The 72,089-nt window shown below is 36.2% G+C and overlaps 1 protein-coding gene, 1 long non-coding RNA gene and 1 other non-coding gene across 5 annotated transcripts; 2 read left to right on the forward strand and 1 right to left on the reverse strand.

The window, feature by feature from the left end:
* Nucleotides 1–10,912: 10,912 nt before the first annotated feature.
* On the forward strand, nucleotides 10,913–13,663 carry LOC130958052 (citrate-binding protein-like). Its single transcript, XM_057884940.1, has 2 exons — nucleotides 10,913–11,269; nucleotides 13,212–13,663. The coding sequence occupies exons 1-2, from the start codon at nucleotides 10,994–10,996 to the stop codon at nucleotides 13,602–13,604; spliced, it is 669 nt and encodes a 222-aa protein (XP_057740923.1). The 5' UTR covers nucleotides 10,913–10,993; the 3' UTR covers nucleotides 13,605–13,663.
* Nucleotides 13,664–29,376: 15,713 nt separating this feature from the next.
* LOC130959193 (small nucleolar RNA R71) lies at nucleotides 29,377–29,485 on the forward strand. Its single transcript, XR_009078288.1, has one exon. It is a non-coding gene; the product is annotated as a small nucleolar RNA R71 (small nucleolar RNA).
* Nucleotides 29,486–64,380: 34,895 nt separating this feature from the next.
* On the reverse strand, nucleotides 64,381–67,337 carry LOC130954947 (uncharacterized). Of its 3 annotated transcripts, none has more exons than XR_009076521.1 (8): nucleotides 66,961–67,337; nucleotides 66,680–66,797; nucleotides 66,267–66,576; nucleotides 66,114–66,182; nucleotides 65,807–65,949; nucleotides 65,549–65,673; nucleotides 65,267–65,382; nucleotides 64,381–64,436 (listed from the first exon to the last, which is right to left on the reverse strand). It is a non-coding gene; the product is annotated as an uncharacterized LOC130954947 (long non-coding RNA). The 3 variants fall into 3 exon arrangements; XR_009076523.1 differs by having other exon boundaries at nucleotides 65,807–65,989; XR_009076522.1 differs by having other exon boundaries at nucleotides 65,807–65,993.
* Nucleotides 67,338–72,089: the final 4,752 nt, after the last annotated feature.

The following is a 72,089-nucleotide window of genomic DNA, read 5'->3' on the forward strand; positions in this document are numbered from 1 at the left end:
AAGAGGAAAGAGAAAAACTCAAAAAGACACCAAACTTAAAATTTTAGAAATCAAACACTAATTTTTTTCGAAAATTTTAAAGGAAAAACACAAAGAGGACACCAAACTTAGGACTTTTATGAATCAAAACGGGACTAGGGACAAGAAAAATTCGAAAGTTAAAAGAAGAAAAACAAAAAGCATGCAATTGACACCAAACTTAGAATATGAAACTAGACTCAACTAAAAGACTCTAAACCAACAAAAATAAAACAGTCCTAATCTAAGCAACAAGATAAGCCGTCAGTTGTCCAAACTCGAACAATCCCCGGCAACGGCGCCAAAAACTTGGTGCACGAAATTGCAATAACACTTTTGCAACTCCGCACAACTAACCAGCAAGTGCACTGGGTCGTCCAAGTAATACCTTGCGTGAGCAAGGGTCGATCCCACGGAGATTGTCGGCTTGAAGCAAGCTATGGTTATCTTGTAAATCTTAGTCAGGAGATCAGAAATTATCAGGATTGATTGATTGTGAAAAGCAAAAGAACATGAAATGGTTACTTGTATTGCAGTAATGGAGAATAGGTTGGGGTTTTGGAGATGCTCCATCTTCCGAATCTCTGCTTTCCTACTGTCTTCTTCATCAAACACGCAAGTCTCCTTCCATGGCAAGCTCGTGTAGGGTTTCACCGTTGTCAATGGCTACCTCCCATCCTCGCAGTGAAAGCTAATGCACGCACTCTGTCACAGTACTGCCAATCACCGGTTTGGTTCCCTCCCCTACCGGAATAGAATCCCTCTTTTGCGTCTGTCACTAACGCCCAGTAGGTTACAGGTTTGAAGCACGTCACAGTCATTCAATCATTGAATCCTACTCAGAATACCACAGACAAGGTTTAGACCTTCCGGATTCTCTTGAATGCTGCCATCAGGTCCTGCCTATACCACGAAGATTCCGATTAAAGAACCCAAGAGATAACTACTCAATCTAAGATAGAACAGAGGTGGTTGTCAGGCACATGTTCATAGTTGAGAATGATGATGATTGTCACGGATCATCACATTCATCCGGATTAAGAACAAGTATTATCTTAGAATGGAAGCAAGCATGATTGAATAAGAAACAGTAGTAATTGCATTAATCCATCAGGACACAGCAGAGCTCCTCACCCCCAACCATGGGGTTTAGAGACTCATGCTGTGGAAGTACACAAAGAAACGTGTAAAATGTTATGAGGTCATAAGGTCCGGATACAATGTCAAAAGATCCTATTAATAGTAAACTAGTGTCCTAAGGTTTACAGAAATGAGTAAATGACAGAAAAATCCACTTCCGGGCCCACTTGGTGTGTGCTTGGGCTGAGCAATGAAGGAATTTCATGTAGAGACCTTTTCTGGAGATAAACGCCAGCTTTCATGCCAGTTTGGGCGTTTAACTCCAATTTTTATGCCAGTTCCGGCGTTTAACGCTGGAATTTCTGTAGGTGACTTTGAGCGCCGGTTTGGGCCATCAAATCTTGGGCAAAGTATGGACTATTATATATTGCTGGAAAGCCCAGGATGTCTACTTTCTAATGCCGTTAAGAGCGCGCCAATTGGGCTTCTGTAGCTCCAGAAAATCCACTTCGAGTGCAGAGAGGTCAGAATCCAACAGCATCTGCAGTCCTTTTCAGTCTCTGGATCAGATTTTTGCTCAGGACCCTCAATTTCAGCCAGAAAATACCTGAAATCATAGAAAAACACACAAACTCATAGTAAAGTCCAGAAAAGTGAATTTTAATTAAAAACTAATAAAAATATACTAAAAACTAACTAAAAGATACCAAAAACATACTAAAAACAATGCCAAAAAGCATACAAATTATCCGCTCATCACAACACCAAACTTAAATTGTTGCTTGTCCCCAAGCAACTGAAAATCAAAATAGGATAAAAAGAAGAGAATATACTATAGACTCCAAAATATCAAAGAAACACAGCTCCAATTAGATGAGCGGGACTAGTAACTTTTTGTCTCCGAACAGTTTTGGCATCTCACTCTATCCTTTGAAGTTCAGAATGATTGGCATCTATAAGAACTCAGAACTCAGATAGTGTTATTGATTCTCCTAGTTAAGTATATTGATTCTTGAACATAGCTAGTGTATGAGTCTTGGCTGTGGCCCAAAGCACTCTGTCTTCCAGTATTACCACCGGATACATACATGCCACAGACACATAATTGGGTGAACCTTTTTAGATTGTGACTCAGCTTTGCTAAAGTCCCCAATTAGAGGTGTCCAGGGTTCTTAAGCACACTCTTATTGCTTTGGATCACCACTTTATTTCTTTCTTTTTCTTTTCTTCTCTTTTTTTTTCGAAATTTTTTTTTTTATATTTTTTTGTATTCACTGCTTTTTCTTGCTTCAAGAATCAATTTGATGATTTTTGAGATCCTCAATAACAGTTCTCTTTCTCCTCATTCTTTCAAGAGCCAACAATTTTAACATTCTTAAAACAACAAATTCAAAAGACATATGCACTGTTCAAGCATTCATTCAGAAAACAAAAAGTATTGTCACCACATCAAACTAATTCAACTAGTTTCAGAGATAAATTTCAAAACCCTGTACTTCTTGTTCTTTTGTGATTAAAGCATTTTTCTTTTAAGAGAGGTGATGGATTCATAGGACATTCATAGCTTTAAGGCATAAACTTAAATTTTATTAATTATGAACTAAGAACAAGACTCAAATATAGATATAAGATGAGACTAAAATAAAAATAGAAAACAAAGAAAACGCAAAAATAGGCTTCTAATGATAGAGGTTTTCACAGAGTTAGGACTCAACAACCTTGATTTTGAGAAGTGGATGCTCCCTCAGCTTGAGAGGAGAGCTTTTCGCGCTTCAACTCTTGGAGTTCACGCCCCTGCTTCTCTTGTTCCTTCAGCAATTTGCAGAGCATGCAGTTCTGATTCTGCTGTTCTTCCTTCAGTTGCTCCATAGTTTCTTGCAACTTGGTGATAGATGCTTCTAGGCTGGACCAGTAGTCAATTCTTGGGAATTCAGGGAGGAATTCCTGCGCCCTCCTCTTGATGGAGTTGTCTTGCACTTGTCCTTCCATTGACTTCTTGGTGATTGGGTGTTTAATGGGTATGAACTCATCTACTCCCATCTTCACCCCAGCCTCTTTACAGAGCAAGGAAATCAAGCTTGGATAGGCCAATTTGAGTAGAATTCCTGAACCATGTTCCTTCCAACCTTTGTCTCAGGATTGGTTAGAACTTCCCATCCTCTGTTTCGAATTTGCTCTTGGATCCCCGGATATTCATCTTCTTTCAGATCAAATTTAACTTCCGGGATCACTGACCTCAGACCCATTATTTTATGATAATGGTCTTCATGTTCTTTGGTTAAGAACTTCTCTTCATTCCAAAGATTCTTTGGATTATTCTCTTTCTTGCCTCTTAAATTGGTTTGTTTTCCCTTAGGAGCCATGATCTTGATGAACTTTGGCTTAGTGATCACGGAAAAGCACACCAAACTTAGAGGTTTGCTTGTCCTCAAGCAAAAGAGAAGAGAGAAGAGAGGGGGAGGAAGAGAAAATTCGAATGGTGTGGTTGGAAGAGGGGAACAAACGTGTATTTATAAGGTGGGGAGGGGAGTTTTCGAAAAAAAAGAAGAATTTGAAAGGAGATTTGAGAAGATATGAGAAGAAATTGAGAAAAAGGGTGAAATTTTTTAACACTGTTTGTAATTGATTTGAAACAAATTTGGAAAAAGAGTTTTTATTTTTGAAGATTTGAAAGTGAATGATGAATGATTGAAGTGTGATTTTGTAGAAAAGTATGGGTGAGAAAAGGAAAGTTTGAAAAAAATCTGATTTGAAAACAAAATTGTGGTCCCCCCACCAAGCTGGCGTTAAACGCCCAGAATGGCACTCATTCTGGCGTTTAACGCCCATCTGTTGCCCCACTTGGGCGTTTAACGCCCAGCCAGGTGCCCTGGCTGGCGTTAAACGCCAGAAATCCAAGGCAAAAGAGGAAAAGAAAGAATAAAGTTGTGATCCAAGGCAAAAAGAGTGTGCTTAAGAACCCTGGACACCTCTAATTAGGGACTTTAGCAAAGCTGAGTCACAATCTGAAAAGGTTCACCCAATTATGTGTCTGTGGCATGTATGTATCCGGTGGTAATACTGGAAGACAGAGTGCTTTGGGCCACGGCCAAGACTCATAAAGTAGCTGTGTTCAAGAATCATCATACTTAACTAGGAGAATCAATAACACTATCTGGATTCTGAGTTCCTAAAGAAGCCAACCATTCTGAATTTCAAAGGATAGAGTGAGATGCCAAAACTGTTCAGAGGCAAAAAGCTAAAAACCCCGCTCATCTAATTAATACTGATCTTCATAGATGTTTTTGGAATTCATTGCATATTCTCTTCTTTTTATCCTAATTGATTTTCAGTTGCTTGAGGACAAGCAACAATTTAAGTTTGGTGTTGTGATGAGCGGATAATTTATACACTTTTTGGCATTGTTTTTAGTATGTTTTTGGTAGTTTTAGTTGAGTTTTTAGTATATTTTTATTAGTTTTTAGTTAAAATTCACTTTTCTGGACTTTACTATGAGTTTGTGTGTTTTTCTGTGATTTCAGGTATTTTCTGGCTGAAATTGAAGGTTCTGAGCAAAAATCTGATTCAGAGACTGAAAAGGACTGCAGATGCTATTGGATTCTGACCTCCCTGCACTCGAAGTGGATTTTCTGGAGCTACAGAAGCCCAATTGGCGCGCTCTCAACGGCTTTGGAAAGTAGACATCCTGGGCTTTCCAGCAATATATGATAGTCCATACTTTGCCCAAGATTTGATGGCCCAAACCGGCGTTCAAAGTCACCTCAAGAAATCCCAGCGTTAAACGCTGGAACTGACACCCAAATGGGAGTTAAACGCCCAAACTGGCATAAAAGCTGGCGTTTAACTCCAAGAAGAGTCTCTACACGAAATTGCTTCATTGCTCAGCCCAAGCACACACCAAGTGGGCCCGGAAGTGGATTTTTATGTCATTTACTCATTTCTGTAAACCTTAGGCTACTAGTTATCTATAAGTAGGACCTTTTACTATTGTATTAGAAGACTTTGGTAGCTATCTTCGTTTTATGCTATCTTAGATCATTGGGAGGCTGGCCATTCGGCCATGCCTAGACCTTATGCTTATGTATTTTCAACAGTGGAGTTTCTACACATCATAGATTAAGGTGTGGAGCTCTGCTGTACCTCGAGTATTAATGCAATTACTATTGTTCTTCCATTCAATTCCGCTTGTTCTTGTTCTAAGATATCACTTGTTCTTCAACTTGATGAATGTGATGATCCGTGACACTCATCATCATTCTCACTTATGAACAAGGTGACTGACAACCACTCTTGTTCTACAAGCAACCAAGGCTCTAGTGAATATCTCTTGGATTCCTGATTGCACGATGCATGGTTGATCGCCTGACAACCGAGTGCTCGCCTGACAAACGAGCCAACCATTCCGTGAGATCAGAGTCTTCGTGGTATAGGCAAGAACTGATGGCAGCATTCAAGAGAATCTGGAAGGTCTAACCTTGTCTGTGGTATTCTGAGTAGGATTCAATGACTGAATGACTGTGACGTGCTTCAAACTCCTAGCAGGCGGGGCGTTAGTGACAGACGCAAAAGTATCGATGGATATTATTCCGGCCTGACCGAGAACCGACAGCTGAATTCCGCTATGCTGTGACAGAGCATATGCAATCGCTTTCACTGAGAGGATGTGAGGTAGCCATTGACAACGGTGAAACCCTACACGAGCTTGCCATGGAAAGGAGTAAGAAGGATTGGATGAAGACAGTAGGAAAGCAGAGAGACGGAAGGGAAGGCATCTTCATGCGCTTATCTGAAGTTCCTACCAATGAATTACATAAGTATCTCTATCTTTATCTTTTATGCTATTTTCGTTCATCACCATATACATTTGAGTCTGCCTGACTAAGATTTGCAAGATGACCATAGCTTGCTTCATACTAACAATCTCCGTGGGATCGACCCTTACTCACGTAAGGTATTACTTGGACGACCCAGTGCACTTGCTGGTTAGTTGTGCGAAGTTGTGTAATGCCATGGAATTGAACTACCAAGTTTTTTTGGAGTTCATGACCAGGGATTATGAGAGTTGTGAAAAGTATTGTTCACAATTTCGCGCACCAGTTACTCAGCTGGAATTATCATAGAAGGAGACATCCTCATTGAAGAGGATAAGCCCATCACCAAGAAAAGGATGGAGCAAGCAAGAGAGACCCTTCACGGTTCTCAAGAGATGCATGAGGAAGCTCATCATCAAGAAATCCCTGAGATGCCTCAAGGGATGCACTTTCCTCCTAACAACTATTGGGAACAACTCAACACTTCCTTAGAAGATTTGAGCCACAATGTGGAACAATTAAGGGTGGAACATCATGAGCACTCCATCATTCTCCAAGAAATAAGAGAAGACTAAAGAGCAATGAGGGAGGAGCAACAAAGGCAAGGAAGAGACATAGAAGAGCTTAAGGACATTGTTGGTCCTTCAAGAAGAAGACGCCACTAAGGTGGATTCATTCCTTGTTCTTATTTCTCTGTTTTTCGGTTTTTTATGTTATGTGTTTATCTATGTTTTGTGTCTCAACTTCATGATCATTAGTGTGTAGTAACCATGTCTTAAAGCTATGAATAAAATCCATTAATCTTTCACCTCTCTTAAATGAAATATGTTTTAACTCAAAAGAACAAGAAGTACATGAATTTCGAATTTATCCTTGAATTTAGTTTAATTATATTGATGTGGTGACAATACTTTTTGTTTTCTGAATGAATGCTTGAACAGTGCATATTTTTTATCTTGTTGTTTATGAATGTTGAAATTGTTGGCTCTTGAAAGAATGATGAACAAGGAAAAATGTTATTGATGATCTGAAAAATCATGGAAATTGATTCTTGAAGCAAGAAAAAGCAGTGAATAGCAAAAGCTGGCGGAAAAAAAATATAGAAAGAAAAAGAAAAAGTAAGCAGAAAAAGTCAATAGCCCTTAAAACCAAAAGGCAAGGGTAAAAATGATCCAAGGCTTTGAGCATCAATGGATAGGAGGGCCCAAGGAAATAAAATCCAGGCCTAAGCGGCTAAATCAAGCTGTCCCTAACCATGTGCTTGTGTCATGAAGGTCCAAGTGAAAAGCTTGAGACTGAGTGGTTAAAGTCGTGATCCAAAGCAAAAAGAGTGTGCTTAAGAGCTCTGGACACCACTAATTGGGGACTCTAGCAAAGCTGAGTCACAATCTGAAAAGGTTCACCCAGTCATGTGTCTGTGGCATTTATGTATCCAGTGGTAATATTGGAAAACAAAGTGCTTAGGGCCACGGCCAAGACTCATAAGTAGCTGTGTTCAAGAATCAACATGCTTAACTAGGAAAGTCAATAACACTATCCAAAATTCTAAGTTCCTAAAGAAGCCAATCATTCAGAACTTCAAAGGAAAAAGTGAGATGCCAAAACTGTTTAGAAGCAAAAAGCTACAAGTCCCGCTCATCTAATTATAATTAATATTCATTGATATTCTGGAATTTATAGTATATTCTCTTCTTTTTATCCTAATTGATTTTTAGTTGCTTGGGGACAAGCAACAATTTAAGTTTGGTGTTGTGATGAGCGGATAATTTATACGCTTTTTGGCATTATTTTTAGGTAGTTTTTAGTAAGTTCAAGCTACTTTTAGGGATGTTTTCATTAGTTTTTATGTTAAATTCACATTTCTGGACTTTACTATGAGTTTGTGTGTTTTTCTGTGATTTCAGGTAATTTCTGGCTGAAATTGAGGGACTTGAGCAAAACTCTGAAAAAGGCTGACAAAAGGACTGCTGATGCTGTTGGAATCTGACCTCCCTGCACTCGAAATGGATTTTCTGGAGCTACAGAACTCCAAATGGCGCGCTCTCAATGGCGTTGGAAAGTAGACATCCAGAGCTTTCCAGCAATATATAATAGTTTATACTTTATTCGGAAATTGACGATGTAACTTGGCGTTGAATGCCAAGTACATGCTACTGTCTGGAGTTAAATGCCAGAAAAACGTCATGATCCGGAGTTGAACGCCCAAAACACGTTATAACTTGGAGTTCAACTCCAAGAAAAGTCTCAGCTCGTGGATAGATCAAGCTCAGCCCAAGCATACACCAAGTGGGCCCCGGAAGTGGACTTATGCATCAATTACTTACTCATGTTAACCCTAGTAGCTAGTTTAGTATAAATAGGATAATTTACTATTGTATTAGACATCTTTTGACAGTTTAATCTTTTGACTGTTTAGCCTTTGATTATTTGGTCTCTTGATCATTCAAGGGGCTGGCCATTCGGCCATGCCTGAACCTTTCACTTATGTATTTTCAACGGTGGAGTTTTTGCACACCATAGATTAAGGGTGTGGAGCTCTGCTGTACCTCAAGTTTCAATACAATTATTATTACTTTCTATTCAATTCTCTTTTATTCTTATTCCAAGATATACGTTGCACAACACTTTGATGAATGTGATGATCCGTGACACTCATCATCATTCTCACCTATGAACGCGCGAGATTGACAACCACTTCCGTTCTACCTTAGGCCGGGCGCATATCTCTTAGATTCCCCAACAGAATCTTCGTGGTATAAGCTAGAATTGATGGCGGCATTCATGAGAATCCAGAAGGTCTAAACCTTGTCTGTGGTATTCCGAGTAGGATTCCGGGATTGAATGACTGTGACGAGCTTCAAACTCCTGAAGGCTGGGCGTGATGACAAACGCAAAAGAATCAATGGATTCTACTCCAACCTGATTGAGAACCGACAGATGATTAGCCGTGCTGTGACAGAGCATAGGACCATTTTCACTGAGAGGATGGGATGTAGCCATTGACAACGGTGATGCCCTACATACAGCTTGCCATGGAAAGGAGTAAGAAGGATTGGATGAAAGCAATAAGAAAGTAGAGATTCGAAAGGATTCTAGCATCTCCGCACGCCTATCTGAAATTCCCACTATTGATTTACATAAGTATTTCTATCCCTTTTTATTTTCTATTTATTATTAATTATTCGAAAATCCATAAACCAATTTAATCTACCTAACTGAGAGTTACAAGATGACCATAGCTTGCTTCATACTAACAATCTCTGTGGGATCGACCCTTACTCGCGTAAGGTTTATTACTTGGACGACCCAGTACACTTGCTGGTTAGTTGAACGGAGTTGTGACTTCAAATAGAGCCAGTTATTAAATTTCATACAAGTACAAAGAGCATGGATCACAATTTCGTCCACCAGTAGTGATCTAGAAAAGAAGTATAAACTATTATATATTGCTGGAAAGATCTGGAATTTAGCATTCCAACGCCATTGAGAATGTGTCAATTGGACCTCTATAACTCAAGAAATGTTTGTTGGAATGCACGGAGTTCAGAACTTGACAGCATCTACTATCCTTTCTTCATCTCTGAACAAGACTTTGCCAATCTTGCTAATTTTTGCTCAAAAATCACCTAAAATCATAGAAAAATATAAAAACTCAATCGTCCAAAAGGTGAATTTTTCACTAAAACATACTAAAACTTCCTAAATTTAAAAAAATCTAACTAAAAATAATATTAAAATGCTATAAAAAAGCGTATAAGAAATCCACTTATTAAGAAGATTGCAAACGCAATCGAAGTAGATGATTTAGTGATGCGAAATGACCTTGGAAAAGAAAATTGTCCAGTTGGGAGTGTTGAAAAGAGTGTTGAAACAACAATGAAGAGCAGAGAAGACCTTGAGGAATTAGGATCAAGGAAGGAAGGTACATTGGTGGAAGATACAAATTTTATGTTTGGAGAGATTGAGAAGGATTTAGAGGTTTCTAGAGACTCAGAGAAGGATAAGGGGAGCCAGTGTGGTCAGGAAAGGCTAGGAAATAGTTGGAAGAAAACATGGTAGAAAATTCGCATGGAATTTAGCGATGGAATCAGGAGCAGTTTAGTATAATGAGAAAGAAGATATTATGGCCTTTTTCAAGCTCAAAATGAGGCAATTGCACAGAAAAGAAAGCAAGCAAAACAAAAGGAGAAAGCAAGAATGAGCCATCTGAAAAATCGAAATAATGGACAATTAAACAACATTTAGAAAGCCGGACATGAGTGCGTATAAGAAAGGAAGAGCGTAAAAGGTTGGTAATTGATTTTTTTGCTATTATCTGAAATATATAGTTGGAAAGAAATAACAGAATATTCAGGAGTCAAGAAACAGGAGTAGTAGAAGTTATTAACAGATCGTTTATGAGCTACAAAGAGTGGTATGGTGTTGATCCCAATGGTTGTTGAGAACAATAACGGAGATGACTATGGTTTAAGTTTTGTTTTTCTTTGTTCTTTATTTTTTATTTTTTATTTTTTATTTTTTGTATTTTTGTTACTCCACCTTATTGTGTTGAGCTCTTTTACTTCAAAAAAATTATTAAAAAAATCATGTGAAATACATATATTATCTATAAATTTTGGGAGAATCTTCATTTTTCACCAAAAAAAAATTTGAGAAAGAAATATACTTTTGGTCTTTTAGTGATATTTTCATTTTAATGATATGTATTTTCTTAGTTACTACCTTAACATGACATTATCACTTTTAAGAATAGAAAAATGATCAAAGCTAGATCTGAATATTTTTAGAGCTCTTATTACTGGCCCAAGGAAGGTTTCTTTATCATTACTTGTAACTTGGGTGAATAAATTACCAAACTATCATGAAAGCAAAATGAATAAACAGGCAAGCAGATACAAATAAATAAGTAACGACATTGTGACATTGGATTTGAATTTAATTAAACATTTTTGGGGTTTATAAATAGGCTTCACAAGTCATACAGTTTTGCAAGATAACCTAGTCCTCCTATCACTATCATTTTTAATAGTTAGCAGTTTCAACTGAATAGAATCACTAAACACTCACCAAATTAAACGATACATATGGAGACTGTAAGTGAAATTCGTGGTCTAATCATACTTATTTGTTTCTCATTGATCATGCATAGGACAGGAACTTCTGCGGTGAACTACCTAACTCTGGGTTTCACTGAACTTCCACTTAACAGCTCCAATCTTCATAACCACAAGCCTTATAATCTACCCATAAATGCACGATACTGCTTTAAGCACGGAGTGCACAAGTTTTGGTTATACTCCACGGACAAACCTCTTTCCCTAAATAGCACAACAAGGCCAAGATCAGAAATCCGCATTCGAGTAAGAATAATGTTTTTTAAAAATTTATAGGATAAAGTATATTTTTTTGTTTCTAAAGTTCGTCAATATTTTAAAAAATATTCTTAAATTTTATTTTGTTTTAATTTTGTCTTTGAAATTTTTTATTTGAATCAAATATATTCTTAAATATTTAGAAAGTTTAAAATCAATCCAACAATAATGCATGATAATTATATCTGATTTGCTTATATTGAAGATTGTTCTTGTGAAATTATTATTACTAAATTGATCCTAAATTTTTTGAAAAATTAGCTATTAGGAGTATATTTTATGTAAATCAAAAATTTTTAGGATAAAATTAAAACAAAATATAACTTAAGGGTATTTTTAAAACTTTTAACAAATTACAATGACAAAAAATATATTTTACCCATATCTATATTATATATATCCATGCCAAATTTTGCAGTGATAGTTAGTTTTGTCGACAAGATTATACAACTTGTATATCAAAAATCAATCACTAAATTAGCTATCTGTATTAAATACATCTTGAAATATAATATACACATTAAAAATGAGTTAAACAAAAAAATATTCATATATAATTATTTTCATGTGAAGCTGTTAATTGAAAATTGTTAAATAATTTTATTGTTTGACTAAATTATTATTTAACGGCTCTCAATTATCAACTTCACATAAAAAAAATTACAGGTGAGTATTTAATATTAAACAATACATATTCATATACAAATATATAATAGTTGATTTAGTAATTAATTTTTAACATGCACATAACATTTGTATAAAATTAGTAAAAATAAATTTATTTGTAGCGGAACTTGAATAAAACTTTTGGAGGGATAAAAAAATTTTAGCAAAAAAATTATACAATAATATTTATATTAAAATAAAATTTATAAATATAATTATTTTTAAAATTTGTTATTAATATGTAAGATTGCATATGATTAGAGTTAACAAAAAACTAAATTTGATTTTGATTAACAAAAACTTTAGTTTAGGTTAATAAATTAAACTAATTTTAATAATAAAATCAACTATTAATTGATTATAAAATTAATAGATTGATTTTAAAAATAAAAATTAATTTTAAAAAATAATTGAGTTTTGAAATGAAAAAAATCAATTTTTTACATAAAAATTATTTTTTTAATTTAAAAACTTTTTTTCTTTTTAAAAAACAAGTTTTTTAATTATACAAAATCAATTATAATTTATAAGTTAATTTTTGACATTATTTGAACAATTAATTTTATCTTTAACCGTATCTATTTCTCAAAAATTTTAATACTATTTATTTTTATTATTATTTTTATTACAATCAAATATAATATATTGCAACAAAATAAAATTTTAATTTTTCAAAAAATAAAATATTCAAATTCATTAATGTAAATAATACTAATACTTCAATGACATTTAAGTAACAATGTTAATTTAAAAATAAAATAATAATTTTTTATTAACAACTGGTATTTCTACTAACTATGTTACCATTGGTCTAAAATTAAAATAACATATAAAATGAAAATGTATAAGAAGATCAGAGGGAATCTTTTCAATTCAATTTCAATATACAAAAATAAGTGAATGGTAAAGAATTTAAACACACAAAAATAAGTGAATAATAAAAATGAATATTAAACATGAATAAATAAGATGGAAAAACATCAATTTAACCAAATGAATTAATTTTATTTTCTTTAATACAAACTACTAAATTTTTTACAAAATTTTTGGAGGGTCATGCCCCTATTATCTTTATAAAGCTCCGTCTCTATTTGTAATTGTTGATGTTAATGGTTAAAAATTATTAGATAATTTAATATATTTAACTAAATTATCATCTAATATTTTTAATTATTAACTTCAAGTCATGAGAACAATTGCACATGAGATTTTAGCAATTCTTTTATCTGATATGTATATTAACTTTTTTAATTTATTTTTCAAGGGGTACGACTATTCCCATGGGGTCTGGCAATTTGAAGGGTATGGGTTTGTGCCGTATGGCACATCGGGAGTGTGCATCATGCAAGTTTTTGGGGCACATCCGAAGAGAGCCACCACTCTTATGTTGAGAATGATTGACGGTTGGCTTGCATATTATGGGGGTCCATTCCTGGTTCCAAACATGTGGGAGAGATGGTTCCGTTTGAATGTGATCCATGATGTGGAGGCCTCCATCGTGAAGGTTTATGTTGATGGTGTTCAAGTTTTCCAAGCACCTGGTCATGGTGGTTCCTTCCACTACTTCAAATTTGGGCTTTATGCACAACCTAATGCTTCCTACTACATGGAATCCCGCTGGAAAGGAATTAGAGTTCTCAAGAAAGATTATTATTAATTTTTGGGTCTTATTTCATAAATTGTTCAAGATTTATATATATTTTTTGTGTTTATATATTTCATCTCATGCTTTCTAAACTCTTGCTATAAAAAAATAATATAGATTTTGTTTATATATTGATCTAAATTAAATTTTAGAAAAAAAAATATAGGAAGATAAATTTGATAAATCAGTTTCAAGTAATTTTTTAATTAAAGTTTATTTAAACTCTTCACTACAAAAATAGTTAATTAAAATACACTGATATTATGGCAATTTTATAGAAATAGCATAGCTTTTGTTAATTAGTTTATGCTATAATGCTCATATACTTTGGCGATTTTTGTTGAAAGCGTCACTATCAATTTTTTTTTTTTTCTAAAACTTGAGAGGTGATATCGTTGCATATGAGATAGCTAAAGTGACCGTCATATAAGAGGGGTGAAAGTGATGTAATGCAAAGAAAAAATAACTATTTGTATCTATAAATTTTACGAACGCTGATAAAAATATTTATTAAATAAAAAATAATGTTGTACTTATAAAAGATGAATTTTGTATAACAAAAATATAAAAATTTTAATTTTTTTTTATTTTTTAATAAAATTCTTAAATTATTCGTATATTTTATCTTCAACCTCAACTCTATTTCTATTTCTATATCTTCTTTCTCTTATCCCAAATTTTCATAATCTTTTATTGCTATTGAATTTTCTAAATTTTTGTTTGCTTTTTTATCGACACTATTTCTGTCTTCCACCACTGTGTGGACCTTCCTCCAGCACCGAAATTTTTTCCAAAAATTCTCTATAGTCACCAGTATATAAAATTGGTGTTGCAAACTCACGTCTCTTTCGATACCTCCATCGAAAGCTTTGGCTCGCAAATCATCAGAAGCAAGCATTCCAGTAATGGTGGTGTATTTGCGGCCACGTTTTGTGGTTGTTGCTCCTCTTTTGTTGAAGCTTCTTCATCTGTTAATGGTTCAGACATTGTTGTCATTTTTTGTTCTACTTCGTGATTCTGTTGTGGAGTTGTTAGGGTTTCTACAATGGAATAAAGCTCTGAACTTTCGTCATTTTCTTGTTTCTCTTGATGACTAGTTTCCTCCGGTTTGTTGAGATCTAGATGGCGTTCTAGATTGAAACGCATAAAAAGTTTCCATCTTGATTGTGATTTTCTTCTTCTTCTTTCATGTGTTGATTGTTACTTTCATGAGCTTGTTCACTATTCTACATTTGTTCTGCTTTTAATTTCGCAACTTTTCTGCACCGTTAGTTCTTCTTCTTTGGTTTCTCCATGAGTGGTGATGCTTCGTTGTGTTCTTCCATGTTCACAAAACCGACGCAAAATCATTGTACCGCCCGAATGACCAATCAGAATGACCACCGCCTGAATTCCTATGAACCCAAACTCCGATGTTATCTTCTTTTTTTTTCAATCGACCACTGTAAAAAATGGAACTGATATCCTTAATATTGTATATCGAGTAGCTAGTGTCCTCATTCATTTTGGGTTCCAACTAAGTGCAACTAGTTCCCAATCTATTGTATCAGTTAGATGCATGTTGACGTATTCTCTGAACCAATGTAAAAAATTGTTCAATAAAGTATCAGGATTTGTCTCTTGGAACAACCTATATGATAGAATAGGATAAAGAAGTTTTGATTAGCTTAAAAAGTTAGTATCATACTGATTACAATATTTACGAAGACTTAAAAAACTCATATGAGGTAGGGTAAAATCTTATCACAGTTAAGTAACACATGCAAATGTGCGGCATCGATTTTCTTCTACTCTAACCAGTAGTCATTGCCCGCACCCATTGCAGCTCCTTCCAGAGCAAAGATTAGGTATGTTATTCCATTTGACGAGGATTTTCCCCTGTCATTGCTCTTTGCAAGTCTTGTTCTACGTGACTCAACATGAGGCTGAAAATAGAATGAGCAAAATGCGGATGTTTCGTTAGCTAGGAATGCTTTACAAATGCTGCCCTCAATACGAGCTCTTTTTTTACGGTGCACTTGATTGAACCAATCATCCTCTCAAATGGATACATCCACCTAAGTTGGATTGGCCTACATAGTATTGTTTCGTACGATAGTTAGATTGCTAAATATTCCAAAATGTCAAAAATTGATGGAGACATACGCAACAAACGCGTCAACCCTCTCAAAGAATTCAATTTTAAATCCCCCGTCCACCATTATCCCTATCATACATCCATAAACGATAACTTGGAATCATATTGAAACACACACTCTAGAATTTAACGAACAACACAAATTATTAAATATTTTAGAAAATTCAGCATAGTGTATCTTAAAATTAGAATTTTTCACCAAATACAGTTATTATTTTCTGACAAACCAAACATGTTTTAAACAATTTAAATGAAAATTCGGCAGAACTTTTGCTTAGAGAAAATAACTGTAAGCATAAATTATAACATACACGCATTCAATAAAATATTAAATCCTAACCACACTGTTCTAGTGCGCAACCCCTTATGCTCCACATTTTTTCAGCAAACAATAGTTTCAAGAAGGAGCCACTACGTGACCTTCTTCCACTTTTGTCCTAAAACTCTATTATAAGAAAATTAAGTCCAAAATAAAATTTGAACAATTTATTATATTCAGAGATAGAAAATTAACTTGGAATATTATTACACAAACAACAAAAAAGTAAACTCCAACTGATCTCAGAGAAAATAGCACCGTCCTAATAAAAAAGACAACGTATTAAATTCACAATTTAAAACTAATTCAAAACCTAATTTAAAAGAATAAGTAAAACTCATTATTCCAATTGATTAAAACATAATTCTAATTTCACCAAACTAACAAAAGGCATGACAAAAAATAAGCGACATAAATTTAATGCAATTGAAAGAACTCATTCACTAAACTTAACTAAAATTTTCTAACAACTCAAGCATTCTTAACCTATTCTAACATTATTTAATTTTTACATCCATTAAATTAACACAACAAATCCTAATCACACACTTTGTTAAACAAATTTAACCATTGATTTAACAAAAATCCTAACAAAATACTAAAGTCACAAGTTAATATGTAAAAATAAAATAACCATACTAACAATAAAATGATAATGGCTGCAGGATCTCTTTAACGTGGTGGTGATGACAGAGGCGGCAAAGACGGTGACGTGAATGGCAACCACTGCGGAGGATGCAGCAGGAACAGCAGCAGTAGAAAAATCGACGACGTGCATCGACAACTCCAGTAGGTGCTCCAGGCGACAGCAACAATGACAACAAGCTCTCGGCGGTGGTGACGATGATAGTTCGACGGAGAGGGAGAGAGAAGATGAGAAGAGAGAGAGCACATTCGCATAAGTGAGGGGTTTGAATTTTAATCCAATTTTACCGTCGTATTTATCCGATGGTAAATCACCAAAACGACGCATTTTGTTAAACCGTGATACCTGCAGAATATCCGACGGTAATATTGGCGCCAATGAGTTATATTTTTGCGCCAATAATTATCATTGTCTTTAGCGATGAAAAATCTCTTCCAACAATAACCTTTTATGGTGACAAATTTCTCCTCTTTTCTGTCGGATAATCTGACAGTAAATCTGCCGGTACAGATCGACACTAAATTCGACGGTAATTTTGACGGTACTTAGTATTTTTCTTGGAGTAATAGGAGTTGAAAATTGTGAAAAATTGGGGTAAGAGAAAGAAAAGATAGAGATGGAGTTGAAGTTGAAAATAAATGATGGGAGTAATTTCGAGATTTTACTGAAAAGTCAACAAAAAATTAAAGTTTAAATACTTTTGTCATACGATCTCATCTTTCATAGTACATTAGTTTTCTTGTTTAATGGACACTTTTGTTAACGTTCGTAAAGTTTATGGGTACAAATAATTATTTTTCCTAATGCAAAAAGCCATAATCTTCCGTTGTTATTCATCTTCTCAATGTCCTACGCAACGCCGTTGTTCTTGTCCTCGCCAGAGCTTCTGCGATCTAATTCTTTGGCTTGTCGTTGCCCATCTCCTCGTTGTTGCAAGTAACAGTATTTTTGCTGCTTTCGATAGAGCATCTATATTAAGGGTGGAAAAACGGGTCGAGTTCGTCGGGCCGATCCGCTAAACCCGCTAAAAAGGCGGGTCGGGCTAGGATTTGAAACTTGCCAAATTAAAAAAAAATCGCCAAACCCGCACTGCCAAATTGGCGGGTTTTGGCGGGGTGGGACGGGGAGGTCCGCGAGCCGACGATTTTTATTTTTCTTTTTTTATTAAATAAAATAGTTATTACTATTATAAAATTAATAATTATAGAATTTTTAAACACCTTTTTTTCATTTTTATTTTTATTCTTCTTTTAGTTATTAACTTTATTTTTATTTTACAATTTCGTATATATGCTCAAATTATGTGACTTATTTTTTAAAATAAAGATGATTCTATTGACAAATATTATTTTGAACAAATTTATTGAAGTTAAAAATAAAAGAAAATAGTAAAAAAATTTATATTAGAATTTGACTATTTTTATTTGTATTTGATTTTTTAATTATTATTTTTTGGTTAATTTTAATGAATTTTATTTTTCAAAAAAAAAAAGAGTCAAGCGGGCTAGTCCGCCGACCCGTCAATCCATCATAAAACGGGTCGGATTAGCATTTTGAACCCATTTTAGTTGGCGGGCGGGTCAGTCCGCCCCGTTTATGGGCGGACCTAGGCGGGACGGAATAGATTGGGGCAGGCCAACCCACTTTGCCACTCCTAATTTATATATGATCAAATTTTGTACACTTTTACTAAAAGGCTATCAATACAATTTGTCATTATTTTTATCCAATAATTAATAAATAATATTTAAAAATTTAAATTAAAAATATATTATTAAATTGTTAAGCTGTCTACACTAAAAAGATTAAATTAATTAATAATTAAAATATTGACCAAAATAATAAATTTTGCTTTGACTTTGAAGTTTTTTCCCCCTTAATTTTGATTTGGTTATGCTTTATAGAGATCTTAGTTTGTTATTTTCGCATATTTTTGTATAATTTATGGATTACTTTGTTATTTTCATTCCCTGTGCAAATACTCATCAGTAATTCTTCAATATATGTAATATTTTATTTATAAATTTTTAATGCATTGTTAGACTGGTGGCCGATATAATTGTAAGAGAGGAAAAAAAAAGTACGGATTCCGACTGTACCTTAGAAAACTATATATTAATTTTATATATATTGCGTATGATTGATAAATTGTGTGTATCATTAGTTAAAATTATTTATTTTAAAATAAATTTTAAATCATCGATTATATATGATTAGACGAATCATCAGTATATTTATATAAAGAAATGTATACAGTAATAATTCTCAAAACTTATATATAGCAGAAGGGAATTGTAACTTTGTACAATTAGGAATTAATTATAGGCAAAGTTTTCGGTATAGACAGCAAGATAGTATCTACATGTGTAGATAATGGGTGACAAACTGTGGTTATGACATGTGGTATAAGGAGGGGATAAATTGATCAGGCTTTTACAGAAGTTGCAGAAAAAGTTGATGGAAGCACGTGAAAAAAGGTATAATTAGGTTGGATAATTAGGTGTTATAATTAGTAATCAGTTTTGGCTGATTAGGGGCCCAAGCCTTGTGGTCCGTTTTTCGTTGTTGGACAAAAATATTTTGATGCTGTTTTTTAATCTGTTAACAAAAAAAAAGAAAGGGATCCAAGTCATTCCCAACCCTCCCTCGTGACCCAACCCTTGCCACTGTTCCCTGAATCATTCATTCAAACACGTACATATATGTGAAACTCTTTATATTCACTTGCATTTAATTTCATTAAAATCGCGACTCGTTTTTTTAGAGTAATATATAACTTTGCATTCATTTTTTGGCCTTTCTTGTGTTCAAGAAAATTATACTTGTCTCTAGAATTGTCAACTAATCACACCTTAATCGTTTGGTTATTATTTTATGATAAAAATCATACAAAAAATACTAGACAGTGAGTACCTCATGTAATTTTAACCAATTCTTAAAGTAATTTAGATACATGATGCAACTACTACTCAATTGAATAGGAAAATAAGATATTTGCTTTCACTTCCACCAAATTGGTTTCTTTTTTCTTTATAAAAAACCAATATAAATGAATTAAAAACTGTATCAAAGGCCATGATAACATGTTACTTTCTTGAAACAGTAACAAAAAAAAATTAAGAATCCTCTACTTTATTCATTAGGTGGGTAATCATTATATGTAGTAGATTACATTTTCAACACATGTCAATCTCAATAAAAATACATGATGTTCACCCCAAACTTGTCCACTCTATACTTTCATCGTGATTCGTGCAATTGAATGACTTCTGATGTCCTCTTTTTTGACTCTTTTGATAACCCACCTAATCTCCTTATTTTTTTTGTGAGACCTAATCTCATTTATTTGAACTCACAGTATATGCTAGATGCATCATTATAACAACCCAAAACCTCCCGCAAATAATAATAATAATAATAATAATAATAATAATAATAATAATAATAATAATAATAATAATAATAATAATAACATCGAAATTAAAATAATAAATAATTGACATGCTAACAATTTCACCATAAACTATACACTTTATTATTCTAATCCATTCCATTTTTTTATAAAATACTATTTATTTTATATCATTTTTATCAATAAAATTGTTTTATATAATTTATTTCGATTTTATATTTTTTAAAATTTGTAATAAAAATATAAAATGTTTAATATGTTCACCTCCTTATGGATAACTCATTAAAAAATGTTATTAAATAATAATGTCAGGTTATGATTAATTTATTTATTCTTTGTTATACCCTTTTCTTTTGAATTTTTTAATAGTATTTTGTTTAGTACTCTGTATAAGAAAATTTATTATTCAATGTCATAACATCAAGTTTATATTTTTTTAATAATTTAATAATAACCATGGTTTTAGAAGTGAACTGCTGTTCGAACTACTTAGGTTACTAGACTACTGAGTCTCTAGTCCAACCACAAGTCAGTGATTGAACGAGTTCACCCGTTGATATATAGATAAAAAATAAAAAAATATTCAAACATTTATAATTACTATTTAAAACACATTTTTTATTTAATTTTTTAAAATTTTTTAACTCTACTAAAATTAAATAGTACATTTCATCGAACATGTCATCGTGTTCTCTCCTCTTGGCAACTTGAAAGAGGGAATTTCCAAGTCGGATCCTGCTACAGACTTTAACAAAACCGATTCGCTGACCTCATACAATAATATCCTGCAACTGAAATGCTCTTCCAACACAAATTAAGAAACTATCAAGTTAACAAATTCAAGACAAGGAAATCAATAACCAAATCATCATTCATTCGAAAATTCAAAACACAACATTCGACTAATTTGAGAAGAAAATGGCAAGTTGCTATATTCATTCACAGTCTTAACCTCTACACAACAACAATTTAACAAACAGACAACCACAACACCTAAATAGATAATCCGCCAATTAAAATTGCAAAATCTTAAAGAATTTTGCAACTTAAAAAGGGCAGCAGCAAACCAATTTAACACACAGTCAACTTTACAAATTCAAGTAAAGGAAATTGGTACAGAAATCATCAACTAGACAAAAATTTTAACCACAACATTGGAATAATAATTAACCAGATACTTATTCACAAGGTATAATATCAATGAAAATGTACAAATATGCATTGAAAATGTACATAATTTCAATAAAGATTACTAAACAGAGACAAGAGAGAACAACCATCATTCAGCAATAAACACTACAAAACAGCAAAAGGAAATCACACTATTACCAAATTCAAAAAGAATGAAAACCAGATAAACCCAATCATAAACACTGTTACCAAATTAAATCAAAAGCCAACCAAATTTCACCTTGCAAATCCAATTAAAAAACCTCTTCAGTTTCTGCCCTAAACACCAATTAAATCACATTGACCAAAATTAACTCGAGGGAAAACACAAATTTCATAAGCACGAGAAGTCAGTTATCATTTATCACAAATTTCATATCAAAAACACAAATCAATACTCAATGAATCAGAGATATTCAAAATCACAAATCACTACTTCAGCCTTCAGAGACATTTAAATCCAATAATCCAAGTACTTCAGAGACATTCAAATTCGGCTTATAGCATTCAACAGTATACAAATTTCCACCATTAGCATAAGAGTAAGCTTCTGCCGTTAGCAACCATACCATGTAAATTCCGCCTAACAGAGTGAGTTTCCACCATTAGCAACCATATATACAAATTTTCACAGTACTAATGTTGCAAATACAAGACGGAATCAAACTTCAAACCAAGACCGAAGATAGAAGAAGAAGAATCCAAGAACCGAACTTCAGAACAAAAATGCAAGGCAAGACCGAAGAAGACTTGAAGAAAAAGAAAAAAAAATCAAGAAGAAGACCACACCCTCAGTGAAGATGAGGACGACAAGCCACTAACCTGGGTCCGTACCGAGAAGCCAGCAAAGATGAAGACCCGATGAGGACCTGCCGAGTTACTGGGTCAGGCAGTGACGACGGAGGATCTGAGTTAGGCGACGAGGATGGAGGAAGAAGCTGCGGTGCTGAGGACCTGGGACGGCGTCGGCGCTGAGGACCTTTGTTAGTCGGCGACCATGCAGGGCTAGGCGGAGGTCAAGGCCGTGAGGGTTTCTTTGAATCTGTTTTCTCCTGTACGTGTATGAATGAATGTTTCAGGGAACAGGGGAAGGGGGTTGGGTCACGAGGGAGGTTTAGGAATGACCTGGGTCCTTTTTTTTGTTAACAGATTAAAAAACAGCATCAAAACATTTTTGTCCAACAATGAAAAACGGGCCACAAGGCTTGGGCCCTTAATTAGCCAAAACTGATTACTAATTATAACACCTAATTACTCAACCTAATTATGCCTTCCCTCACGTGCTTTCATCAACTTTTCCTGCAATCTCTGTGAAAGCCTGATTAATTTGTCCCCTCTTTATACCACATGTCATAGCCACAACTTGCCACCCATTATCTACACATGTAGATACTATTTTGCTGTCTATACCGAAGACTTTGCCTTAATTATATATGTTGATTATGCAAAAAAGCAATGTTAAATTGATTTTTTTTTACTAAAAATAGAAAAATTCGAACCCACACCCTCTAAATGAATATGAAGATACTAATATGTTATTTGAGTTATAACTCATTGTTGTTAAATTGATTGCGATGATAAATATATATATTGAATTCTTATTTAAGTAAAATGTTTTAAATTTAAATTATTAAAACCAAAAGAATCTCACTAGGAAGCCATCTGTATAATGTGTACAATAGACTGTTTATTTGCCTCAATACACGTTAAAAAATGAACATTGCCAAAAAAATTGAGCATTATATTATATATAGTAAATTCTATAGTGGTTATTATTCTACTGAATACAGTGATTATGAAATTTTAACAAGAATTGAAAAATATAACTAAAATAAAAGTCACATTATTTAATTATATATTTAACATAATTTTTTAATTTGTTCATGTCTTTTACTTTTTTCTTTTTACTATTCTTGAATTAAAAATATTATTAAATAATAAAATGCAAAAACTTAATTTTAATTATATTTTTAAGTATTATCTAAATGTTATAAATAAATGTGGCTATTCTAGCTTAGCATCCATCTTTATAGGATGAAGATTTATATGGAATTATTTTTATATGAAATTAATAATTAAAAATTATTAAATAAATTTAGTTAAATATATTAAATTATTTAATAATTTTTAACTAATACGTAAAAATTACTGTAAGTGAGTTTTTATCCTGTATATTATAAGACCTATGAAGCATGGATTTGTTCATGGTGTCGGCGTATCTGTGTCGGACGTGAATCTGACGCCGACACGCGATGGATACGTCAAACAAGTGTATTGGCGGTGTGTCTTCTTGCGATGTAGAATTTTAGTGAAGCGGTTACGAATTCGAATAAGTCCAACCCGATTTGGATGTTCATGAGACGAATCTTTCTGTTGGACTACAAATTTGCAATTGATTTTGTGATTTTATGGCCTGATTAACCGATTTTTTCTTTTTAATTTTAAAATATTTTAAAATAAAAAACAAATCAAAATTTAAATTTAAAAATAAAATAATTAATAAATCAAAACCTAAATCTACTTACTGTTTATCTTTGGTGGCTTATTTACTCACTAGCTTAGCCGTTCTTGGTTCTCTGCATTATATTAAAGAAGAAGAAGGATAGAAGATACAGAGAGGATGATGGACTTGAAGCTGTGGTGTTTGCGGATGATGGACTTGGAAGAGAAGAAATTGATACATTTTCTGTTAGCGAGATGACAAGAGTATATTAACGTTTTTTTTTAATAATTACATAATTTTAAGACTTTTTGCAACTATATTTACTCTTATATTTATAATATAATATTTTATTAATTTAATATATTATTTAAATTTTAATTCACAACGTATCATAAACGTGTCGTATCCAATTTTTTATATAAAAAAAAACATGCCGGCGTTCTATGGTAGTGTTTTGTCAACTTTTAACAAATCGATGGTGGTTCGATATCTAATGGTCTGGGAGTGAAACCTACTCCTCTTTTGCGGGTACCAGTTTTATTTGCATCAAAATCTATGCATTTGACAATGACGAAGAAGAAAGAACCAATCTTCGCAGAAATTTGAAATGAACAATAAAACTTAAATAGCTTGAATAAAAAGAAAATCAAAATACAGAAAGGAAAAGTGTTTGAAAAAATAAATGGCAAATTAAAAGGTAAAGACTGAAAAGGATAAAAATTACTGAATTTAAAGAAAAGAAAAAGACATTGCAAGGAAGATAAATTGCATGAAAAGAAAATTGCAGAGAATTTAAATGAAAAGTAAAGACATGGAAGAAATCCTTCAAAGAAAAAGACTCTTGACTGACTGGTGCGGAATTTATAACCCACAAACTAACCAGCAAGTGTACCGGGTCGTACCAAGTAATACCTCAGGTGAGTGAGGGTCGATCCCACGAGGATTGATGGACTAAGCAACAATGGTTGATTAATTTACTTAGTTAGACAAGCAAAAAATGGTGTTTGAGAGTTCAATTGCATTAAATAGTAATTAAGAATATTAGAAAGCAAGCAGTAAATAAGGTGTAAAATATATATGGGGAAACAGTTAAGGTTTTAGAGTTATCTATTTTTCGAATTGACTTTTCTTACTAACTATTTTAATCATGCAAGATTTAATTCATGGCAAACTGTATGTGACTAAACCCTAATTTCTTAGATCTTTTTAGTCTCCTCTAAAATTCATCAATCGCCAATTCCTTGGTCACTTAATTCCAATTAGAGGGTGAAGTTCAATTCTAGTTTATATGCCACAAAAATTCTAATTACCCAAATATAAGATGATTATATGTCACGTATCCCGTTAAGTCTAAATAATTAGAAATTAGAAGAATATGTTTTCAAGATATTGTTCAAGTAAAGAACTTTTCCAAGTTATACAAGAACGCAATTAGAACAAGGGTCATACTTCCATTCTACCCAAATTCATAAGATAAAGAACGAAAATAATTCTTGAAATATAAATCAATACATGAATTAAAATAGAAAAATAATAGTATCAATCCATACAATAGATAGAGCTCCTAACCTTAACAGTGGAGGTTTAGTTGCTCATGAGGATTCAGGTAAATTGTAAATTGCGGAATGAGGTAAAAAAAGAAGAGAGTAGATTCTTTTTATATCTAATCCTAATTAATGCAAAATATATTTTCTAAAACTAAATAATACATTTTCCTATTTGTAATTAAAATAAAAGATTTAATCAAAAATTAAATAAAAAACAATCGTGCAACATCTAGTAGATGAAAGAGGGACCACTGCTCCCTTTTTAACAGGCGCCTGTAATCATGTGCTTTTGGAGAATTTATGGTTCTGGCGCCTAATTTGAGAAATTCCAAGTTAGGCGCCACCTTGACCGTACAGATGGAAGAGAAGTGTATATTATTATATATCGTTGGAAAGTTTTGGAAGTTAGCTTTCCAATGCCGCTAAAATCACGTCAATCGAATCTTTGTAACTCGAGTTATTCAGGTTTGAGTGCAGAGAGGTCAGGGTTGACAGCATCATTCGCCTTCTTCTCTTTTTCTGCGGAAACTCCATCAAATCCAGCCGAATGCTACCTAAAATAAACAGAATTACACAAGACTCAAAGTAGCATCTATAATGGCTAAAAGATAATTAATTCTTGATAAAACTCAACAAATTAAATGCAAATTCACTAGGAAAAGGTAGGAAAGATGCTCACGCATCACAACACCAAACTTGAACTGTTGCTTGTCCTCAAGCAACCAAAATTAGTACATGATTAAGATGTGAATTTGCATGAGAGGTGAGAGTTCAGTTATGCTCATGTCTCTTCTTAAAGTGGGGTTTATCTATTTTAATTCTGAACAGTTTTGCCATATCACTCTCCTTTGAATCAGAGGAATATCACTGTCATTCGGAATTAGAATCCAGATCATATTATGAATTCTCTGCTCTCTTTGTACTCCATTTTAATCCTTGAACACAGCAAATTCCTTTTAATTCTCTTTTCTTTGGTGCTTTGCACCTTGAGCCTAGCTGTGACTTTAAATGTTTTGTCTCAAGGATTACTTGACACAAAAACACCACAAGCACTTAATTGGGGAACTATCTTTAAGTTCTAATTTTTTTTCAGTTACTCCCGGACAGTGGTGCTCAAAGCCTTCGGCATACTCTGTTAAGTGCATTTGATCTCGACTCTTAGTGCTCTATCTCAAGGATTACTTGACACATTCACACTACAAGCATATGACTAGGAAAACAACTCTTTGAGCCTTTAATCGTGTCTGACCTCCCTAGTCATTGATGCTCAGAGTCTTGGACCTTGTTTTTATTTTTCTTTTGCTGTTTCTTTTGCTTCAAAGATTAAGCTTTCACTAATTTCAGAGAAGTCATAATAGTTCTCTAAAGTCTTGTTCCTTATACATCAACATCCTTTGATTCAAATTCAAATATGCATTGTTCTTGTCATTCATTCAGAATCACAAATAATACCACCACATTTAAGTAAACAAGACTAATCTTAAATATAAACTCAATTTCTCATGCAATACATCACTTCTTTTTCTTTTGTTTTTAGATTCAAGTTCAGTGAGTGGTACATGAGACATTTTTTTTACTAAAAGCAAATGACATAATGAAATTAAATCTAAGAACTTAAAGTACTAAAGATCATGCAGGAAATCAAAGCAATAGAAAACAGAAGACAATAAAATAAGAACGGAAGAGAAATAGAATGAAAGGAACTCAACCACCTCAGTTATGCTGGTGGCCATCTCATTCCTCCATGAAGAACATTCATCTCCCTTAGGTGCTATTAAAATAAACAGAACAGGCAGGCCAAAAGCGAAGCGACAGAATCAACACCAAACTTAAAATTTGCTTGTCCTCAAGCAAAGAAAAGCTGAAAACAGGGTGTCAAAAATTCTTCTTAATTGCTCCTGTTCTAAAAATTTTGCATGATCAAGCATACGTAAAACAATGGAAAACAGTAAAAACTCAATAAAAATCAAACAAATAATATAATTAACGCAACGGAAAAATAACTAAGGATACGAAATTATCGGGTTGTCTCCCGACAAGCGCTTCTTTACCGTCACTAGCTTAACGGTCAGCTCCTCTAAGGAGGAGGATCATAGGGGCTCAGTTCTTCACCCCTCACTGTGAACTTCTTTTCTGTGTTCCCATTAAGTAGCTCAATATGCTCCAGAGAGAGGATTCAGTTTACTATATAAGTGAACACTGGATTGCTAATCAACACCCCCTTAATTCCTGGGGAGAAGTCTTCAGTGGAATCTTTTTGTTTCTCCATCCCCTGGGTACTTTCTTCTTTTTGGGAACCTCCTCCTTGGTGGATGATGCATTCTCGACACCAAACTTAGGTCTGATGTCAGGAGGAGTTTTATTGATTGTCACCAAAGGAGGTTTGAGCTGCATATTCTGCTGTGCATTATCAGGGGGTTCTTGAAGGTTTGGATTAATAAGCTCAATCTGCATGCACCTCTCTTCTTCACCCGCTGAATTTATATCTTTGAAGACATGAAAGACTAGTTTCTCATTATGCACTCTAAGCACTAATTCACCTTCTTCCACATCAACCAGATCTCTTCCAGTGGCTAGGAATGGTCTTCCTATAATTATAGAGGCATTCTCATCCTCCCCTGTGTCAAGAATCACAAAATTTGCTGGGAGGAAGAACTTACCCACTTTGACCGAGATATTCTCCACTAATCCGTATGCAGGCTTTATAGATTTGTCTGTCATCTGTAATGCTATGTGGGTTGTACCTCTTGGATTTGCAGCTTCTTCATCACAGACAAGGGCATTAAATTGATGCTTGCTCCCAGATCACATAACGCTTTCTCAAAGGTTGTGCTCCCAATGGTGCATAGAATTTGAAAGCTCCTTGGATCCGGCATCTTTCTTGGCAAGTTGTTCTGAATGATGGCACTACATTCCTTAGTCAGGACCACTATCTCATCTCCCTTTAAATGCTTTTTCTTTGATAATAGCTCCTTCATGAACTTGACATAAAGAGGCATTTGCTTCAAAACCTCAGCAACAGAAATATTGATTTGCAACTTTTTGAAAACTTTCAAGAACTTTGAAAACTACTTGTCCTTGGTCTCCTTTTGAAGTCTTTTAGGATATGGTATTTTAGGCTTGTACTCAGGAGCCTTTGGCAATGTAGGATAAGTGTCAAGAGAGTCTGGGAATGGGTTGTCCGCACGCTTTGGAGGGACGTGCTCTACTTCTTCCTTCTTCTCCTCTGGAGCTTCTTTTTCAATTGGCTCCTCATTAACTTGTGCTTCCGTACTTACCACTCGTCCACTTATCAAGGAGATAGCCTTGTATTCCTCTCTTGGATTCACCACTGTATCACCAGAGAACGTACTTGGAGGCCTCTCAGGTATTTGCTTGCCCAACTGGCCTATCTGTACCTTCAAGTTTCTGAGGGAAGCTCTAGTTTCCTTCATAAAACGATTCATTACTGCTTCCATATAAGTGTTTTTCTAGGGCTGATAATTTTCCTGGTGAGGTGGTTGTTGATGATGAGACTGAAACTGGCGATTATTATGATTATTTTGCTGAAAACCGCTCTGAGAATTATTGTTAAAATTCTGTTATCCCTGAGGTTTCTCTCTCCACCCAAAATTTGGGTGGTTTCTCCACCCCTGATTATAGGTCTTAGAGTTTGGGTCATTATTGGGGTTTCTAGGAGCATTTCCCATGTAATTGACCTGTTCAGAAAAAAATTGAGTATAATCATAATTCGCAATTTGCACAAAATTACCTGTCATGTCATATGGGATCTCTGGAGGTGCATTCTGAGTGTTGGCAGCTGAAACATGCATCCTACTCAATTGTTGAGAAATTAAACTCATCTTCTGACTCAAAATTTTATTCTGAGCAAGGATAGCATCAAGAGCTTCTACTTCCATAACGCCTTTCTTTTGAGGGCCGGGCTCTCAGAGTTCACATAATTTCTGTTAGATGAATATAAATATTGGTTGCTAGCAACCAATTCAATAAGCTCAGTAGTTTTCTCCGGTGTCTTTTTCATGTGCAATGAACCACCTGCAGAATTATCTAAGCACATCTTGGGCATTTCACCCAAGCCTTCATAAAAGATATCTAGTTGGGTCCATTTAGAAAATATGTTCGGAGGACATTGTCTGGTCAGTAGCTTGTATCTCTCCCAAGTTTCATAAAGGGTCTCACCATCCTTCTATCTGAAGGTCTGAACCTCCACCCTAAGCTTAGTCAGCTTTTTAGTTGGGAAAAATTTAGTCAGAAATCCAGTGACAACCTTTTCCCAAGTATCCAAACTCTCCTTGGGTTGAGAATCTAACCACAGCTTTGCTTTATCCCTCAAAGCAAATGGGAAGAGCATGAGTTTGTACACATCCGGATTCACTCCATTTGTCTTCACAGTATCACAAATCTGCAGAAAATTAGAAATAAATTAATTTAGGTCTTCTTGGGGAAGGCCATGATACTGACAGTTTTGTTGCACCAGAGTGACCAATTGTGGCTTCAACTCAAAGTTGTTTGCAGCTATAGGAGGCACCACAATGCTTTTTCCATAAAGATCTGCAGTAGGAGCAGTGTATGAGCCAAGCACTCTTCTAGGTTGTTCATTCCCAACTGGATTTGCCACATTGGCATTAGCAGCATTATTATGATCCATAGTGGACTCTACAACCTTGTAAAGTATTACTTGTTGCAAACGCCGCCTGAAAGTCCTTTCGGATTCAGGATCAAAGTCTAAAAGAGGTTCCTCGTCTCTGTTCCTGTTCATAAACAAACAGAGAACAAGAAAAGATGGAAATCTCTACGTCAAAGTGCAGAGAATTTCTAGTGAGGTAACCTGTGTAAAAGAATAAAATAAAAATACTAATTAAAACAAATAAATAAAATTCAAAATTACTTGTAAATTTAGGACAAAAATTTTTGAAATTAGGGAGCTAAATAAATAAAAAAAATAGAAAACACAAAACTTAATTTTAGAAATTAAAGAAAAATAATATAAGATGCAAATTTTATTTTTAAAATTAAAGACAAAAATAAAATAAAACTAGTAGAATATAAAAAACTAAAAAAATAATGAAAATAAAAAAATGAAAATAAAAAAATGAAAAAAAGAAAAAAAAAGAACGAACAAGATTTAAATAAATAAAAAAATTAAAAGGAAGTAAAAAAAAGAAAACAGGGACAGGGGGATGGGGATGGAAACGAAAGGCAAGGAAAAAAATAAATAAATAAATAAAGGAAACAAAAGAAATGAAAAATAAAATTAATAATAATAAAAAAATTAATTAAAAAAATTATCTAATTTAAGCAATCAAACAACGAATAGCTGTCAATCACTGTCAATTTCCGGCAACGGCGCCAAAAATTTGGTACGAAATTTATAACCCACAAACTAACCGGCAAGTGTACCGGATCGTACCAAGTAATATCTCAAGTGAGTGAGGGTCGATCCCACGAGAATTGATGGACTAAGCAACAATGGTTGATTAATTTACTTAGTTAAAGAAGTAAAAAATGGTATTTGAGAGTTCAATTGCATTAAATAGTAATTAAGAATATCAGAAAGCAAGCAGTAAATGCTAAATAAGGTGTGAAATATATATAGGGAAGCAGTTAATGTTTCAAAGTTATCTATTTTCAGATTGACTTTTCTTACTAACTATTTTAATCATGCAAGATTTAATTCATAGCAAACTGTATGTGACTAAACCCTAATTTCCTTAGACCTTTTTAGTCTCCTCTAAAATTCAACAACCGCCAATTTCTTGGATACTTAATTCCAATTAGAGGGTGATGTTCAATTCTAGTTTATATGCCACAAAAATCCTAATTACCCAAATATAAGAGGATTATATGTCATGTATCCTGTTAAGTCCAGATAATTAGAAATTTAGGAGAATATGTTTTCAAGCTATTGTTTAAGCAAAGAGCTTTTCCAAGTTATACAAGAACGCAATTAGAACAAGGGTCATTCTTCCGTTCTACCCAAATTCATAAGATAAAGAACAAAAATAATTCTTGAAATATAAATTAGTACATGAATTAAAATAGAAAAATAATAGTATCAATCCATACAATAGATAGAGCTCCTAACCTTAAAGCGGAGGTTGAGTTGCTCATGGTTCAGAAAGAAAACTAAGATTCAGGTAAATTGTAAATTGTGGAATGAGGTAGAAAAAAAGAGAGTAGATTCCTTTTATATCTAATCCTAATTAATGCAAAATATATTTTCTAAAACTAAATAATATATTTTCCTATTTGTAATTAAAATAAAAGATTTAATCAGAAATTAAATCAAAAACAATCGTGCAGCATCAAGTATATGGAAGGGCGACCACTGCTCCCTTTTTAACTGGCGCCTGTAATCATGTGCTTTTGGAGAATTTGTGGTTCTAGCGCTTAACTTGAATTTTCAAGTTAGGCGCCACCTTTGAAAGAGCCTAGCAACGGAAACCACACAAATGTCCAACACAAGAACAATATGGAAGCACTCACAACACAATATGGCAGCAACTATAACAAGCAAATATAGCAAGTAAAGCAATAACAAGAACACACCGAGATTTTAACGTGGAAAATCCCCTCAATGTGAGAGGTAAAAATCACGAGTCGTCCAGACTAATGAAACAGCTCCACTATAATCAAATGAGGTACAAGAGAGTCTCAAACAAAGCACAGAAAACGTGCATATAACCAGCCAAAATTTCAAAGCATCAAAGCTCACAAATAATAAGCAAGAAGATGAAATATACCAAAAAAAAAGAGCTGCTTTTGAAGCCAATTTCTCCATCTTCATATCTCCATTTAAAATCTCCATCGTCAAGAATCAAGACCAAGATGTGAAGAATCAACAGTTCAAATTTTACGTCGATCCAACGGTGAAAGCATGAGAAACTTCCGTTCCAAGATTGCTGCTCTGTGTAAAAACGAAAAACCTAATTTCTCTCTTGAGAAGCCAATTTCTCCTACTGCAAACCTTCAATCAACATCTCCACAGACCAGAATGAAGAACAAGATGATAGAAACACGCAGTTTAAATTTCAAGCCGATCCAACGGTGAACAATTGAGAAACTGCCATTTGAAAGTTTCTGCTTTGCGCAAAAATGGAAATTCTGTTTTCTCCCTTCTTTCTCTCTTTTGGTGGCTACTCTCTTTCTCTCAAAAGACCTCAAAAAACTGAACTAGGACTGTGGCACTAGGGTGCAAGAATATACCCTCAAAATGTTACGTTTGGGCCTCACAAAGGAGAGAAAAAACCCAACAAATCTCCCCCTTCTCGACTAGGTGGAGGCCCTCGCCATACCGGCGATCAAACAACATGTTTCAAACTTTTCACGTGACAATACTTTTGTCATCATATAAGCAGAATTGTCATCAGTGTGAACTTTCTCAAGTTCCAACAACTTGGACTCTAACACATCCCGTATCTAGTGATACCTAATATCAATATGTTTAGATCTTGGATGAAAAGTAGAATTCTTGGCAAGATGAATAGCACTTTGGCTATCACACAACAACACATAACGGTCTTGCTTGAAACCAAGTGCTGCAAGAAACTTCTTCATCCACAACAACTCTTTACATGCTTCAGTTGCTGTAATAAACTCTACCTCTGTGGTAGAAAGTGCAACACACTTCTGTAGCCTTGACTGCCATGAAATAGCTCCCCTTACAAACTTGACCAAATAACCTGAAGTAGACTTTCGAGAATTAATATCTCCTGCCATGTCTGCATTAGTAAAGCCAACTAGCAAAGGTTTCTCATCACCAAAACTCAAACTCAAGTTAGTTGTATCTTTGAGATATCTCATAATCCATTTAACAACATTCCAATGTTCTTTACTTGGATTAGATAGAAAATGACTCACAGTACCAACCGCATGAGCAATGTCTGGTCTAGTACACACCATAGCATACATCAAGCTTCCAACAGCTGAGGCATAAGGAATTTCATCCATTGCTTGTTTCTCCTCATCAGTATGAAAGAGCCTAGCAGCAGAAATGACACAAATGTCCAACACAAGAACAATATGGAAGCACTCACAACACAATATGGCAGCAACTATAACAAGCAAATATAGCAAGTAAAGCAATAACAAGTACACACCGAGATTTTAACGTGGAAAACCTCCCTCAATGTGAGAAGTAAAAACCACGGGTCGTCCAGACCAATAAAATAGCTCCACTATAATCAAATGAGTTACAAGAGAGTCTCAAACAAAGCACAGAAAACGTGCATATAACTAGCCAAAATTTCAAAGCACCAAAGCTAACAAATAATAAGCAAGAAGATGAAATATAGCCAAAAAATAGAGCTGCTTTCAAAGACAGTTTCTCCCTCTGCAAATCTCCAATTAAAATCTTCCCTGTCCAGAATGAAGCACAAGATCTAAAGAATCTACAGTTCAAATTTCACATCGATCCAACGGTAAAAAAAAAGAGAAACTACCGTTCCAAGATTGCTGCTCTGTGTAAAAATAGAAAACCTAATTTCTCTCTTTCGAAGACAATTTCTTCTACTGCAAACTTCCAATCAACATCTCCACCGACCAAAATGAAGGACAATATGATAGAAATATGCAGTTTAAATTTCAAGCGGATCCAACAGTGAACAACTGAGAAACTGCCATTTGAAATTTACTGCTTTGAGCAAAAACGGGAATTCTGTTTTCTCCCTTCTTTCTCTCTTTTGGTGGCTACTCTCTTTCTCTCAAAAGACCTCAAAAAACTGAATTAGGGTTATGGCACTAGGGTGCAAGAATACACCTCCAAAATGTTGTACTTGGGCCTCACGAATGAGAGAAAAAACCCAACAAATCTCCCCCTTCTCGACTAGGTGGAGGCCTTCGCCATACCGGCGATCAAACAACATGTTTCAAACTTTTCTCTTGACAATGCTTTTGTCATCATATCAGCACCATTGTCATCAGTGTGAACTTTCTCAAGTTCTAACAACTTGGAATCTAACACATCCCATATCCAGTGACACCTAACATCAATATGTTTAGATCTTGGATGAAAAGTAAAATTCTTGATAAGATGAATAGCACTTTGGCTATCACACAACAACACATAACGGTCTTGCTTGAAACCAAGTACTGCAAGAAACTTCTTCATCGACAACAACTCTTTACATGCTTTAGTTGCTGTAATAAACTCTGCCTCTGTGGTAGAAAGTACAACACACTTCTGTAGCCTTGACTGCCATGAAATAGCTCCCCCTACAAACTTGACCAAATAACTGACAAACCCCAATTTGACGGTTTATCTTGTATTGAATTTAGGGGATTTTATCACCTTTTACTCACATTTATTCAATGAAATAGCATGGTTTTGTATATTCTCCTTTAATTGTGCTTAAGAGTGAAAACATGCTTTTTAAGTCTTAAAATAGTTAAATTTAATTCACCTTGATTCCATTAGATGCCTTGATATGTTTGTTAAGTGATTTAAGGTTTAGGAGGCAAAGATTGGATCAAGGGAATGAAGAAAGAAAGCATGAAAAGTTGGAGAACTCATGAAGAAATGAAAGAACCGGAAAGCTGTCATGCCGACCTCTTCACACTTAAACGACCATAACTTGAGCTACAGAGGTCCAAATGATGCAGTTCTAGTTGGGTTAGAAAGCTAACATCCGGGGCTTCGAAACGATATAAGATTTGCCATAGTTGCTACACGTATGGTGGCGCGCACGCGCAAAGTACGCGCACGCGCTGTTGCTGCCACCTAGTTCACTTAAAGCAACATGTGGCCAGCGATTTTTGAAGCCTTGTGGGCCCAATCCAACTCATTTCTGATGCTATTTAAGCCAAGGATTGAAGGGGAATCAACATACTTTTTCATACTTTTCATACTTTAGATGTTAGTTACCAATTAGTTTAGTTTAGTGGTTAGAGTTAGTTTCTAGAGAGAGAAGCTCTCACTTCTCGCTAGAATTAGGATTAGGATTAGGATTAGTTCTTAGATCTAGGTTTTACTCTTTGCTTTCTTCTACTTCTACCTTTCAATTCTTTGTTGTTAGATTCATCTTCTTCTACTCTTTTGTTGTAATTTCCTTTATATTGTTCTTACATTTTGTTGTAGATCTAGTATTGTTCCTTCTACATTTTCTTTCAATTCAATAAGAGGTAATTCTTAATAATTGTTCTTCTTTGCTTTTCTATTGTTGATCTCTTGCCTTTGTAGTTAGATCTCTCTTTAATTCTTGCAATTTATGTTGTTTACTTTTATTGCCTATTATGTGTTTGTTGAAATGCCTCTTCTAGATATAGTATAGATTTTGCTCCTCTTGGCCTAGGTAGAGTAATTAGTGACACTTGAGTTATCTAATTCCTTTGTTGATTGATAATTGGAGAGATTGCTAATTGGTTTGGAGTGCACTAAAGCTAGTCTTTCCTTGGGAGTTGGCTAGGACTTGTGGCTCAAGTCAATTCATCCACTTGACTTTCCTTTATTTAGTAAGGGTTAACTAAGTGGTAGCAATGAACAATTCTCATCACAATTGAGAAGGATAACTAGGATAGAACTTCTAGTTCTCATACCTTACCAAGAGCCTTTTATAGTTGTTAGTTTATTTTCATTGTCATTTACTTTCATGTCTCTTATCCAAAACCCCAAAACAACTCAAACCAATAACAAGACACTTTATTGTAATTCCTAGGGAGAACGACCCGAGGTTCAATACTTCGGTTTATAAATTTAGGGGTTTGTTTTAGTGACAAACAACTTTTTGTATGAAAGAATTAGTGATTGGTTTAGAAACTATACTTGCAACGAGATTTCATTTGTGAAATTCTAAACCGTCAAAAATCCAATCGTCAAAATGGCGCCGTTGCCGGGGAATTGCAATGGTGTTGTGTTATTGGTTATTGTATATATGTGAATATTGTGAATATGTTTGCTTTTTGCTTCTTTGTTAGTTTTTAGTTTGTTCTCTTTATTTGTTACTATTTTTTTGTTTTTGCCCTCTCTTGCTATCATGAATTCTCACTTTGGCTATGAGTGTAGTTACAATTATGTTGTAGGTGATGAGAATTTCAATGACAACATGCATCAAGAATGGGATAACCAAAGGTGGGAGGAGCCATATGCATATGATCAATCTTCATGGCAATAACCTCCACCAATACACTATGAAGAAGAGCCATTCTATGATGCATATCAATCCAATGGCTATGGTGAATCTCCATGTGACTTTCAAGAACCACCACCATATGCCTATGAACCATATCCTCAACATAACTCTCAACCATACTCACAAGCCCCTTCTTACCAACCACCTTCATATGACCCTAACCCATATCCATCCTACCAACAACCATATGAACCATATGAACCACATATAGAGTCACCACCATTCCAACATCAATATTTTCAAGAGCCACCTCCTCCACATTATTACCAAGATGAACCACCTCCAATATACGAAAATTTTCAACCACAAGATGAATACTACTTTCCACCACAACCTCCCATGGAAGAATACTCATATCCATTGATCCAAGAGCCACATGATCCTAATCATATTATCCAAGAGGAACAAGAGTCAAGGGATCGTCTCAAAGAAGCATTGGATCAATTTCAAGCAACCATGGAGTGTGTTGTGCAACAAGTGGAAAGAATGGAAAACATTGAACCACCACAACTCTACCAAGAAGAACCACCTTCCTACTATGAACCCTTCCCCCAAAATGATGAATCCTTCCAACCACCCCAATCTCTAATGGATGAAACCCTTGGTGTTCTTGTTCAAGGGCAAGAAGAGATGAAAAAGGATGTGCAAAATTTCATGGCCTCCTTGGATGTGGTAACAAATCAATTAGCCTCCCAATGCTTGAACACTCAAGGAACTCCCATGGCTACATGTGGAGAATCAAATGAAGAACATAGCATGAAGGAGAGATTGGAAACTCCGGTGGGAAATGAGGGAAGTTGCTTTGTATTGGAACAATTGGAGGAAGCTTTAATTGTTGAAGACAAGGAAGAAGCGGTAGAAGACTTAGGAGATGTGGAGCCTCCATGGGAACATAGAATTGAAGAAAACCCCTCCAAGATGATTGAAGTTGATGCTAGGGAGGAAAGTGCACACCTTCCAAGGCATATTCCATATGAAGACTTGGATGGGATAGAGCAAGAATTGACTTCCCATGGCAATGAAGAGCAAGCATCAAGTCCTAATGGTGGAGAATCCTTTGAACTTGAAGAACCTTCTCCCGGTGCATTTGAAAATATTGTGGAGGTAAACTTCTTTCAACCTCCCAATCATAGTTTGATTAGGGGTAAAGGCTTAGATAGTATTAATGAACAAAGGATTGAATTAGAGAAATCTTGTGAAGAGGTGGAAGTCCTTAGAAATAGAAGGATGGGAGTAGAATACGCTTTGTCAAGATCGTTGGAAGCAACTTTGCCTAGGTTGCCATCTACACCTTCATTTGAGTGGGTGAAATTCATTTCTATTAGCTTTATTATCCCACTTGAGTATGGCTTGCTTGAAACGGATGGTCAACTTAGGATGCTTTGTGGGATGAAGCGTAAGCGAAAGATGTTTCGTGGTTGGCGTTGCAAATCAAGGCTCATTATGGTTGAGGCATCAAACATGAGATATAAAGGATGGAGTAGTGCTCAAATAGATGGGTCTAGAAGGATTTTTGGGCACTTCATAGAGAATTCACCTTACTCACCACCCGGATGGACCAATAATAATGATCAACTTCAAGACGGGTGTGAAAACAAAGTGTGGGATCCCGGATTAGAAAAAGAGGATCAACTTTGGGAGCCCCAAGCTTGTGAAGAACTCCATCAACACTTGGCTCAATCCATAAGAAATCTTGGGGCACAATGGAAGTCCAAGCATTGGTGGAAGTTCCAAGATGAGTACAAGCACAAGCCACCTTGATGAGGAGCTCCCCATAAGTCCAACTTAAGGACAATAAACAAAAGTGCTAGGTGGGAGACACCCCACCATGGTAAAATCCTTTCCTTTTCTCTTTTGTACATATTGGTAGAACTAGTTTAATTTCATGTTTAGATTAGTTGGTTGAGTTTAATTAGTATTTTAACATGTTAAATAAGGTTTTAGGGTGTTTTGGTAGTAGCTTGGAGGTTTGGAATGCTTGGATTGGTGCAAAAACATAACAGAAATTTTTGAAAAACAGAGCACCATCCACGCGTTCGCGCACATGACGCGTACGCGCACCTGAGCATTTTCCAACCAACCACGCGGACGCGCACTGTACGCGTACGCATGGATGCAAAAATTCTACCCCAGCCAAAAACCCGAGAGTTAGGCCTGCACTGTGCGAACATTGGGCCTAAGGCACAAGTCTGTGCACGCGTGCGCGCACCTGGCGCGTACGCGCACATTATCTTAAATTCGCAATGCGCGCGTGGTGCACGAATTTGTGATCCGCACAACTAACCAGCAAGTGCACTGGGTCGTCCAAGTAATACCTTACGTGAGTAAGGGTCGATCCCACGGAGATTATTGGTTTGAAGCAATCAATGTTTATTTTATTAATCTTAGTCAGGAGGCCAATAGGATTATAAGTGAAATTACTAGATTTGATTAGAAAAATAAAAGAGAATAACAGCGTTACTTGTTGTGCAGTAATGAGAAATATGTTGGAGTTTTGGAGATGCTTTGTCCTTCGAACTTCAACTCTTCCTTAAAATCCTTCAACACACGAAAAGTCCCTTCCATGGCAAGCTCTATGTAGGGTGTCACCGTTGTCAATGGCTACCTCCCATCCTCTCAGTAAAAACGTTCCTATGCTCTGTCACAGCACGGCTAATCATCTGTCGGTTCTCAATCAGGTTGGAATAGAATCCATTGATTCTTTTGCGTCTGTCACTAACGCCCAGCCTTCAGGAGTTTGAAGCTCGTCACAGTCATTCAATCCCAGAATCCTACTCGGAATACCACAGACAAGGTTTAGACTTTCCGGATTCTCATGAATGCCGCCATCAATCTGGCTTATACCACGAAGATTCTGCGTAATGAATCTAAGAGATACTCATTCAGTCTGATGTAGAACGGAGGTGATTGTCAGGCACACGTTCATGGTTTGGGGAAGGTGATGAGTGTCACGGATCATCACCTTCTCCATAATTAAGCGCGAATGAACATCTTAGATAAGAACAAGCGTGTTTGAATGGAAAATAACGGAATTGTATTAATTCATTGAGACGCTGCAGAGCTCCTCACCCCAAAAATGGAGTTTAGAGACTCATGCCGTCAAAAAGTATGTAATTCAGATCTGAAAATGTCATGAGGTACGAAATAATTCTCTAAAAGTTATTTAAATAGTAAACTAGTTAGCCTAGGTTTACAGAATATGAATGAACTAAGATAATTGGTGCAGAAATCCACTTCTGGGGCCCACTTGGTGTGTGCTGGGGCTGAGACTAAAGCTATCCACGAGTAGAGGCTTTTCTTGGAGTTGAACTCCAAGTTATGACGTGTTTTGGGCGTTCAACTCCGGATCATGACGTTTTTCTGGCGTTTAACTCCAGACAACAGCATGAACTTGGAGTTCAATGCCAAGTTACGTCATCTATCTTCGCACAAAGTATGGACTATTTTATATTGCTGGAAAGCCCTGGATATCTACTTTCCAACGCCGTTGAGAGCGCACCAATTGGACTCCTTTAGCTCCAGAAAATCTATTTCGAGTGTAGGGAGGTCAGGATCCAACAGCATCAGCAGTCCTTTTTCAGCCTAAGTCAGATTTCTGCTCAGCTTCCTCAATTTCAGCCAGAAAATACCTGAAATCACAGAAAAATACACACACTCATAGTAAAGTCCAGAAATATGATTTTTTCTTAAAAACTAATAAAATTCTATTAAAAACTAATTAAAACATACTAAAATCTACATGAAATTACCCCCAAAAAGCGTATAAAATATCCGCTCATCACAACACCAAACTTAAACTGTTGCTTGTCCTCAAGCAACTAGATAAATAAAATAGGTTTTAACAGAAATTTAAGAAGTAATAATATTGTAGAGTTTTAAATGAAGCTCAGATTCTTATTAGATGAGCGGGGCTTGTAGCTTTTTGTTTCTGAATAGTTTTGGCATCTCCCTTTATCCCTTGAATTTCAGAATGATTGGCATCCATAGGAACTCAGAATTCAGATAGTATTATTGATGCTCCTAGTGTAGTCTATTGATTCTTAAACACAGTTATTTTATGAGTCTTGGCCGTGGCCCTAAGCACTTTGTTTTCCAGTATTACCACCAGATACATAAATGCCACAGACACATGACTAGGTGAACCTTGTTCAGATTGTGACTTAGCTTTGCTAAAGTCCCCAGTCAGAGGTGTCCAGAGCTCTTAAGCACACTCTGTTGGCCTTGGATCACGACTTTAACCACTCAGTCTCAAGTTTGTCACTTGGACCTGCATGCCACAAGCACATGGTTAGGGACAGCTTGATTTAGCCGCTTAGGCCTGGATTTATTTCCTTGGGCCCTCCTATCCATTAATGCTCAAAGCCTTGGATCCTTTTTACCCTTGCCTTTTGGTTTTAAGGGCTATTGGCTTTTTCTACTGCTCCTTCTCTCTTTTTTTTTTTTTGCAAGCTTTCTTTTTCATTGCTTTTTCTTGCTTCAAGAATCAATTTTATGATTTTTCAGATCATCAATAATATTTTTCGTGTTCCTCATTCTTTCAGGAGCCAATATTCATAAAATTCAAGATAAAAATTATGCACTGTTCAAGCATTCATTCAGAAAACAAAAAGTATTGCCACCACATGTAATTAATTATAATTTTTATTATTAAGAACTCGAAAAATATAGATTACTTCTTTATTCTAAAAAATCTACTACTTTATTCATGCCTGATGATGATGAGAAAAATAAATTATAGCTTAATTGGAAATAAAATCAAAATAGATATACTAATTACTACTACTATATATAACTTCTAAGGTAAAATCCTATAATAATACTATCACAGAGTTAAAGCTAGAATTAGAACTTAACAACCTGTATTTTGGGAAGTGGATGTTCCTCTAGTCTGTGGGGTGCCTTCAAGAATTAATTTCTGACGCTTAGCTCCCTTAAGTTCACATCCTTGCTCTTCCTGTTCCCTTAGGTGCCATGATCTTGATGAGTTTTAGCTCAGTGATCATGGCAAATCACACCAAACTTAGAGGGTTGCTTGTCCTCAAGCAAAATAAAGGATAGAAGAGGAATAGAGGGAGAGGCAATTTCGAAATCCAAAAGATATGATGAGTTGAAAAAGATTTGAAAAAGATTTGGATTGGAAAAAGATTTGTGTTTATAAATTAAGATACATTTGATATTTTTGAAAAAGGGATTTTAGAAATTAGGGTTTTTAGAAATTAGGATTAAAATTTTTGGAATTGAAGGATGATATTTTGAAACATGTTTATGCAAGAAATCATGAATTGAAACATAAAAAATTAGAAAAATTGTGAAGAAAAACGAATTTTACCTCCTCCCCACCATCCTGGCGTTAAACGCCCAAACGATGCATGTTTTGGGCGTTTAACGCCCAAATGCTGCTTCTCCTGGGCGTTCAACGCCCAGCTGATGCTTCTTTCTGGCGTTGAACGCCAGGAAGTCCTTTGTCACTGGGCGTTTTTCTGAACGCCCAGGATGCTAATAATCTGGCGTTAAACGCCCATAAGATGCTCCTTTCTGGCGTTTAACGCCCAGATGGCTACCCTTACTGGCGTTGAACGCCCAGTGGGTGCTTCTTTTGGGCGTTCAACGCCCAAAATGTTTCTTACTGGCTTTTTCACGCCAGTGAGCTTCCAAATTTCCCTGTAACTCTGTGAATTCAATCAATTGCTATTTTTACCCTTTGAAGATACTTGGACCCAAACCTGTAAAAAAAGGAAATTTATTTAATTAGTGAATAAACTTTGTAAATGGCTGGGTTGCCTCCCAGCAAGCGCTTCTTTATTGTCTTTAGCTGGACTACCACTGAGCTCTAATCAAGTCTCAGTTTTGAGCATTCGTGCTCGAAGTTACTTTCAAGATAATGTTTAATTCTCTGTCCATTGACAATGAACTTTTTGTTAGAGTCATTATCCTGAAGCTCTACGTATCCATATGGTGATACACTTGTAATTACATATGGACCTCTCCACCGGGATTTTAATTTCCCGGGGAATAATTTGAGCCTAGAATTAAATAGCAGAACTTTCTGCCCCGGCTCAAAGACTCTGGATGACAATTTCTTATCATGCCATCTTTTCGCTTTCTCTTTGTAAATCTTTGCATTCTCGAAAGCATTGAGTCTAAATTCCTCTAGCTCATTTAACTGGAGCAATCGTTTTTCTCCAGCTAACTTGGCATCAAGGTTTAGGAATCTGGTTGCCCAATAGGCCTTGTGTTCCAGTTCCACTGGCAAGTGACATGCCTTTCCATACACAAGCTGGTATGGAGAGGTCCCTATAGGGGTCTTGAATGCTGTTCTGTATGCCCACAGAGCATCATCCAAGCTTCTTGCCCAATCCCTTCTACGGTTAATTACAGTCCGTTCCAGGATTCTTTTGAGTTCTCTATTTGAGACTTCAGCTTGCCCATTAGTTTGTGGATGATATGGAGTAGCTACCCTGTGGCTAACTCCATAACGAACCAGAGCAGCATAAAGCTGTTTATTGCAGAAATGAGTGCCCCCATCACTGATTAACACTCTAGGGATACCAAATCTGCTGAAGATGTGTTTCTGGAGGAATTTTAACACTGTTTTAGTGTCATTGGTGGGTGTTGCAATAGCCTCCACCCATTTGGATACATAATCCACTGCCACCAGAATATAAGTGTTTGAGTATGATGGTGGGAAGGGTCCCATAAAGTCAATACCCCATACATCAAACAACTCAATCTCCAAGATCCCTTGCTGAGGCATGGCATAACTGTGAGGCAGATTGCCAGATCTTTGGCAACTGTCACAATTAAGTACAAATGCTCGGGAATCTTTATAGAGAGTAGGCCAGTAGAAGCCACATTGGAGGACTCTTGTGGCTGTTCGCTCACCTCCAAAATGTCCTCCATACTGTGATCCATGGCAGTGCCATAGAATCTTCTGTGCTTCTTCCTTAGGCACACATCTACGGATTACTCCGTCTGCACATCTCTTGAAGAGATATGGTTCATCCCAAAGATAGTACTTTGCATCTGTGATCAATTTCTTTGATTGCAGCCTACTGTACTCTTTGGGTATGAATCTTACTGCCTTGTAGTTTGCGATATCTGCAAACCATGGCACTTCCTGGATGGCAAAGAGTTGTTCATCCGGAAAGGTTTCAGAGATTTCAGTGAGAGGGAGGGACGCCCCTTCTACTGGTTCTATTCGGGACAGGTGATCTGCTACTTGATTCTCTGTTCCTTTTCTGTCTCTTATTTCTATATCAAACTCTTGCAGAAGCAGCACCCATCTTATAAGTCTGGGTTTTGAATCCTGCTTTGTGAGTAGATATTTAAGAGCAGCATGATCAGTGTACACAATCACTTTTGATCCTACTAAATAGGATCTAAACTTGTCAATGGCGTAAACCACTGCAAGTAGCTCTTTTTCTGTGGTTGTGTAGTTCTTCTGGGCGTCATTTAGGACACGACTGGCATAGTAAATGACGTGCAGAAGCTTGTCATGCCTTTGTCCCAACACTGCACCAATGGCATGGTCACTGGCATCACACATCAATTCAAATGGTAATGTCCAGTCTGGTGCAGATATGATTGGTGCTGTAACCAATTTAGCTTTCAGAGTCTCAAATGCTTGCAGACACTCTTTATCAAAGATAAATGGCGTGTCAGCAGCCAGCAGGTTACTTAGAGGTTTGGTGATTTTTGAAAAATCCTTTATAAACCTCCTATAGAATCCTGCATGCCCCAGAAAGCTTCTGATTGCCTTAACATTGGTGGGTGGTGGTAATTTTTCAATTACTTCAACTTTAGCTTGATCCACCTCTATTCCCTTGTTCGAGATTTTGTGCCCAAGGACAATTCCTTCAGTCACCATAAAGTGACACTTTTTCCAGTTTAAAACCAGGTTAGTCTCTTGGCATCTCTTTAGAACAAGTGCTAAATGGTTAAGGCAGGAGCTGAATGAGTCTCCAAACACTGAAAAGTCATCCATGAAGACTTCCAGGAATTTTTCCACCATATCAGAGAAAATTGAGAGCATGCACCTCTGAAAGGTTGCAGGTGCATTGCACAGGCCAAATGGCATCCTTCTGTATGCAAATACTCCAGATGGGCATGTGAACGCCGTTTTCTCCTGGTCCTGGGGATCTACTGCAATTTGATTATAACCTGAATATCCATCCAGGAAGCAGTACTATTCATGACCTGCTAGTCTTTCTAGCATCTGGTCTATGAATGGTAAAGGAAAATGATCCTTTCTGGTAGCTGTATTGAGCCTTCTGTAGTCAATACACATACGCCACCCAGTAACTGTTCTTGTAGGAACCAGTTCATTTTTTTCATTATGAACCACTGTCATGCCACCTTTCTTAGGGACGACTTGGACAGGGCTCACCCAGGGGCTGTCAGAAATAGGATAAATAATCCCAGCCTCTAGTAATTTAGTGACCTCTTTCTGCACCACTTCCTTCATGGCTGGGTTCAGCCGCCTTTGTGGTTGAACCACTGGCTTGGCGTCACCTTCCAGTAAGATCTTGTGCATGCATCTAGCTGGGCTAATGCCCTTAAGATCACTGATGGACCACCCAAGAGCTGTCTTGTGTGTCCTTAGCACTTGAATTAGTGCTTCCTCTTCCTGTGGCTCTAAGGTAGAGCTTATGATTACAGGAAAGGTATCACCTTCTCCCAAGAATGCATATTTTAGGGAAGGTGGTAATGGTTTGAGCTCGGGTTTAGGAGGTTTCTCCTCTTCCTGAGGGATTTTCAGAGGTTCTACTATTTTCTCTGACTCCTCCAGATCAGGCTGAACGTCTTTAAAGATGTCCTCTAGCTCTGATTCGAGACTCTCAGCCATATTGACCTCTCTTACCAGAGAGTCAATAATATCAACACTCATGCAGTCATTTGGGGTGTCTGGATGTTGCATGGCTTTGACAACATTCAACTTGAACTCCTCCTCATTGACTCTCAAGGTTACTTCCCCTTTTTGAACGTCAATGAGGGTTTGGCCTATTGCTAGGAAAGGTCTTCCTAGAATGAGAGTTGCACTCTTGTGCTCCTCCATTTCCAGCACCACAAAGTCAGTAGGAAAGGCAAATGGCCCAACCTTGACAATCATGTCCTCAATCACACCTGATGGGTATTTAATGGAGCCATCAGCAAATTGAAGACATATCCTGGTTGGTTTGATTTCTTCAGTTAAACCAAGCTTTCTGATAGTAGATGCAAGTATTAGGTTGATACTTGCCCCAAGATCACATAAAGCTTGCTTGGTGCAAGTGCCCTCTAATGTGCATGGTATCATAAAGCTCCCAGGATCTTTAAGCTTCTCAGGTAAGCTTTTCAGAATGACTGCACTGCATTCTTCAGTGAGGTAAACTTTTTCAGTTTCCCTCCAATCCTTCTTATGACTTAAGATCTCTTTCATGAACTTAGCATAAGAGGGTATTTGCTCAAGTGCTTCTGCAAACGGAATCTTTATTTCAAGAGTCCTGAGATAGTCTGCAAAGCGGGCAAATTGCTTATCCTGTTCCGCTTGGCGGAGTTTTTGAGGATAAGGCATTTTGGCTTTGTATTCCTCAACCTTAGTTGCTGCAGGTTTATTACCTACAGAAGTGGGTTGGGAAGCCTTTTTAGAAGGGTTGTTATCAGCACTTGTATGTGACTGATTCCCCACTGGTATTTGAATGCCAGTGGTGGGAGCTGGAGTGGCGTTAGACGCCACTTCCTTGTTTGTTACTGGCGTTTGAACGCCAGAACCATGCTCCCTTTGGGCGTTCAACGCCGGATTCATGCTTGTTTCTGGCGTTGAACGCCAGGAATGAGCATGGTCTGGGCGTTCAGCGCCAGCTTTATTCCTCTCTGGGCTCTGATTGTCCTCAGAGGGATTTTGAGTATCCACCTATTCATTTCTTGGTTTCCTGCTGCCTTGAGGTGAGGTATTTAATGTTTTCCCACTTCTTAATTGAACTGCTTGGCATTCTTCTGTTATTTGTTTTGACAGTTGCTTTTCTGTCTGCTTTAATTGTACTTCCATGTTCCTGTTAGCCATTCTTGTTTCCTGTAATATTTCCTTGAATTCGGCTAGCTGCTGAGTTAGAAAGTCTAATTGCTGATTGAATTCATTAGCCTGATCCACCGGACTGAGTTCAGCAGTTACTGTTTTAGCTTCTCCTTTCATGGAAGATTCACTACTTAGGTACAGATGTTGATTTCTGGCAACTGTATCAATAAGCTCTTGAGCCTCTTCAATTATTTTTCTCATATGTATAGATCCACCAGCTGAGTGGTCTAGAGAAATCTGAGCTTTTTCTGTAAGCCCATAGTAGAAGATGTCTAATTGCACCCATTCTGAAAACATTTCAGAGGGGCATTTTCTTAGCATCTCTCTGTATCTCTCCCAGGCATCATAAAGAGATTCATTATCTCCTTGTTTGAAGCCTTGGATGCTTAGCCTTAGCTGTGTCATCCGTTTTGGAGGGAAATAGTGATTCAGGAATTTTTCTGACAGCTGCTTCCATGTTTTTATGCTGTTCTTAGGCTGGTTATTTAACCACCTCTTAGCTTGATCTTTTACAGCAAATGGAAACAGTAATAATCTGTAGACATCCTGATCCACTTCCTTATCATGTACTGTGTCAGCAATTTGCAAGAATTGTGCCAGAAACTCTGTAGGTTCTTCATGTGGAAGACCAGAATACTGACAGTTTTGCTGCACCATGATAATGAGCTGAGGATTCAACTCAAAGCTACTAACTCCAATGGAGGGTATACAGATACTACTCCCATATGAAGCAGTAGTGGGGTTAGCATATGACCCCAGAGTCCTCTTGGACTGTTCATTCTCACTTAGTTCCATGTTGGAATAAAAGAGATGGTATATATGTTGATATTATTTATTTTATAAAAAAAATTAATTTTTATAAAATAAAATAAAAAAAAAACGAAATAAATAAAAGAGAGTGGAAATATTTTGAACTTGAAAATTGAATTCTTATATAAAATTTTCGAAAAATGTCGTTCAAAATTAGTTAGAAAATAAATTTTTTTTTTGAATTTTGAATTTTATGATGAAAGAGAAAAACACACAAAAGACACAAGACTTAAAATTTTTAGATCTAATGTTCCTTATTTTCGAAAATTTTTGGAGGGAAAACACCAAGGAACACCAAACTTAAAAATTTTAGGATCAAGACACAAGAAAAACTCAAGAACACCTTGAAGATTCACAAGAACACCAAGAACAAAAGGAAGAACACCAAACTTAAAGTTTGGCACAAGATTAAATCAAGAAAAATTATTTTTGAAAAAGGTTCCAAAGCGTATACCCAATTATCAAGAATATAAACCAATACTCTAGCCAATTGGGAGTAAATATAACACTTGTTCTGAATATTCCAGTTAATGCTTTAAAAAGAATACAAGTGAAACAAGAAAAGACACAAAGCAAGAAAGAAAAAAAAAAGAAAAAAAATTAAAGATCAACCAAGAAAAGTGAACAAGAACAATTTTGAAGATCAAGGAAGAACCTAGAACACTAACACGAAAATTTTTTAAAGAAAATATAAAATATAAAATATGCAATTAACACCAAACTTAGAACAAGACACTAAACTCACGAAAAATTAACAATTAATAAAGAAAAATAATATTTTTGAAAAGAAATTTTTGAAAAGAAACTATCCTATCAGAATTTGATGACTCTATAACAATAAAAATAATAAAAATAGATTATTCCTAATCTAAGAGATAAAATAAACCTTTAGTTGTTCAAACTCAAATAATCCCCGGCAACGGCGCCAAAAACTTGCTGCACGAATTTGTGATCCGCACAACTAACCAGCAAGTGCACTGGGTCGTCCAAGTAATACCTTACGTGAGTAAGGGTCGATCCCACGGAGATTATTGGTTTGAAGCAATCAATGTTTATTTTATTAATCTTAGTCAGGAGGCCAATAGGATTATAAGTGAAATTACTAGATTTGATTAGAAAAATAAAAGAGAATAACAGCGTTACTTGTTGTGCAGTAATGAGAAATATGTTGGAGTTTTGGAGATGCTTTGTCCTTCGAACTTCAACTCTTCCTTAAAATCCTTCAACACACGAAAAGTCCCTTCCATGGCAAGCTCTATGTAGGGTGTCACCGTTGTCAATGGCTACCTCCCATCCTCTCAGTGAAAACGTTCCTATGCTCTGTCACAGCACGGCTAATCATCTGTCGGTTCTCAATCAGGTTGGAATAGAATCTATTGATTCTTTTGCGTCTGTCACTAACGCCCAGCCTTCAGGAGTTTGAAGCTCGTCACAGTCATTCAATCCCAGAATCCTACTCGGAATACCACAGACAAGGTTTAGACTTTCCGGATTCTCATGAATGCCGCCATCAATCCGGCTTATACCACGAAGATTCTGCGTAATGAATCTAAGAGATACTCATTCAGTCTGATGTAGAACGGAGGTGATTGTCAGGCACACGTTCATGGTTTGGGGAAGGTGATGAGTGTCACGGATCATCACCTTCTCCATAATTAAGCGCGAATGAACATCTTAGATAAGAACAAGCGTGTTTGAATGGAAAATAACGGAATTGTATTAATTCATCGAGACGCTGCAGAGCTCCTCACCCCAACAATGGAGTTTAGAGACTCATGCCGTCAAAAAGTATGTAATTCAGATCTGAAAATGTCATGAGGTACGAAATAATTCTCTAAAAGTTGTTTAAATAGTAAACTAGTTAGCCTAGGTTTACAGAATATGAATGAACTAAGATAATTGGTGCAGAAATCCACTTCTGGGGCCCACTTGGTGTGTGCTGGGGCTGAGACTAAAGCTATCCACGAGTAGAGGCTTTTCTTGGAGTTGAACTCCAAGTTATGACGTGTTTTGGGCGTTCAACTCCGGATCATGACGTTTTTCTGGCGTTTAACTCCAGACAGCTGCATGAACTTGGCGTTCAACGCCAAGTTACGTCGTCTATCTTCGCGCAAAGTATGGGCTATTATATATTGCTGGAAAGCCCTGGATGTCTACTTTCCAACGCCGTTGAGAGCGTGCCAATTGAACTCCTGTAGCTCCAGAAAATCCATTTCGAGTGCAGGGAGGTCAGGATCCAACAGCATCAGCAGTCCTTTTTCAGCCTAAGTCAGATTTCTGCTCAGCTTCCTCAATTTCAGCCAGAAAATACCTGAAATCACAGAAAAATACACACACTCATAGTAAAGTCCAGAAATATGATTTTTGCTTAAAAACTAATAAAATTCTATTAAAAACTAATTAAAACATACTAAAATCTACATGAAATTACCCCCAAAAAGCGTATAAAATATCCGCTCATCAGCGCGCACGCACACTGTGCGCGCGCGCGTCGATTGCACAATCTGCACACTCCTGGTACTTTTATCCGAGAGTTGTGCCAGACTTGGGCCGACACTATGCCTCCGGCCTAACTCGATGCACGCGTGCGCGCACCTGGCACGTACGCGTCCTTCAACCAATATGCACATCGACGCGTAAACGTGCATGACGCGCACGCGTCGGTAAAAAAAAAAAAGAGTTTTTTTTTTCTCATCTTCCATTTTCTTTTGCTTATCACATTCGCATACTTCTACTCTTCCCATTTTCATTTAGTTTTTGTAGCATGTTTTCGTTTTTTTTAGTCATTTTAATAATGGTGTTGCATCTTCCTACTCAATTGTTAAGGATTCATTGCATTACTTTGGTGCTTCTTGACTTATTTCATATTGTTGGGTGATGTTTCTCTTCAAATCAATGCTCAATCTTTTATGCACTTGTGTTCTTTGTGCATTGATATGACCTTATATTGTCTTTCATGGCCCACTCTCTCTTGTTCGAACTTGATGCTCATCATGCTCTTCATGCTTTGACCTTACTCTTGCATCAAGTATCATTGATATGCTATTTTCTCTTACTGTTTCCTCCTCTACATGTTGTAGCTACCATGTAGTGTGAGAACCATACCTTTATTTGGCATTAGCCCCCGCCTATGTTCTATTTGCTTCGATATCTTTGTTATAGGCCTAATATTCCTTTCCTTTTCTATCCTTTTAGGTTGGCCACCAAGGACGGAAGGAAAGGAAAGTTTCTAAATGGGGCAACAACCAAGTCATCCGCACAACCTTTTGAAGGAGCTCATCAATTGCAACAACCCGTCCACCCTGCTCTTCTTTGTATGCACCGAGGACGGTGCAAACTTTTAAGTGTGGGGAGGTCGTCCGACCGATCGGCGATTTTGGGTGACAAATTTCTAATCCCAACACTTTTGCATTTTATTCTAGGATTTTAGGATTTTTACTTGCATTCTCTTAATTTTTGCATATGTATACACAATAAGCTTAGTCAAAACAATGAAATTTTTCAAGATTTCTATCTATAGGGCACCAATTGATTTGAGTGAAAACTTTTCATAGAACTTGCTTGAATTATATATATTGTGGACCATGTTTTTGAGCTAAGAACACAAGCAAGTGAGATTTGAGCCTAATGGTGTGGTTACATCTTATAACCATTTATTTCCCTTCTTGTGTGCATTATTCTCTTCCTATGATTGTAATCTTTGATTTGTTTGATTCTTTATGTCCATTATTTTGTGTATACATGCATTTATATGATTGAGGCCATCATTTCATTTAACTCACTTACCCAAATAGCCTTACCTTTTATATTCCATTGTTAGCCAACTTTGAGCCTACGATTAACCCACTTGTTCTTAATTTTAGCACATTACAAGCCTTAAAGCGAAAAACAATAAATGTCCTTATTTGGATCTTTGATTAGCTTAGGCTAGAGTGTGTGAGTATCATTCAAGTGTGGGAACCTTGGGACATTGGGTGAATAAAAGGGTAATTTTGTATTGTTATTGAAAATATTGGGAATTGGGTACATACTCATGTATTGATCAAATGTAAAACCTTATGCATTGAGGTTCTTGTATATAGAAAGAAAAAAATGAGAAAAACAAAAGAAAAAGAAAAGAAAAAAATAGAAAAAGAAAGAAAAAGAAGAAAAATAATAAAAGGGGACAAAATGCCCCAAAGTGAAGCTCAATAAGATCAATGCATAAGTGTTGTGAAATGAAAAAAAAAAGAAAATGCATGAGTATGTGAAAAAATGAGAAAAATGGGTAGTTAGGTTAGAACTTAATTGTATAGGATGTCATAGGTTAGGTGGGAAGTTTAAGCTTATCAAAGATTCAAATTCCAAGCTCACTTAACCATATATGCATCCTACCTTGACCCTAGCCCCATTACAACCAAAGAAAAGACCTCATGATAAATGTATGCATGCATGAAATATATGTTGATTGTTAGAAGAAGAACAAATCTTAGAAAGCATGATTAGGGGAGAATTAAGAGAATCAACCCTAAACACTTGAGCGAATAGAGTGCAAACACATCCGGTGAGGGTTCGATGCTCAATTACATGCTTCCACCTACAATCATCACTTTTCATGCAAGTTTGTAAAAAAATATTTAATAACTCAATTCGATTGTGGATTAGACTTGCTAGTCCTTAGCCCTTGTGCATATATGCTTCTTGGGAATTGATTTATTTTGACCAAGCAATTGCATTCATGTAGATAGTTGCATATAGGTAGATTGCATTTAGTTAGTTTTCATTGAATAAATGTTGATGCCCTTTGCTTTCTCTTGGCTTAAGCATGAGGACATGCTTGGTTTAAGTGTGGGGAGGTTGACAAACCCCAATTTGACGGTTTATCTTGTATTGAATTTAGGGGATTTTATCACCTTTTACTCACATTTATTCAATGAAATAGCATGGTTTTGTATATTCTCCTTTAATTGTGCTTAAGAGTGAAAACATGCTTTTTAAGTCTTAAAATAGTTAAATTTAATTCACCTTGATTCCATTAGATGCCTTGATATGTTTGTTAAGTGATTTAAGGTTTAGGAGGCAAAGATTGGATCAAGGGAATGAAGAAAGAAAGCATGAAAAGTTGGAGAACTCATGAAGAAATGAAAGAACCGGAAAGCTGTCAAGCCGACCTCTTCACACTTAAACGACCATAACTTGAGCTACAGAGGTCCAAATGATGCGGTTCCAGTTGAGTTAGAAAGCTAACATCCGGGGCTTCGAAACGATATAAGATTTGCCATAGTTGCTACACGTATGGTGGCGCGCACGCGCAAAGTACGCGCACGCGCCGTTGCTGCCACCTAGTTCACTTAAAGCAACATGTGGCCAGCGATTTTTGAAGCCTTGTGGGCCCAATCCAACTCATTTCTGATGCTATTTAAGCCAAGGATTGAAGGGGAATCAACATACTTTTTCATACTTTTCATACTTTAGATGTTAGTTACCAATTAGTTTAGTTTAGTGGTTAGAGTTAGTTTCTAGAGAGAGAAGCTCTCACTTCTCTCTAGAATTAGGATTAGGATTATGATTAGTTCTTAGATCTAGGTTTTACTCTTTGCTTTCTTCTATTTCTACCTTTCAATTCTTTGTTGTTAGATTCATCTTCTTCTACTCTTTTGTTGTAATTTCCTTTATATTGTTCTTACATTTTGTTGTAGATCTAGTATTGTTCCTTCTACATTTTCTTTCAATTCAATAAGAGGTAATTCTTAATAATTGTTCTTCTTTGCTTTTCTATTATTGATCTCTTGCCTTTGTAGTTAGATCTCTCTTTAATTCTTGCAATTTATGTTGTTTACTTTTATTGCCTATTATGTGTTTGTTGAAATGCCTCTTCTAGATATAGTATAGATTTTGTTCCTCTTGGCCTAGGTAGAGTAATTAGTGACACTTGAGTTATCTAATTCCTTTGTTGATTGATAATTGGAGAGATTGCTAATTGGTTTGGAGTGCACTAAAGCTAGTCTTTCCTTGGGAGTTGGCTAGGACTTGTGGCTCAAGTCAATTCATCCACTTGACTTTCCTTTATTTAGTAAGGGTTAACTAAGTGGTAGCAATGAACAATTCTCATCACAATTGAGAAGGATAACTAGGATAGAACTTCTAGTTCTCATACCTTACCAAGAGCCTTTTATAGTTGTTAGTTTATTTTCATTTTCATTTACTTTCATGTCTCTTATCCAAAACCCCAAAACAACTCAAACCAATAACAAGACACTTTATTGTAATTCCTAGGGAGAACGACCCGAGGTTCAATACTTCGGTTTATAAATTTAGGGGTTTGTTTTAGTGACAAACAACTTTTTGTATGAAAGGATTAGTGATTGGTTTAGAAACTATACTTGCAACGAGATTTCATTTGTGAAATTCTAAACCGTCAAAAATCCAATCGTCAATAACCTGAAGTAGACTTTCGAGAATCAATATCTCCTGCCATGTCTGCATCAGTAAAGCCAACTAGCAAAGGTTTCTTACCACCAAAACTCAAACTCAAGTTAGTTGTACCTTTGAGATATCTCATAATCTATTTAACAGCATTCCAATGTTCTTTACCTGGATTAGAGAGAAAATGACTCACAGTACCAACCGCATGAGCAATGTCTGGTCTAGTACACACCATAGCATACATCAAGCTTCCAACAGCTGAGGCATAAGGAATTTCATCCATTGCTTGTTTCTCCTCATCAGTGGTCGGACACTGCTTGGTGCTCAACTTAAAATGAGGAGCAAAAGAAATAGCAACACATTTGGCATCATTCATGCCAAACCTTTGAAGCACCTTCTTTATGTACTTCTCCTGTGACAAATAAAGCTTCTTGGAATCTCTATAACGAGTAATAGTCATACCCAAAATCTGTTTGGCAGGACCCAAGTCCTTCAGAGCGAAGAACATGCTCAACTGTTTCTTCAACTCATTAATCCTCAAAGCATTCTTACCCACAATCAAAATATCATCCACATAAAGCAAAAGAATGATAAAATCATCATCAGAAAATTTTTGCACAAATACACAATGATCTGAAGTTGTCTTACGGTAACCATGCTTCCTCATAACAGATTCAAACTTCTTGTACCACTTTCTTGGAGCTTACTTTAACCCATAAAGACTCTTCTTAAGCTTGCACACAAAATCTTCCTTTCCTTTAACAACAAAGCCCACCAGTTGCTTCATGTAGATCTCCTTGTCTAAATCACCATTAAGAAAAGCTGTATTCACATTCATTTGCTCAATCTCCAAATCAAGAGACGCTGCTAATCCAAGCACAGCACGAATGGATGACATCCTCACAACAGGAGAAAAGATCTCCTCATAATCAACACCTTTTCTCTGGCTAAAGCCTCTAACAACCAATCTAGCCTTATACCGAGGCTTAGAATTGTGTTCTTCATTCTTGATTCTGAATACCCATTTGTTCTTCAAAACTCTCATACCCTTCGGTAGCTTCACCAACTCATAGGTATCATTCTCAAGCAAGGACCTCATTTCTTTTTGCATGGCTTCAAGCCATTGAGCTTTGCTTTCATCTTCAATAGCCTCTCCAAAGCATTTAGGTTCTCCCCCATCAGTCAACAAAACAAACTCATGTGGAGAATACCTTGATGAAGGCTTCCTCTCTCTCTTGTAGACCTTCTAAGTGCATTTGCAGGAATTTCCAAAGCTGGTTCTTCATCTTGATCATCATCACCAACTACATCAAGTATCGGATCAACTGTTCCATCTTCACCTGCACCTGTATCATGCTTATTATTTTGAGCTTCAACTCTACCATCTTCTACTATAGGCATAGAGGGAGTAATATCCAAGTCAAAAAATTATCACTAGGCTGAACTATTGGCTTCTCCGTATGATCAACATCATTCAATGTTTGATCTTCAACAAAGACAACATCTCTACTTCGAATCACCTTCTTGCTAACAGGATCATAAAACCTGTAACCAAACTCATCCATGCCATAGCCAATAAAAATACACTGCCTAGTCTTTATACCAAGCTTAGATCTCTCATCTTTAGGACTATGAACAAAAGCTTTACATCAAAAGACTCCTAAATGATCATAAGAAACATCTTTACCTGACCATATCTTCTTTGGCACTTCAAATTTCAAGGGAACACATGGTGTCTGATTCAAGACATGAACAACAATGCTCAAAGCTTCACCCCAAAAGAATTTTGCCAATCCAGACTGTGACAATAAGCACCTAACTCTTTCAACTAGTGTTCTGTTCATCCTTTCAGCCAAACCATTCAACTGAGGAGTCTTCGGAAGAGTCTTCTGATGTCTTATACCATGCTATTTACAATAAGCATCAAATGGACCTAAGTACTCACCACCATTATCAGTACGAATGCATTTCAACTTCTTCCCAGTTTTTTTTTTCAACAGAAGCTTGAAATTGCTTGAACACACTCAAAACTTGATCTTTGGTCTTCAAAGTGTAAACCCATAATTTTCTAGAATGATCATCAATAAAGGTTACAAAATAGATAGACCCTCCAAGTGTTCTTATCTTCATCGGCCCACATACATCAGAGTGCACCAAGTCAAGTATCTCTGACTTTCTTGAAGGTGGCTGACTCTTAAAAGAAACCCTGTTTTATTTTCCAGCAAAACAATGGTTGCACTTTTGCAAAGCAACTTTACAACCAGATAAAAGATTCCTCTTGGATAACATATTCATGCCCTTCTCACTCATATGACATAATCTCTTATGCCATAAATCAGTTTCATCAACAAACTCAGCAGCATTAACAACATCTTTCAGAATCTTTGCTTAAGTTAAACAAAGAGTAGAGTGTCGAGTACCTCTAGCAACAACCATGGAGCCCTTGGTGAGCTTCCAACTATCACGAGAGAATGATCTATCCAAGTCTTCATCACACAACTTACCAACAGAAAGTAAGTTCAATCTTCAAAGTCAACTTCGTACCGTTGGAGGTTTCTAACCAAACCTGTCCAACACCAGCACATTTTGCAACACCTTGATGAGCCATTTTCACATCACCAAAATCACCAGGAGTATAAGAGGTAAACCAATTCCTCCTAGATGTAACATGAATAGAAGCACCACTATCAATCACCCAACTAGTGCTATTATCAACAAGGTTAACAGATTCAAACTCCTTAACAACAAGAAAATCATCATGAGTTACATTAACTTTGTCTTCCTTACTACCATCATCTTTATTTGTGCTCTTGTCTTTACTTGCCTTAGCTTTCTCCTTCTTTAGCTACCAACAAAATTTCTTCACATGTCCCTTTTGACCATAATGATGACACTCAATATTCTTATACTTTTCTCGAGACTTGCTTCTGCTTTGATCTCTACTTTTAGGACCTCGACTTTTGCTTCTCCCCCTAGACTCAGAAACAAGAACATCCGAATGTGTAGTCGATGTACCTTGTGACTTTCTTCTCATCTCTTCATTCAAAATACTGCTCTTGGCAAAATCCATAGAGATTACACCATCAAGATCAAAATTGGACAATGACATTCTGAGAATTTCCCACGAGTCTGGTAAGGAGCCAAGAGGTAACAATTCTTGAACCTCTTTGTCAAACTTGATACCCATGGAAGATAACTGATTCATAATTTCTTTGAAGTTATTCAAGTGATCTGTCATTGATGTCCCATCTGTATACTTTAAAGCCAACAACTGTTTGATCAAAAACATCTTGTTATTCCCAGTTTTCTGAGCATACAACTATTCAAGTTTAATCCAAAGGGTCCGAGTATGTGTCTCTCCAATAATATGGTTCAACACATTATCGTCAACCCATTGCCTAATATATCCACAGACTTGTCTATGCAACAAAGTCCAATCATCATCAGATTTATCATTAGGCTTCTCTGTACCAAAAACTGGTTGATAAACATTTTTGACATAAAGCAAATTTTCCATCTTTGACTTCCACAAATCATAATTAGGACCATTAAGAGTGATCATCCTACTAGTATTAGTATTAGCTTCCATTGTTCACAAAATCACAAGCCTAGAAAAATACCAACAAGCTCTGATACCAGTATGAAAGAGCCTAGCAGCGAAAACGACACAAATATCTAACACAACAATAATATGGAAGCACTCACAACACAATATGGTAATAACTATAACAAGCAAATATAGCAAGTAAAGCAATAACAAGAACACACCGAGATTTTAACGTGGAAAACCTCCTCAATGTGAGAGGTAAAAACCACGGGTCATCTAGACCAATGAAATAGCCCCACTATAATCAAATGAGGTACAAAAGAGTCTCAAACAAAGCACAGAAAACGTGCATATAACCAGCCAAAATTTTAAAGCACCAAAGCTCACAAATAATAAGCAAGAAGATGAAATATAGCCAAAAAATAGAGCTGCTTTCAAAGCCAATTTCTCCCTCTGTAGATCTCCAATTAAAATCTTCACCGTCCAGAATAAAGAGCAAGATGTGATTAATCGACAGTTCAAATTTCACGTCGATCCAACGATGAAGGAATGAGAAACCGCCGTTTCAAGATTGCTACTTTGTGTAAAAATGGAAAACCTAATTTCTCTCTTGCGAAGCCAATTTCTCTTACTGCAAATCTCCAATCAACATCTCCACCAACCAGAATGAAGAACAAGATGATAGGAACACGCAGTTTAAATTTCAAGCCGATCCAACGGTGTACAACTGAGAAACTGCCATTTGAAATTTACTGCTTTGGGCAAAAATGAGAATTCTATTTTCTCCCTTCTTTCTCTCTTTTGGTGGATACTCTCGTTCTCTTAAAAGATCTCAAAAAACTGAATTAGGGTTGTGGCACTAGGGTGCAAAAATACACCCCCAAAATATTAGGCTTGGGCCTCACAAAGGAGAGAAGTTGTGTATATTATTAAATATTGTTAGAAAGCTCTAAAAGTTAGCTTTCCAATGCCGCTGGAATCACGTCAATCGAATCTCTGTAACTCGGGTTATTCATGTTTGAGCGCAAAGAGGTCAAGGTTGACAGTATCATTCGCCTTCTTCTCTTTTTCTGTGGAAACTCTATCAATCCAGCCGAATGCTACCTAAAATAAACAGAATTGCACAAGACTCAAAGTAGCATCTATAGTGGCTAAAAGATAATTAATTCTTAATTAAACTCAACAAATTAAATGCAAATTCACTAGGAAAAGGTAGGAAAGATGCTCACGTATTTATAGAAAGTTGCTGGGGATGTGAGTGAGTGTGAGTGTTTTCTCTAAAAAATTTCAACCTTTGTTCCTTCGATCTTTCACGTATTTATAGAAGTCTTCAATCAAATTCAGATATAACTTTCACGTGCGTTAATCCTTGAATAACTGTTGCCGCTCTTCTTGAGTGCCGTCTGTAACTGCCACTAACCATCTTCACTTATTAACTTTTTCACTTCTTCGATTGCTTCACTCTTTCTTTATGAGTCCTAGTCGATAAAAATTCTCTCCTTCATTGATTGACCATCCTCGATGAATCCTATGTAGTTAATTTTCACTTCTTTTTTCAACTATCAAATTGCTTTAGAGATTGAAAACTTTTGCCTTCAATTCAGTTTTCTGTCTACCATCTTCAACACCAGTAACCTCTTCTTCAATCAAAATCTGCCTCTTTGATTTTCACATTTGCATCAATCGATTAATAGAAATTACCTAATGGAGTACTTCATTGGCTCCAATCCAAAGTTAATTCTAACATATATTTGGAGGTTGATCTAAATATTTTGGCACTTGGCAATGATCAAAGTCTAACTTGTCGAACATTGGCTTGTCAAAAAATTCAATAACATCTTTATCGAAAATATTATTTTCGATATAACAAATGCCCTCTAAGTATTTATTTTTTTCCTCTAAAAGGAAGAAAATATAAATACTTACTATTATTCAATATTTTCGAGAGCGATACCAGTCATTTTTTCATTTTCTTCCTCAAAATTTTTCTCGACATAGTTAATCCATTTTTTGGAATGGAGTTTCAACTACTTTACCTCAATCAGTCGAAATAGAAGGAACGTGATGCAACTGTCGGCCACTTTGGTTATCACCAATTTGATTTCGAAAAGATGGTATTTCTATCACGGCTTCGACCAAAATAACTGCATCGAGCCTATTGCTGTTGATATTCTCTCATTTTCTCTATCACCAAACTCTTGCCAATTCTTGATCCATCCAACCTCAATAGCTCTTCTTTATCGAAACTGATCTTCAATGGCTTGATCAATTTGAAACTGACCCCAAATAATTATTTGATCAATTTCATATATTGTACAAATTTTCACAAATATTTTCACATAGTGCAGGATAAAATATTAGTGAAGCATCATGCCATTCTTGAAGAGCCAAGGATAATAATTTTTTTTTTCAATTTATTGAAGAAAAATTATCTTTGATATAAGAAATTTTCCCAAGTATTTGTTTTCGAACTCTTGGGGTAAAGTGGATGTTTATGAACTGTTGGATCTTTGACATTTTGTTGAATATTTTCAGCCGTATTCGTTTTCGATACCTCATCGAATTTTTTATGACAACATATTACCCAAATCATGGTAATTTTTCTTTTCCTTCTCGGATCATTGTGGTCAGAGAGTTGTCATATTTGATAATTCGAAAATATCATAATCAAATTTCCAACTTCACAATTTCTAAAGTGAACAGAGAAGCTTTTTCTTATCTGAAATTTGATCAACTTTTTAGAATTTCAAAGTTGAATAAAGATTTTTTTTCTTTTCCACAGTTATATCTAACAACTACCAATAACCGCTTCTCAAGAACTTCTTTTTACATACATATTTGTACATACCTTTATAGAGTATGCCATTCCTTCCAAAGTGTTCCAATATGCACCTGTAACTTGACAAAGTTTAAATTTGTCGAACATTGGCTTGTCGAAGAATTCAACAATAATTTGTTGAAAATATTATTTTTGATTTTTTTTGCTAGATGGACAAAAGCAAAAATACTTATCATCATTGAATATTGTTTTCGACAAACTCATATTCAACCATTTCTCTTTCTTTCTTCATTTCTTTTATTTTTTTTCAACTTGTCGAACTCTCTCAGCCAAATAGGTAAATTAGGAATATCCATATTGAGTAATTTTCGACGCATATACAAGCCAAGACCTTTGATGGCTATTTTGACAATCTCGCTTTCAGGGACCGACACATAATATCGATTGCGAGCATTTTTTTAATCGAATTATATAGTCATCTAGCGATTCTCCATCATCTCGTTCTATTGCAAGCAAACATTCAATTCTGCTCTATAAAATTGAGTATGAAAAGCATTTTTCAATTATGCCCACGTTAAAATCAAACTGGGTCTCAGATTTGAAAACCAAGTGAAAGCATTTTTTGTTAATAAAGCAGGAAAAATTTTCATTTTCAGATTTTTATTATCTGCCAAATTTCCTAATTCGACCATATAGCTAGCTATATGCTCGATAGTTGGCTCTCCAGCCTCTCCTGCAAATTTTGTAATTATTTTGGGATTTTTTACACCCATTGGCACTTCTGTCATTTGCACTGCAGAAGAAAAAGAAGAAACAAAATATGGTCGATGCATGAGACCCACGTTGATACCCATTCCATTGAGGACATCCTCAACAATCCTTGTCACCTGATAATGATATCCACGCTATGTGTGAAGTCTATTCAAAACTTCATCAGCATTTTGATCTCGTCGAATGAGACAAGGGATATTTTCTTCCCTTTCAGGATTGTTAAATACATTCTCCTCGTTATATCCTACATTCTCCTGGTCTACTACCAAATCTTGGGGAATAAGCTGTCCTTCATTATAATCGACAATTCGAGCAATTCTCTCGACTTGTTTAACCATTCAATCATATTTTGACTCATTATCAGCCAGGATAGGATTCAGAATAGTAGTCATCTGGTGAGTATATACGTCTACCATTTAAAAATTAATAACAAAAGAAAAATAAAAAAGTAAAAGAAAACTAAACGATACCACTTATTAGTGTAGGTGATGACGACCTTTTCCCATTTAGCTTGCTGTTAAATTAGTTATGCCAACTCAGCATAAGTCTGTTAAATCTATTACAACCTCTAACTAACTCTCTCTCTCTCTCTCTCTCTCTCTCTCTCTCTCTCTCTCTCTCTCTCTCTCTCTCTCTCTCTCTCTCTCTCTCTCTCTCTCTCTCTCTCTCTCTCTCTCTCTCTCTCTCTCTCTCTCTCTCTCTCTCTCTCTCTCTCTCTCTCTCTCATACCTTACAAGGTATCTGAGATTTGGTTTTGATCTATGCACTACAACATTTCTTTCGCAACACTAGTCTCAAGCTTCACAATAAACTTCAATGTCGTCGATTACAAATTTTCCAACTATAATCAAACTCGATGAACATAATTTTCAAGGCATGAAAGCATCAAGTTCTTTCATGTGTGAAAGCCAATAAACTACAAAATCACATCACTGCACTTTCAATTCCAAAAAAAATCAATTCAAGTCATGAACGAGCTAAAGGAAAAGTCTCGCAAAAATTTGAAGTGTTGGAACAACGGGATGAGTACTTAGTTGTGTGGATGCTCTCTGCTATAAATGAAGCTTTTGTAAACAAAGTAGTTGAATATGAGTACGCGCATGAAATCTTGGAATCACGAATGCTTTGCAGCTAGGCTCAAATCAAAGATAAGAATGTTAAAGGCGCAACTGAAGATGATCAAGAAACACGCAACAGTGATAGAATACATAGCCATGTGGTTTATTCTATTTTCTTATTTTTATCCATGTGGTTTATTCTATTTCTAACAGTGAGCAAGTTCTGAATATTCTTAGTATCGAGGATGATGCGATCACTCCCAACTGAAGAAAACTTTGTCAATTTAATAATTTAATTTGAAATAGTGTTAAAAAAGAAATACTATACGAATAATGCTAACCTGCGTGCAATAGGAAATTAGTACATAACATTTGACATTGGACATAGCTATGGTAGTCTCATCCATGCCCATGATTGTAGCAGAATAATGCATCCACTGATATGCCCAATGCCATCTCGTGAAGACATGCGAGGTATGTAGATCTCCAACTCAATTGTCTACAATAATCCAAATCTGCTATTAGTGGAAGGTACTTTGCATGGACTAAATTTCCTGACTTGTCTGTCAAGAATTGAATACCCAAAACTCAAGTTTTCTACTCTGGTGTGGCACATTGCCCATAGATGTGTTTCCCGTTTATTAGAAGACTCATATGTATAGCAGCATTTTTTAATGTGATTGTGCACTGTCCATATGACACTCTGACCTCCATCTTTCAACAAGTGCATCAATCAGCAAATAATCAATCTTGTAACTTGGTATTTCTTAAGCGTACAATATTTTTGCTTTGACTAGCACCATACGTATAAAATCGTCTAATTCTAAGTTCGTAGCACTACTGCTGCGAACTCGAAAATCTCTTGATTCCTATGATAATATAAAAGAAATAACAAAGTTTAGTTACTTCAAAATTAAATATTTGAAATTTGATTAAAAAAATAAATCAAAAGAATAATTTTTAAATTAATTGCAATGCACTTGATTATTTTAAGTATATGCATATACACCATTTAATATCAATGAGTTATAGCTCAAATGACATAGTCTTCCCATACTCATTTAAGAAGTTGCAGATTCGAGTCTCCTTATTTTTGGTATATATATATATATATATATTAGTAATATTTATGATTTATGATTATCAATATATTGTGTAGAAAAACCATTTAGTAATATTTATGATTAATAATAGAAAAACAAAAAAGTTCAAAGAAAAAAAAATTAACACTTACAATAACAATAAGAATAAAAGTACTTAATACATATAATTAGTTATTTACCTCAATTCTACGAATTCGTTTAACAATATGTCTTTTTCTTTTCATAATTATATCACGTCTATTATGATAACGAGAAGACATTATATAAAACTTAACAAAAGACAGTTTTTTAGCAAAAAACAAACACGGTATAGTTTTAACTAACAAAAAAATCAAATAAAAAACTAAAAAAAAAATCTAGTTTTCAATTCAATGTTCAACCTAAAACAATATGCTTCGAGAGTAAACTTTGTTTGAAAGTTCTCCTTTTAATACAAATTCAAAACAACAATGTTCAAATCCAAAATCATTGAAATATATACAATTCAAAAGAAAAATAAGTAGTGAGTTGAAAGTTAACAATTAAAACAAATACATGCAGCGAGATTTTTTTGGGTGACTGACACTTCTGATTTTTTTCTCTTCCGAAGTCGCCAGTAGCTGCGGCAATTTGTGTCTCTGACCCCATGCCTTTTTCATTGCACAATGCGCACAAAAATACATCTCTATTACCACGCTTTTAATGCATGAAAAAATAATTGAAAAAATGTGACAATAGTTTTTTATCACGCTTTTTAAGCTATCAGTACGCTTTTGAACAAGTTACATTTGCAAGCATACTTATTGCCACGCTTTATTTTTTGCCACACTTTTACAGATTACCACACTTAAAAACGTGACCGTATGTGAAAGATATAGCCACGTTTTTGGCTATAGAGAGATACATCCACCTTTTAAAGCGTGGCAATAATGAGAGATACGGCCACGCTTTTAAAGCGTGGCTATATCCTTGTCAAATTTAAAAAAAATCCTAGTATATCCTTATCAAACTAAATGAACAGAACATAGTAAAACCTGTTTGCAACCACCAAGAACAATAAGTATGTAGAAAACAAAGTCAAGTAGCAGGTCAAATAATTTTACATCATTTAGAAAAATCTGTAATCACATTGGGGATACAAAATTATGAACTAGTGTTATTACAATCTTCAAATGATCAAAATAATCCATTAGAAAAAACAGTATGATAAAACAAGATATAAAAGAGCATGATGAAGCCGACTAAGAGACAACATCAAGTAATAATCCATTTTTGGTACAGTATTGGATAGTCAAATTTTCAGAATCCCTCAATAATTTATTTAGATTCAGAGCTTTAAATCCTTGCAATTCCTTCCCTGCCGCCATTAAGCCTATTGCCTGTTCAATTCAATAAATAAGGGGTTATGCACAAGCCACCCAAAAAAGGTATCCAGGGACAATAGAATCTCAAGGATCCAGGTTACAAAGCAAAAGGAAATGCTTGCCTGTGCAGCACTGCTTGATGGTTCTCCCTCACTGGCACTGCAATTACATGGCCTATATAGCAGTAATAATTCATCAATTTCCATGACTCAAGGAATGAAGATTAGTAGCAAGAGAGTACATTACATGGCAAGACAACCTTGGTACCGAAGCAACAACCAAAGTTCATATAAAGCAAAGCAAAGAAAAGAAAAGAAAAGAAAAGAAAAGAAAAGAAGAAAAGAAATGAACCTACTAGAAACAGAATCAAACAAGGATAACCACTCAAACCTAAATTTTTGTAATCTGCCAAATTCAGTTTATCAAACAAATCAGATACCTCAACATATTTTCATAGGAATGAAATCTTAATAATATATTCTCCAAATCTTTCACAGCCATCGTTGTTTTTTTAATTAGCTTTTGATATATATATTAGTAATAGACAATAACAACTACTATCAAAGTAATTAACTACTACTATCCCATGTTGAAGGTTCCTCAATAATAATGTAAAGTCGATAAACGCTAGCTCTATATCCCTCTCCTAATGCTAAATATCTAGTTCTAATTATTATTGCCGAAACATTGAGACAAAGAATGAAGGGAGCCAGAGGATATAAACCTAGCTAGAAAAAGAACTTATTGCTTACTTTGTTAGTTAAATTATTTTGATTCGCAATCAGACATACAACGAATAGAGGATCCTAAGAAATTTCATTAGTCAAAAACTGTTTGTACGAAAAACAGAGAAGAAAATCCTCTACTTTCGTTCTAATCAAGATCAATGCAATAAAATCATGTATATGGCGTTAGATTTAAGTTCACTCACCTTGCTGAGTTACTTGTATATATTCCTACATTAACAAGAAAAAGAATCAAATTATTTCTATCTACAAACAAACCTGAGTCTCAGCTGAATTCAAACCAGAAGAAAATGGCTTCACATCATCATCTGTAAATCCTTTTAGACCAGCAATAATGTCATTCACGGCGACGGAATCATCCCAGGGCGCGAACTCTGTGATGAAAAGCAACTTCGATAAAAAAATGCTTTTTAAGTATTATTCATCATAACATTTAAACCAAAACTTGAATATTTTAACACAAACATCTTAGAGCTATTAATTTTATCAATATTTGAACAGTTTGGAAGAAATAATAAATGGATAATGTTGCACATATACCCCTTAGGATTTATCCCAGCAACTACAACATACAGATCAAGCTTCCCAATGGATTGCCATTTCCATGAACTCCAATCTCCAAGTCCCAAAATTATGCTTCCATCAGTAACAACAACCATATTAACCTAAAAAGAACATAAAAAGAGATGTCTCATTATTAAAATGTTGAAATGCATCATTGTTCATCACTATTGTGCGTATAAGGTTGAGCTTCACTTAGAAAGAAATAATAAAACCATAGCAGATAAAAATATATACCTTATACACTCATTATGATGCAGTTTGTAGTGAGTTTTTCATCGGTTGGCCAATCAATTCTATGTAGTGAGTTTGTAGCATTGTGCACTCCTAAATCCACAGCACTTTTCGCAGATAAAAACACAAGGAACTTTCCATTTGGGCTGGTCAAAATTCCAAAATGATCGCCATAGTTTTAGGCACCTACCTTCTCAATAATTGATATAGTTTCATAAACTAGTAAAATTTGCTCCATTCACTTTGAATGTTGAGCCTTATTCAATTATCAAAAAGAAAAAAAGAAGAAAAAACATACATACATACATACCTGAATCTTGGAAAGAGGGCATAGCTTATGATTCGAGTAAGGTTCAGTATATGACATTCTTGAATTGAGCTACATGAAAAGAAATATATACTAGTATCTAAAAGGATTCAAAAGAGGGATAATTTAGAAGATATTATTACTAAAGTGACTTACTTGATCTCTTGTTCATTAGATTTTGAGTCATGATGAGGTGCTCTAACTGCATACAATTAATAACACACCTCTTCTTGAATATATCCACCAGTGTCTCTCAATACAGCATTTCCTAAAGTAAGTATTTACTAATGGCCCTCACAATCCACCAACCGAAGTAAGTATTTACTTCACATAAATGCTAATGTAGTAATAGGCATCTCAAACCTAAGTAGCAATAATGTCACATACATTTTTCACTTTAGCTTTACCTCTGGTTTCAAGTCTCTATGAATGATACCATAACTTTGTAATATTTTTATACCAGAACCTACAAAACACAGGACCAAACTCCTTAGTTGCAAACTTGCAAGGCTAAACATGCTCCAACACCAAAAGAATACTTCAATAAAGAATGCAGGAAAAAGAGTTACCAAGCTGCTGAATGAATCTTCTGGCAGTTTGTTGTTGAACGCTCCCATGGGATTGGATATAAGAAGAAAGGTTCCCTCCAGCACAGAACTCCATCACTAAGTACGCACATCCATCATACTAAAGTAGAAATTAGAATAGCGAAAGTTTAAATAACAATAATAAAATGATCCTTCAATTATGCAACAACGAATTGATTTTTTTTCAACATATTTCACTTTAATTTAAAAAATAAGAAAAAGGGCATTCAAATAAAAGGGAACTAAAATTAAAAAAGAAGAACCTGGAAGAAATCAAGGAGGCGAACGATGTTGGGGTGGTTGACGAGGATAAGAAATTGAGCTTGCAGTGGAACGATGACTTAAGGCGAGGGCTGAGTTTGGAGAGGAAGACCTGTTTCACTGCCACCTCTTCGCCAGTGCCTCTATGCTCTGCCCTCCACACCGCCGAGAACGATCCCTTTCCGATCTTCCGCATCAAAATGATGTCCTTTACTCTTACGAGGAACGTGCCACCACCGCGGTTGCATGAGAAGGATGGCAGATTGGCAGGGCAGGAGAACGGCGTCGCAGATGGAGGAGGAGGGAGGGACGCGCTATCGTCTACGATTCTACGGAGGGAGGGAGACCTATAGGGCTGCAAGTGAATCGAGTTGAGCCGAAAAGTAAGCTTATTTTTGAAGTTTAAGTTTGACTCACCAAAAATTCACAAACTGATTCGAACTCACAAATGGGTTCAAATAATAAGAATATAATCGATAATTTTATATCAATAATTATAATTTATGTATTTTAAAAATATTTAAAAAAATTAATTTTATATATTATTTATTTATCAATAAATTATAAATTTTTTATTTATGTTCTACATTAAAATTATATATTAAAAATAAATATAAAATTTTAAATAATTAGGATCATTAATATATATAGTCAGTTTACGAGTTAATGAACTTAAACTTGACTCATTTAATTTATGAGCTCAATTTTAGAATCGAGTTTGGTTCATCAGTTCACGAATTTAACTTATCAAAGTATTAACGAGTTGAACTCGAGTTGGCCCATGAGTTACCTTGATTCACTTCCAGCCCTAAGACGCGATGGAGAAAAATGGAGATTCTGAGAATAGGGGTAAGGAAGGAACTGAGAGAGGCGCTGCCCCAGTAAGTCTCACTTAGGGTTAGGGATGTTGTTATTAGGTTATTAAGAATGTTAGATTTTGATAAAAGAATGAAAGTTTTTTTTGTTGGGAAATCTTTTGGCCACGTTTTTTAAGCATGCTAAAAGAATTAAAAGAAACAGCTACGCTTTTAAAACGTCACTATAACAAAACTATGTTGTCACGTTTTGAAATTGTACCTGTTTCTCGCACACAAAAAGTGTTGTTAAATCTCTAATTAATTGCCACCCTCATAAAAGTATAGTCATTAACCTTTTTTGCCACGTTTTTAAAGTATGACAAAAAAATATGGTCAAATCTCTAATCAATCATTACCCTCATAAAAAGGTGGTCATTGACCTTTTTGGCCACACTTTTAAAGCGTGACAAGAAAAAAACATGGCCACAAAACTTTTTTCTTGTAGTCGCCACTTCTAATGACATTTTCCTTTCAAAGCATTTTTGAAAAAAATCACATATTGGTGACTTAAGTTAAAATTTCTCATATTTGGGATTACTTAACTTTTTTATTTCATTGATGAAATTTTTTGGTCACCTACAGTTTTATCTATGTCTTCAGTATCTCTGTCAGTTTTGTTAAGATCACCTTTACCAACTTATTTTACAGTTGATATGTCGCTGTTCACAACCTCTCCACACTTCTTTTCTTACTTAATTCTGATCTTTGAATCTACTTTTCTCTTTCAATTTTTCTTTTTCTGAAATCAGTGTATCCAAGAATTATCCTGGATGATTTTGGATGTTTTTTGATAATTTTGCTGCTCACCACCATTTCGAAATCAAACGATTTTGCTTAATATTCAAACTAGACTAAGTATCTATTCGTTACCTGGAGACTTTGGTTCCTGGAAAGGTCGGGTGCTTCGACACGGGGAAACGGGTGAGACCCTAGAGTGACGTGGGGCGAGGGTTCGGATGTCGATGACGTCAGAGGGAGCGTGCGGAACGGGGGGCGGCCATCTGCAAGGACACTCAGACGAGCAAGTCAGTGTCCGTACGTGTTGGTAGCCAAATTAGGTAAAATGATGTTTACATTGGAGGGAGTGCTGACCTCTCCCCTTATATACCGTGCTGGGTGGGCCTGAAGGTGACCTGGCCCATTGTCCAGGATGCTTTGTGCTGCTCCTGCTCACGTGGGGAAGCGTTGGTGGTCCTAACCGTCGGGTCGGAGATTTGGGTCCGGTCCCGATGACTCCGACCCGACCATTTCAGCTAGGTGGTTTGGTCCGTACAAGGAGCGTGGCCGTATGCTGCCCGGATCGGGTATCCGAAGGCCGACCCGTAGGGTTCCTTTATTGTTGGTTTGGGTCTGCGCCGGAGGTGGCGCTCCGACCCGGCGAGTAGGTGGACTGGGCCTAGGGCGATCCGTAACAGTGCCCCTAACGCGCTAGCCTCGAGGTTTTGGAGCTCGTGACTAGGCGCGTTTACAGTAAGGGCGTGTCGTTCTCCTCGGGAGTCCGCTGGTGGCGTTTCGTGTTTTTCACGCGTGGTTGCCTCGTCTTTAGTGTTGTCTCCTTGGCTTCCGTGCGGGGTATTAAATGCCCTATCATTTCAAAGTTTGTGAAAAGACAGGTATGCCTCTTCCTTTTGGCGCTCTTTCTTCGACGGTTACATTTCTCTCCCTACTTTTGTTTCGCAGACCCTTCACAGTCCCATTTTCTCTCTTTTGTTTTCCTGCGCTGCTGCTATCAATCCTCCTCCTGCTTTGAGTGCTCCTGCTCTTGCTTGGATTCTTCTCTATTGCTGGTACTTTTCGAGGTTCTTCATTTTTGGTACGTCTTTTTTCGCGATTTTCTATCCTTTCTAGTTGCTTTTCTTGATTTTGTGTGTTTTGTGCGTTTTTCTTGTGTGCACGCTTGGGTTTTGTTCTTGCTTTCCTTTCTTTTTAGAGGGGGCGCCACTGGGTTTTGCTGGGGATTTTCATGTTTTGGGTTAGTGTAGGGATATTTGAAAGGGGTGTTTTGAGGGACCTTAGTTTTGCTTTTGTTTTGTGTGGGTTCCTGATCTTCCGTTCTGACTTAGCGGTGCCCTCTCTGTAGGTATGGCCGAGCGTTCTATCCTCCCGAGCCCGGCTCAGCGACCGCTAGCCGACTTCGTCGATCACTACGCTTGGGTGCCCTTCGACGTGAGGGACACCCCCTCCCAGGTTACGAAGGATGGTCTTCAAAATTTGCGTCAGGCGGGGCTCTTATGTGGGGGTGGTCCCAAAGAGGCGCTCTACCAAGCTTATGCTCCTGCTGATCGGGAGCGCGTATGCCACAAAAACTTGATGGCCCCCCGAGTTGCTGATTGGATGTGGGTCTATGAACCCATGTTCACGACTTTAGGGGTTCGACTGCCCTTCACCCCTTTTGTCATGGGTTTTCTTAACCGCTACGATGTTGCTCCGTCGCAACTGCATCCGAACAGTTTGGCTGTCATCCGCTGTTTCGAGATGGTCTGCGAATATTTGGAGCTGCCGACCTCTGTAAATGTCTTCCTCTACCTTTTCCTCCTCACAAACCCTTCTCGCCAGAAGGCGAAAAAGGGATACATGTCCTTTAGGGCCCAACAAGGTCGCATGATTTTTGGCCTCTTCGAGGATTCTTATCATGGCTTCAAGTCCACCTTTTTTAAGGTTAAGCCTATTGAAGGTCATCAGCCCTTCTGGTTGACCCTTGAGGGGGATAGACAGATCCCGACATACTGGAGTTTCGGAGTGGGATCTGATTACTTGATTAAGATTTCCTATGATGGACTGAGCCCGGAGGATCGTAATATTGCTGACATCTTGTTGGCAATTTTTGGTGAGAGAAACCTTAACCCCCGTATGGTTATGGGGGATCAGGAGGCCGGTCGGTCTTATGTTGGTGAGTTTTTTACCTTTTGTTTCTTATGCCTTCGTTTTCCTATTACTTATACCTTTTTCTTTGCTTTTTTCAGTTTCTTTGGCTGGCGGGAAGAAAACTTTGGCCGACTTGATGAGCCTTATTCAAGGGATTGAGGAAGGTGGTGAGGATTCGTCGGCGACCCCTTTGGCGAGCCAGGACCGTGAGGCTGCCGGGGAGGGCAGCGGTCCGGCCGCCGTGGTTGACCATGGCAGCCCGCTAAGGCTGGAACCTCTATTGTGGACCCCCCGGGGAAGGCGAGTGTGGAGACGGAAGAGATTCTTAATGATGATTTGGGATTTGGTGATGATTTGCAAGCCGCTGACAATTCAAAGAAGAGGAAACGGGACTCCGGGAAGGTACTTTCGGTCATGGAGAAAAACTTCGATACTGGGAGTTTTATTGAGTCTCAGCTACTCCCTGGTACGGAAGAGTTCTTCCATGACGCTGATCTTTCTGGGCAAGCGAGGTGGATGTATCGCAGCCTTCTCCGAGCAGCTGCCATTGCCAAGAAGGTGAAGCCCGTCTTGGGGAACTATCATACTATGGAGGTGAAGCTTCGGGATTCGCAGAAAGATTTGACAGACTCGAGATCTTGAGAGGAGTCTTTGAAGAAGAAATTATCTGAGTTGGAAGGGAAATCCAAAGAGTATGCTGAAGAAGCGAGTAGGTTGATGGAGCGGGATATTGCTTTGATGAAGGATCTGAACACTTCTCGCGGTGAGACTGACGCGGCTAAGAAAAGGGTGGAGGAGCTGGAGGAGAAACTTAAGTTGACGGAGAGCTCGGCGGAGGCCGCTCGCAAGGAGATGGTTGTTTTGAAGAAAAGGAATAGGGAGCTTGCACAGGGGGCTCGGGAGGCCGTGAGCTGACCGAAGAGGGGATTAAGCTTCAGGTGGCTGTGCTTGCTCCCAATCTTGATCTTACTCAAGTGGGTGGCCTCAAGATTGTTGAGGACGGGAAGATCGTCAACCTCTTGAAGCCTTGAGGTGGTGGTTTCTCCTGTTTCTTTCTTTGTAGTTTACTTTTTTGGTGTTTGGGCCTGTATAGGCGCCTTTGCTTGTAATGAACATTTTCTTTTTATGAATGATTTTGTTAACGCTTTCTCGCTTGCTCGGGCCATCACGGCCTTGTTTTGGTTTGTTTTTTTCGTTTATCCGGGCCGTCTTGGCTTTTCTCTTGGCTATTTTTCCTATGTATTTTGCCTTGGTTTTTAAACTCGGGTCCCTTTGATTGTTGGGGTGATCAGTCCCGAGCTTCCGTTAGGTCGACCGTTCATTTATTGTCTTTATGCTGCTTCAAAAATCTTTGAGAAAAACAAAGTTCATTATGTATATTTATGTGAAACTTTAAAACATAATAAGGA

Source organism: Arachis stenosperma, chromosome 10 (assembly GCF_014773155.1).
Source record: "Arachis stenosperma cultivar V10309 chromosome 10, arast.V10309.gnm1.PFL2, whole genome shotgun sequence".
Taxonomy (NCBI): domain Eukaryota; kingdom Viridiplantae; phylum Streptophyta; class Magnoliopsida; order Fabales; family Fabaceae; genus Arachis; species Arachis stenosperma.

What these genes read in the sequence shown, in the direction of transcription:
- LOC130958052 (XM_057884940.1), top strand. Translation starts at nt 10,994, where the DNA reads ATGGAGACTGTAAGTGAAATTCGTGGTCTAATCATACTTATTTGTTTC. An exon ending in GATCAGAAATCCGCATTCGA is followed by an intron (nt 11,270 to 13,211) that starts GTAAGAATAATG and finishes TTATTTTTCAAG; the next exon opens with GGGTACGACTATTCCCATGG.